This window comes from Gobius niger, assembly GCF_951799975.1.
Source record: "Gobius niger genome assembly, chromosome: 18".
In the NCBI taxonomy this organism is placed as follows: Eukaryota; Metazoa; Chordata; class Actinopteri; order Gobiiformes; family Gobiidae; genus Gobius; species Gobius niger.
The window spans coordinates 20218913-20290634 of record NC_136869.1 but is presented as its reverse complement, the minus strand read 5'-3'; the positions used below and the strand labels follow the sequence as shown (position 1 = coordinate 20290634).

General features: G+C 42.9%; 4 protein-coding genes across 5 annotated transcripts; all 4 read right to left on the bottom strand.

The window, feature by feature from the left end:
- Positions 1-12028: 12028 nt before the first annotated feature.
- On the bottom strand, positions 12029-25403 carry gad2 (glutamate decarboxylase 2). Of its 2 annotated transcripts, none has more exons than XM_079575878.1 (16): positions 25252-25403; positions 24562-24774; positions 24292-24354; positions 24052-24192; positions 23304-23537; positions 21827-21917; positions 20922-21034; positions 20346-20461; positions 19165-19244; positions 19028-19082; positions 18021-18137; positions 17156-17368; positions 16927-17076; positions 16572-16679; positions 15575-15664; positions 12029-14111 (listed from the first exon to the last, which is right to left on the bottom strand). In XM_079575878.1, the coding sequence occupies exons 2-16, from the start codon at positions 24635-24637 to the stop codon at positions 13938-13940; spliced, it is 1821 nt and encodes a 606-aa protein (XP_079432004.1). In that variant the 5' UTR covers positions 24638-24774; positions 25252-25403; the 3' UTR covers positions 12029-13937. The 2 variants fall into 2 exon arrangements, with proteins under 2 accessions (XP_079432004.1, XP_079432005.1); XM_079575879.1 differs by lacking the exon at positions 25252-25403 and adding an exon at positions 25137-25154.
- Positions 25404-26485: 1082 nt separating this feature from the next.
- myo3a (myosin IIIA) lies at positions 26486-38719 on the bottom strand. Its single transcript, XM_079576371.1, has 16 exons — positions 38630-38719; positions 38426-38555; positions 38046-38128; positions 37829-37870; positions 35660-35734; positions 35370-35575; positions 35183-35294; positions 33964-34126; positions 33795-33881; positions 33575-33698; positions 32144-33353; positions 31938-32076; positions 29409-29500; positions 28994-29034; positions 27482-27667; positions 26486-26919 (listed from the first exon to the last, which is right to left on the bottom strand). Exons 1-16 carry the CDS (start codon positions 38672-38674, stop codon positions 26811-26813), a joined length of 2844 nt encoding a protein of 947 aa, XP_079432497.1. The 5' UTR covers positions 38675-38719; the 3' UTR covers positions 26486-26810.
- Positions 38720-38776: 57 nt separating this feature from the next.
- On the bottom strand, positions 38777-50426 carry LOC306977931 (myosin-IIIa-like; the record flags this gene model as incomplete). Its single annotated transcript, XM_079576370.1, has 14 exons — positions 38777-38974; positions 39970-40117; positions 40199-40406; positions 40706-40832; positions 42828-42942; positions 43070-43168; positions 43907-44109; positions 44534-44617; positions 44700-44804; positions 44894-45010; positions 46006-46102; positions 47321-47476; positions 48413-48478; positions 50407-50426. 14 exons carry the CDS (start codon positions 50424-50426, stop codon positions 38777-38779), a joined length of 1743 nt encoding a protein of 580 aa, XP_079432496.1.
- A 1156-nt stretch (positions 50427-51582) lies between these two features.
- On the bottom strand, positions 51583-66508 carry LOC306978048 (myosin-IIIa-like; the record flags this gene model as incomplete). Its single annotated transcript, XM_079576507.1, has 6 exons — positions 51583-51732; positions 53567-53643; positions 59156-59255; positions 59411-59515; positions 65392-65526; positions 66341-66508. The coding sequence occupies 6 exons, from the start codon at positions 66506-66508 to the stop codon at positions 51583-51585; spliced, it is 735 nt and encodes a 244-aa protein (XP_079432633.1).
- Positions 66509-71722: the final 5214 nt, after the last annotated feature.

The window sequence follows — 71722 nt, the reverse complement described above, 5'->3', positions numbered from 1 at the left end:
GAAGATTTGCTGCTGAGGAGGTGAGCCCCCGTGGGACCGCTTGACCCCCGACTGGCCCCCACATTACAGCCGTGTTGACTCAAAAAGGACAGAGCTTGGGGCCGGCTGGCTCGGATCAGCGGCGGATGTTACTGTAAGAGAGCGGTTCACAGGGAAATGTTTGGACCAACACGACGACATAAAGCCCTCTGAGAGGAGTTATGGGCTGTAAATGGACAGTAATTACTTTGACATGGTCCTCCTGAGCTTATTTATGGACGTCTATAGCATTAAGGGAGAACCAATTCAGCTGATAGTGTCTTTAAAAAAACTGAAATAGTCATCATTTACACGTAAAACAGGAGGGAATGGGGGATGTTCACAGTTATCATGCAAAGGATGTTTCAGTGTCAAAAAGGTTAAAAAAAACTAAAATAATGAAACACATGGATGGTATTGTGTCTCAGGGCTCTTTGAATCACTGACATCAATCTCAGACGCCTGTGATAATTAGTTGTTAAGCAGACCACCATTTTCAAGCAGTATGGGAAAGAAAAAGGATCTCCCTGCTGATGAAAAGTGTGAAATAGTTGCCTTGGTCTAGGTATGAAAACCTTATTTCTTGAAAGATCAAGCCTAATCATCGTACAGTTAAGAGATTTGTGGCTGATTCAGAGCACACACGGGTATGTGCAAATAAAGGCACAATGAGGACGGTTTCTGCCAGACAAATACATCAGATTAAGAGAACAGATGCTACAAAGCAACAGACAGGTATTTGAAGCTGCTGGTGCCTCTGGAGTCTCCTGAACATCAAGATGTAGGACCCTCCAGAGGGTACAGTTGTGCATAAACCAACCATAACTGTTAATTGAAGCTCATGAACAGAAACGGCTGCAGTGAACCCAGAAATATATGAAGACTCATTTTCAAACAATCCAGTTCACTGATGAGGGACGTGTAACCTGGATGGTCATATGGATGGAGTAGTGGATGGTTGGTGAATGGCCACCATGTCCCAACAAGGCTGTGACGTTAGCAAGGAGGGGGCGGAGTCATGTTTTGGCCTGGAATCATGGGGAGAGAGCTGGTTGGCCCCTTTAGGCTCCCTGAAAATGACCAATATGTTTCTGACTGACCACTGGCACAAAAAGTTCTTTCCCGAACAAAATCCTCTTCATGCATGACAACGCACCATGTCCTGCTGTAAAGAATACCTCTGCATCACTGGCTGCTCTGGGCATAAAAGGAAAGAAACTCATGATTTGGACCCCATCCTACCCTGACCTCAACCCTATTGAGAACCTTTGGACTCCTCAAGTAAAAGATCTATGAGCGTGGGAGGCAGTTTTCATCAAAACAGCAGATCTGGGAGGCTATTCTGACATCCTGTGAACTTATTACTTTTACTCCACTACTTTTCTATAAAGGCACTAAAGTAAAAAATACAATTGGTCATGTGTTTTGTTAATTTCAAAAGCCTTATGGAATGACTTTATGGGCACGTTTTGCAACTTTATACGATTTACAAACGTGGTCCTTTTCGCATTTCCAAATATTTCAACTCCAAACAAGTTTATCCTCAAGCGTCGGCGGCCCATGAGTATTTGCTCATATACGTCTCGGGTTTATGAGGCGTTACAGATTCTCCATCATCTTCACGCTGGAGCGGTGCAGTCTCCTCCCTCTGTGCTGCCGTCTGTTTGCTCATTACAGAAAGCACTGGGGTGTGAGGGGGCCGTTTGACAGGGCAGGACAGACATACAGACTGCGTGTCAGTAACAAACATGGCCGATCCCTGGGTCAGCGGACAATAAATAAAATATAAATTGAATTATCTATGATCAATATATCATGCATGCAGTTTGGTGTTTTAATGGAAATGCATGTGTTCATTGAAATCTAGACTTGAAACTACTGCTGCCATGATACAGTAGGTTGTGGGACTATTCGTAATCCGCCACTTCATCACTAAATTTGTATTGCACATGTTTTTAGTGGTAGAGTAAACCAGAGTACTCGGAGAAAACTTGCACAGACACGAGGAGAAGTCCGCACAGAAAGAATCGAACCTGGGACCTTCAAGCACCTTTACGTTACGTGCTGCCTGTCCCGGTAAGGTTGAACTGTCTGACGAACAGCAGTCGTCCCAAGTGATTCAATATTAAGCGTACAGGCCAAAATATAACTTGGTACTTACAATGTGGTAAAATAGTCAGTTTCTCATAATGGATATAATGGATATAGGGTGCCCAAACTTTTTTTTTCATTGAGTGTTAGAACCTCTGGAAGCTCTGTCTAGCAATAAACTATTCCTTGATTGTATAGAATTAGAGAACATCTCACATCCCCGCATTTAGCCCCCAGGCCGCACTTTTGGCACCACTGCTCCAGTACGTCAAAGCCAGCCATTTCTATCTGGAGCATCTGTGCATTAGTGAAGTGCGTTGCCCGTTGTTTGTCTGCTCTGTTTTCTTTTTCCTTGCACACAAGTCAGCCATGATGTTTGTTTTGGACCCATAGACCATGTGTTCTCTGATTGGTTAATCTGCCCGTCAGTCATGCCCTTCATTACTCGAGGGTATAACACAGGCAGGGGCGGACTGGGACTGAAAAAGGGCCCTGGACTCTGACCAGCCGGGCCCAAGTGAGTGTAAATGCAGCACTTCCAAAAAGACATATTTTAACCTCTTACCTCCCGTCTTAACCGAGTGCCTTTTCTCGAGTTCAGCTTTACCCAAATCTAAAAACTTCTCAACTGGAAAGCAACGGTGTGACGCTTAATTTGAAAGCTAAGCCTACAAAAGTGATCGCTGCATTTTTGTCACATGTTATGTTGTTTTTTGTTGCTTTTTCATTACTTTTTTTGTGGCTTTTTGGCGTGATTTTGTCACTTTTTTTGGACACTTTTAATTCCTTTTCCATCGCTTTTTTCATTGCTATGTCGTCATGTTTTCGTCACGTTTTTGTCACTTTTTTGTCACTTTTCTGTTGCTTTTCCGGCACATTTTTGTTGCTTTTCACCCTCGTTTTCGGCGCTATTTCAATGCTTCTCTTTTAAACTTTTAGATTTGGGAAAAGCTCGGTTAAGGTGGGGGGGTAAGAGGTTAAGGAGAAAATTAAGAGGCCAAACTGGTGGCCCGAGAGCCAGTGGCCCTTCTGTGCTCTTCCAGAATGGACACATGGCCAGTCCGCCCCTGAACACAGGCAGGGTCACATTAACAACACACAGACTGAAATGTGTGCAGTCTGGCTGGCCAGGCTTGTCCATTCTCGCAGTGATATGCCAGACATCTGATGATATTGGGACTATCCTGTGCTGAGTTTACATGTTCTCCCCTTGTCTGGCTTCACGGGCGTCCCCCAGATTCTTGAATTTCCTCCTCAATGCCACTGAATACTTGACCCAGCTGCATTAAGGATGCGTACAATTTTTCAGTGGAGGATATCAAATATAGAAGGAGATTATTTTTTTTTCCCCGTGTAATGATTTTTAAGTTACCGTGCAGTTGGCGGAGAGGTCAACTCCGTGCCTCCGTAAATACCCTGTGTGTATGAGAACCCGGTGAGTGATTCCTGTCTTCGCGCAGAGACCAGTCGGAGTGCTGACGATGACTAATAGCTCCTCTCTGGTGTATATTTAAACAGGCCCGAGATGCTCCCCTCATATCAACTGTGCGCCGGTCCGTCAGGTTAATTGCTTTCTCCGACAGAAGCCTACAGATGAACTATCCCGGCGAGAGCGTCCATACAAATGAGTGAGCAGACAGCACAGTGAGGCCGGAGAGTGATGTGTGTACGCTAAATGCGGGGGAGAGGTCACAGAGGCAGTGAACTGATAGAGAGGGCAAGACAAAACTTCCCGGGCACTTCTAAAATGACTGATAACAATAGTATACTTTTTTGGCATGTTTTGAAGTGGCTTTTGGAATACGCTTTCCTTTGTTTTGTCACTTTCAACTTTCAATGTTATTGTGAGGAGTGATGGCCTGAGGGTTTAAGCTGCATCACACATGCAGTATGCTGGACACAGTGCTGGTGTCAGTGCATGAGATCAACTCCCAGCAATTATATTAGAACTAGATTAACTAAAACCATTGATTTAGCTGTTTTACTTGATGGGTGTGTAATGTATTGGACATTGTTGAAGGATACTTGGTATTTTATCGATCACCGTAAGGAAATGTGGGGGAAAAATGTATCTTGAAATAACTTAACAGTATTGGTTTTCTAGGTTTAAAGGAATAGGCCACTGTTTTTCAATACTGTGATATGTTCTTGCCTGAGCTTAGACGAGTAGATGCGTACCTGTCTGGTCTTTGTGGGTGCCCGTGGAAGAGCTTGGACGCTTCTAACTTCACCCCCGTTTGGAGCTATAGGAATATACTGGAAGAGGCCAAATGCTAACAACATCTTTGGTTGTTTAGCGTGACTGAGGGCACGCAAAACAACCAGACAGGTACGTATAAACTCGTCTAAGCTCAGGTAAGAACATATCGCAGTATGTAAAAACGGTGGCCTGTTCCTTTAAAAAGAGGTACGATCGTGCAGTTACCTAAACACATTATACAATAGAGTTCCTTTAAAAATCATCATCATGCAGGAGGACCCAAAGACCACTTTAGTATATGAAGAAAAACACTAGTGCCTGATCTGGGCCAAACTTTGCCCCCCCAGCATTTGATTTCCACCAATCTGTCCCAGGACATAGTGGGCAATTATACCAAAAGAAGCATACACTGCAGGCTTTAACTCTAGCCAACTACTCAAGATGCCTAATTGGCTTCCTAAATCTGAATAAGACTGGACTTTCAGCTATTCCACGTAAAGCAAGGTTGTGTATTTTATTCACGTAGGGAAATGAGTCATCCTATTAATGAGAAAAGCTAGTTGTTCATCAGTCTGGTATACCATATTTGTTGCATTTGATAGATGCATAAAATTAACCTGGTTTCAATCTGCTCCGGCTTGATTCATTCGGGTAAAGGACACACTTTTGTATCTGCATTTTCTGCTTTTTGGATCAAGCAAATCCAATACATATTTAGTTTTGGAAAAAATGCCACATAATTTGTTAATTAATACACCTTTGGCCCAAACCATTTTTGGTATAGTTCAAACCGGTGAAGGCAGGAGTGGTTCAAGATGGATTCTCATGCTTGTGTTTGAATTCAGCATAAAGCACACACATAAAGTCAGCATTTCTTCAGTAACTATAGCTTTTCGTCATATAAAAGAACTCACAACAGAGCCCAAAGAGCAAACAAGTCATGTCAAACCCTGCTGCTGCCACACAATTATTTCGTCTCTCTCTTGATTCCTAAGCTCTTAAAACTGTCCTTTCTGCCTTTATTTGCCCCATGTGAAACCCCCCCCCCCTGCACATGTATCAGAAACACGGTACCGCTTGGCCTTCCCCGTGTGCGCCTGTAACCCCAGCAGAGGCAGAGTGAAGGCAGACATGACGGATGGCTCGGCTGCAGCCTGTGGGTTTGACACGGGACTCACCTCCTCAGCCACATCTGCTTCGGCTTATCCCCCGCTCCGGAGACGTCCTGCCCGCGTGCACCGGAGAGGGCCGCGCACAAATCTGCCCGTCTATCCTGTTGAAATGATCGTGCCCCTGTTTTTATCATCCGTGAGTTTATAAATCACACCGAGGTTTTACAGACTGCGAGGCAATTCAGTTTGAAGTCCATTTGTTCAGACAGAGCGGCTTCTTTGGTTCCTCCATTCATTTTCCATGGAGGAATTAACTCTTTTGGAATATATGTGTTTATAGGCAACCTGGAACTATGTATTAGATGAAATTGAGTATTGATTTAATAGCTTTGCCAAATAAAAAGGAGCTTGAGCTTGTGAACCATGGCATAATGTAATTCCCTCATCAAAAGCAGGGCCTGCGGTTCTCTCACTCAGGTCTCATCATGGCTGTACCCAAATCTCTTAAAGGGCATATGACACATTAGACACAATTTTTCCTAAAACATAGTAAACACAATTATACTTATGGTTTTGCAAAAAAGTTTTACCCGGCTGCATTTAGTTTGACCATTTTTGGGATGTTTATAGTTTCACTTCCTTATTGGACACTGACAGGAAGTGACATAGATAGAGGCAAACAATTTTACGCTGTCGCCGTGCCAACCTATCTATGTCACTTCCTGTCAGTAGCGTAAACAAAATCAAACAAATGTAACAATTCTGCCCAAGATTTCTTTCATTAAATTGCTTCTTCACGGAAACTAATTATACTTATTACTTACAACAGATTTTAGCCTCATGTTGATAAAAGCTCTTAAGCCATCCACATGTTAACTTATGCACTCAAGTTGTAGGGCTTTGTAGGTAAAGCTGTTGTTTTTTGTTGGCGTAGCAAGCAGTGTCAAACAAAAAATAACCTTAATTAAAACCGTGGCATATTAAATTAGCATAGCATTAGCATAACGTAGCTAGAGTCAATTATTAAGGGCCCCCGACTGTTATCTTAGGCTGTCTCCGTAACAAAAGCCAGGGCTCTGATGCTCTCCTCTAAATGAGTTTATAATAGCTAACGACAGTGGGGGAAATATTTAGACTGGGGGAGAGAGTGGGCTTCCTGTGGCGCTGATGGGGATGGATAGAGAGGTCAGAGTACTGTAAAGTTGTGGAGTAAATTCTTGATGGGAATGAATGGAGAATTAATGAGCCTCTTCCGAAAAGTCATTTAGACTCTCTCTCTCTCCCTCTCTGTCTTAAATAATGATCTATTAGCGGCTAGAGCTTGAGAAAGACACTTCTGCTGCCTGGGGCGATATGTGGCATGAAAGTGTAGCTACCCTTTGTTTTGTGGGTTCGACTGAGTTTTCTCTTCCTCACAGTCCTGATTTTTTACGACAACTTGTATTACTTTCAATAATCGATCTTTCATTTGTTTTTTCACAGTGGTGCTCAAGGGACTTAAAGGACCTATACCTGATTTTTCAATGAACATGGAATCCACTAAATTAAAAGGTTAGGTAAATTCATTCCTAACTTTCCTGATTTTGAGTTTATAGGCATATTCACAGCTTGCAGGGTCACTTTTCAGGGTCAATTTCATAGATATGCTACAAAACTATACTGCAAGTTCATGAAATTGATTCAAATATATATTTATAATTAGAGGTACACTGTTTTTTCCCCACAAATAGTTTACAATATACTAACGGATGACAAAATCTATTCTGCTCAAGTACTTGGAAAAAAAATCAGGTCTAGTGCCTTTAACTAGTACAGAATCTAATATAAAAGTTGCAGTTAAAGTTAAAAGAGTTGCTCAGTAAAGTTATGAGTTACTGAAGAATTATTGTAGAAAATACATAAATATTCAAAGTAGATTTTTTTTTTCATTTAAATAGGTGTTATGAACAATAATTGTGCTCAAATTCACTACCCATACGGCAACACGACGGGTTAGCCGAGTTAATATATCCCCGTCTGGTCTTTGTCCGTGCGCTCTGTCAGGCAAACGGAGCACATACGCAGCCTCTCCCACATGTCACATAGCTCCAAAAAAGCTCACGATAGAAGCTACCAAGCTCTTCCACGTGTTCCCTATTTAAATAAAGTTACGTGAAGTGTTTTCATGCGAAGTATATTTACACAGAAATGTAGCATGTCGATTTTATAAGCAAATAAAAAGGGGTACTATATTGTGAGGCGTAATGATACGAGGAGCAAAACGTCCGCGCAGTAACTCCTAAAGGTTATTGACGGAAGTGAGTGGGGGAAGTCTTTAGGAGTTACTGCGCGGACGTTTTGCTCCTCGTATCATCGCGTGACAGAGCGCACGGACAAAGACCAGACGGGGATATATTAACTCGACTAAAGTGAGGTAAGAGCATATCTCAGTATGTAAAAACGGTGGCCTATTCCTTTAACATTAACAGTACATCTGCACATCGCCACCTACTGTTCTGGAGTGTGCATTAGGCCTTTAAAGCAAAACATATGGCCAAATTAACTTCTTTTTTTAATTTATTTTTTACTTCAGGGCTTTTATAGGAATTTAGTGGACAAAGTAGAGTAGTGTTTTATTTCTCTTCCAGATGTAGTGGACTAAAAAGAGAAAGTTACAACAATGTACTTCATAACTGACCCCTTCTTTTTTTTTCTTCTTCTTCCACTTAGCCTTTGTGACACAATCCAGCATTCATAGGCTTAGGACCAGCACAAATACAGTAGTTCACTTCAAAGCAACAAGAATACACCTGCCGCCACTCCTTACTACTACTTCTCTTACTACTTAAACAGTAAAGTTTAACGACAGCTGCAGCTCCTCATCCACTGGCTCTTAATATTTCGCCGTTATTGATAGAAGTCATTTTCCCACAGCCAGGTTTTAAAACATACTTTAACACCTGCTAATTCTTTTATGGCAAACAGTACGGTTCATTTGGCAGACTGAGTACCATAAACATAACTTATGACTGCGCAGCTTGTGGCTCAGGTCCGCGGCCTGAATTTAAATGGCAATGTCGTGGGTCATAACTCTTTATGGTTTCAACTCCGAGGTGCCAATTTCTACTTCTGATTTTACATATGGTTTGAATCACTGCATTAGCCTACTGCTCACGTTTTAGACGTATTATGACGTTTAAAAATCAGGTCATGGGAAATTGCTTAAGGATTCTTATAAATGGACTTTCATTTGAGCCATGGTATAAAGTTGCCCTCTCACAAACACATGCCAGGAGCTGTGTTGTTTCATCCAGGCACAATAGAGTAATTCACATTCAGACTGTCTCCTCAAGAGCTCAGTTGCTTAGAGGCACTGTTTACCAATGTTTTACGGAAACGTAATAAAATAAACACATTTATGACCTCAACTTAGGTCCAGGCTGATTTCCAAACACATGTCTAACATCCTGATTCTTTACGTGGATGAGTTTCATGAGTTTAAAACAAAAGGGTACGGTGCCTTTAAGGTGGTTGGCTTTACCTGCTGATGTCATGGGGTGGAGCCAGACAACGCCAACAGACTTGTTGTATGCACTCTGATTGCCTCCACTCCCTGACTTAAAAAAAAAAAAAAAGCATTTGTTTGTAATTACAGGCATCAGTTTTATACTTTCAATAATCAATAAAACATTTGTTTAAAACGCCTAAATAAGACATCATATTGGACCTTTAGTCCTAAACATACACTAGAGTACAACTTAAACTATTTGTGGAAAGTAGCAGTAAAACATCCACATGTAAACGGCCCAGGCAGCCTCGTGTCATGTCTAGGGACGAGTGCAATTATAAGGGGACAGTGCCCTCTAGCGGGTGTCAGAAGAAGAACGCTGAACAGAACTCGACGCCATGATTGAAACATTATTGGTGGTCTAATGTTATATGTGATTTATTACTTAACTGACTTAAATTTGCTTTGTATGGTCTTGACTATATAAACACCCCCAAGAACCAGAAGGGTCCAAATTTGGACTTAAAATAAGTTTAAAAGTAAAATTAATAAAAGTAAAATACACAGATAAAAAAATGTTTTCCAATAGCCATATCCTTATTGTGAAGGAGGATATTCGATGTCCAAATAAACAGTCAGGAGTTACTTCTTTGCTGCTGACTTTTCAGTAGAACATTACATTTGTTTGACATTTTAACTGTTTTCAGCGACTGATTTACAAACGTCCTGTTTTTCAAATCAGCAATTTAGGCAATTTGTGCAACCCTGTGTAACTGCCCTTTGATATTGTGACAGCTGGTCTAGCATTTTGCTACATTCACACAGGTTTAGGCTAATCCTGTTGGCCAAATCAGGCTTTACAATATTTCTTTCACAATAGATTGAAACCGGAAATGCCTTTGAGAACCCCTGCCATAAACCATCACCAGATCATTTCTTGGCTTTTTTGCACCCAAACTACATTTACTGTGGTACAATTGATTGTATGGTATTGAATTGAATTGATTTAAACACACAGATGCTTAAAAGAGCAGTTCTTATCCTTCAATTGTCATTATCATGCAACATATTCATTTCTATTACAAAGGCTGTGGGGCCTAAAAGCAGGTTTAAGAGCCACAATAATACAAACAATATTAGGGGTGAGCCACATCGTATCGCATATCGTTATTGCGATATCATTTTTTGATGTCGTTGCAATTTTGTGTCGTTGTGGACACAATATAATTGATGTTATGCTCAGCTCTATGATCAGAGCAGTATAAACACTGACTGTAGAACACGGGGACAGGTGCTTAAAAAGTCAAATGAAATGAAGGATGTAAACTGCTTGAGTAGATCATATTTTCAGTAAATAAGTACGCCGTAAAAAAGAAAAGAATAAAATATCACTGAATTAATCTTCCCATTAGGCGTACGGCTGGGATTTTGAAGTCATTTCTCCATTGTCAATTATATAATCAAATATATCGTTATTGTGATATTTCTTTTTTATATAGTGATGTAGATTTTAGGCCATATCGCCCTGCCCTATACAGTATGTACAAGTGACATTAATATGACACAAGACTGATTACTGATTTGACAATATTTATTCATATTTTCTTAGAGTAACATATAGTATTTGAGGACAAATGAATGTTTAAGAGAAGCGAGCACATTGGTTTGCAGAATATATCATTAGATTGCACCATATTCAGGGGACAAGTACTGAACTCTGGTTATTTATACAATAAAGAATCCTTCAGTAAAGCAAACATCTATCTATAAGCATTAGACAATACATGTAACATCATACATCCCAAGGACTTTGAGTCAGTATTTGGTTAAGTAAGTGCTGATTTGACACCATGACACAGGCCAACACGGAGCCTCAGGCGCCCCAAACAGAACAACAGTGGGTAGCCTGGAAACACCGAAGGATACGCGTCACTGCTACCAGAGGCCAAGCGCGAGAAAGAGAGAAGGATAGAAAGTCATACAAGAGCAGAGCAGAGAGCAGCTTTCCCATAGACATGCGGAGGGACTACACAGATATATAATACGCTAGGATCCAAGCAGCGACAGTGTCAAGCAGAAGAGAAAAGACAGAAGAAGGAGGAGGAGAAGAAGAAGTAGATCAAGAAGAAGAGAGCGAGTCAAGCGCAGATAGGAGTGATGCAAGGCGAGGTTAGCATGCTGGCAGCACAAGAAGAAGAGTCACACCAAGCAAGGACATAGAGAAGATCACATGTAAAGGCTAGAGCGACAGAGCACTATTCTACAGGCTGGCTATACGTCCCAAACACTAATGCTAATTACAAAGCTACACGCACTGGATATACGGATATAGAATATATAGATAGAAATAGATAGATAGGACTGATATCAAACAAGCTGGATAGGCAAGGCAGAGAGAGAGAGAGCATGCACGTGCAAAGGAAGCAGCAGCAGTCTAGCAGCAGCAGCAGCAGCAGCAGCAAGAGAAGCAAAATGTCTGCCTTCCCAAGACTACCCCAGTGAGGTTCGTTTGTGGCAGCATCGCGTGTCGCCTGCGTCACAGTGTGCTCGCCCAATTCGCTCCAAATTAGGGCTGCACGATATGTATCACCAGATTAGCGTCATCGCGACATCGGGTGACGCAATATTCATATCGCAAGAGGCCACGATGCATTGCAAGATCACAGAGGTTTCCCATCTGATTTCCACATTCTTTGCTGACGCAGGCAAACACCAAAACGCATTGTAACTTAAACATCTGCACAAGTTCCGTTTTAGAAGTGATTTTCCGTGTGTTGTTTTGGATATTGGATTGAATTGGTTTAGTAAAACTCAAGGCAGTTATCGAATATCGGGCATTTGTTCTCATATCGTGCAGCCCCTACCTCCCTACATTTGTACAGGAGCTCTCCATATGTACCTACTCTACATTGGGATTTTGGGATTAAGCAGTACGTGAATAATCAAAAAAATATTCCCTTCTTTTAGAACAGACTCTTGCTTCATGACACATTCAGACCAACGAGCTTTAGTTACACATTTTTAAACAGCCACTTATAAACGACCATAATAATAAGACATCGCACATTATTGGGTCGTGTTGTATACTCTAAAGTGCACGGCCTCCCTGTTTTTTGTGTGGGGGGGAGGAAAACGAGACAATACTGGCAAAAATCGATACTAAGGCAACACAGTTAACGAACACATCGGCACACACTGTCAAGTATCACTGCGCACGGGAACACACGTCCAGAGTCCAAATGGCTTTGCATAAATGGTCGGAAAAGCCACGCTAATGCACAGCCTCGCCGCTTTGACCGCTGAGGGGGCGACGGCTGTCTCTTCCCTTGAAAGCCAGTCCCTGAAACGCTGTTCTTTGAAAGAGCTGAAATCACAAGTCAAGTATCGGACGTACGTACACAGGAAATAAGCCTAAAGAAGTCTTCCGTGTTTAGGAGATAGAGAAAATATGGTTAACTCACAAGTAGACTCTGGTTATAGTACTGTGTGTCTTATTTACACTTATGTATACACAAGGATATGTACTTAGGACATCTCGAAAGTCTATTTACACTCTATGATTGTGCACTGAGCGACTGTGAAGAGCTATTTGTGCTTTTCTAACTTCTAATAAAATGCTACAGAACCTCGGCTTTTAGCGCGGCTTTCACCTCGGAGCTCACTGCTGCGTGCGTTTGGTCTGGACTCGTGATTATCCTTCACCACGCTTTGATTTCGCCGTCTTTTTAATGAGCGTTTTTTGCGCTTATTACGTATCCGAATATTGCTTGTGAATGAACAAAGAAAGGTCGATCTCCGTTGCAAATGCGAAGGGACACGCTATTCCCTCATGATTTTAGTGCAAGTGAAGTCAAGTATACCTTAGCTGCTGTTTCTAACCGATATTGCCTTTACTTGCAATTTTGTCAACACCCTGACTTTTCTTTTTTAGCAACCTCTGAGAATGACGTTTTAAACAGGTTCATATCAAGTTACAATTCTTCTTCTCTTAAAGCATGCCGTTATGATTTTAGTCTTTGGTTGCCCCATTAAAAGTTAGGCATGCCTAAATACCCCCCCACCCCCCAAATATTAAGGATTGTAACTTTATATAACCTCAAATGGCAGCGCTAGTTCTATTAATACCCTCATATGACACAAAAAGCACCCTATACATACAGTGGAATATACTGCTTGATTACAAATGGTCCGTTAACACTTTACAGCAACTACACGCTATTAAGCATTTATAAAGCGTCCATTCATTATTTATAAAACATTTACAAAGCTTTCCTAAATGTTTGTTATTGATTAATAAGCACAGAACCCACGTCTGTTTGTAAATAATTACCAGATGAAATGTTTTGTAAATGAAGTACTAAGTATTTGCCAATGCTTTACAGCTGTTTATAAATACTTAACAGGGTTTAGTTGCCGTAAAGTGACACCAATGGTCCCACATAAACAGTAAGCTGGTGACATACAAAATGACAGTTCTTTACATGTAAATAACAACACTAATAAACGTCGTACTACACTTCCATGCATAAAAACAGGTTCATGTTATTGTGGGGCTGCTGTCCGAACGTTACCAGCAGAGAATTGTGCAGACGTGAAAGGCAGTTACTCAAGCTGAGGTAAGGTGAAGTGCTATTTTTGATTTACAAGTTTCAAAGTTTACAACAGAACACAAGCACGATTGGCACTTACCCAACGAAATGATAATGGTTCAAAAAAATAACTTCTTTCTATTGCACAAGCGCTTCATATCACAAAGATACATAGAAACGTACGTCACTTACACTACTCGGAAGTCTATGCCACTATAGGGAAAGTAGACAGAAGCAGTTCGCTTTGGACCAAGGCGGTCCACAAAAAAGCTACGGTACATCTTATATGATTATATCTATCTATATATAATGTCTTTTTTTTTAATATACTCTTAAATATATGACTGGGGGGAAGAGGGAGAAAAGGGTGATTTACCAGTACATTCACGACAAACATTTCATCCGTCAAAGGGGTAGAAGCAGAGTGGGGCAGGGGAGTCTTATAGGTCCTGTCCCAGCCGCTCGATCTCCTCGATGAGAAAGTCGATGTCCTCAAAGGTGGCGGCGGGGTTGGAGATGACCATGCGGAAGAAGTTGACCTTGTCCCCCTGCGGCTGGTAGCTGACCATGGTCGTCCCGTACTCCATCATGCGGGCTTTTATCACAGGGGCCACCTGAGAGGAGCACATTTGTATTACAACAAGACACAGTGGTATGTCACGTTGCATCAAATCCTGACCTAGTCCTTGTTTGAAGTGGTTCCTGTTGTAACAAATGACACTTCATTTAACAGTTCATTTGCAGTTGTGAGATTTTTGCATTTGCCACTTTTGTACAGCCCGAGTATTTATCAAAAGCTTCAACGTCTGAAAGGTCATGTCACTGCTATGAGCCAAGTAAAAAATACAATATTTTCATTATACAATTTAAAGACAATTGGTTCAGTAAAAACATAGGCTGCAAGCATTTAAAGCAGCGTCTTATACTATAGCCAGTCACCAGCCCTCAATCTATTACTAAAGCAATACCCCTGCTTCCCCCAAGACGCAACTTTGGGAACCACTGATCTACAAAGTTCGAGATTTTGGACCAAATCAGTTTTATCGCCCTTTCAACATGAGCTTAAATGTGGTGTTTGACAATGTAAAAATTACATAAACAAATCAAAGGAATATGAAACAGCCACGGACTTTATAACTTTGCCCACACTTCCTCTTTAATCTGTATTTGTGACTCATCTAGTCTGTTCCTGCACCACATCCTTGTGGAGATAAGTGGGAGCTCATCAGTGTGTTTTAGTCCCCGTTCCCTCTCATTTTGCCTTGATCCCAGCCAGTGTTGCCATTATCTGGGGCGGACTGACAGCTAAATGTGACAGTGCTGTGTTACAGAGTGCTGTGGCTGTGTGACTGCTGCTGCCATGTCCGGGGTTATCTCTCTGACACTCATTTATTTGCTGCTCAGCTCAGGCCTCCGTGGCACCGTGGGCTTTTGTAGTGGCAGATTCAATTACAACTTTGAAACCGGCTCTTCTTATATTTTCACAACACCCTCCGCCCGTGACGCTCGTCTGAAAACAGACTTGTGTGACGGGAAAGAGTGCAGAAAATATATGTACATGTTTGATATATGTTTCTTTTTTAGTTTTTTGTAAGGATTGCAAATAGAAAAAATAAATCAAAGTAGACGTTTTACCCGGTATACGCAGTTTATGGATTACTGCTTTGTGTCTTAACTGTCTTTGCTGTCAGGGTCACATTCCTCAGAACATAAATTTCTGAGCTGACCACTAAAACCAGTCAAACATGGCCGCTGTCCTTGTTCTAAGCAAACATTGGAGCGTTACGTGGACCAACTTCCAACTGAAGGTCATAGAGTGAAACGAGCTATTTGTATGACTGGATCATGTGCCATCTGTTCACCCAATTACGAGGCCCTGCTGCAAACAAAATGGCCCCTCTTACGTCACACGCTGTTATCACTTTAATGTGAACCCCTTCCCTGGTGGGACGCCCTCTGCTGGCATTTTCACATCAACATTTAATGACATCTATAATCCTCGGGATATTTTGTACAATTACGCTGAAAAGTCATTGCAGCCCATGTTCAGAGCCCAGTGTTTTTCCAGGCGACTCACCTTGTGCAACTGTTTCTTTTTCTCCTCTTTGTCCTCGATGTAGCGGATCCCGGGAGGAAGGTACCAGAAGCAGACATTGGTGTGCTGAGGCTGTGGGACACACAGATGTAGGAACGTAAATGCAAGACATTCACAAAATAATCAGAATTCTTTGTACAAGTCCATCATTTACCCCAAATCATAATGAAAGAAGCACAGACATCATCAAATTAAAGGCTCTGAGGTTCCAAATGAATCAACCCAAGCTTTACTTTATCAATTCTCAAAATAAATAACGATAACAAAATATTAAAAAAGTGTATGACAATGCTACTCTATATCACATATTTCTTTTCCCCTTTTCATGATAATGTAGCATTTTCCCAGCATTAAGTGTCGTCTGATGTGCTAATCATTTTGTCTTTCTTCTGCGTTTGGCTGCTGAATCTCTCTGTTATGTCTGAGAGCAGGATGTATTGTCCATAAGTGAGCAGCCATGCACAGGCTCATTTCTACAGGCCGCTGCTTCAGTGTACTCTACATCAGATGGAGGGAATGGCTCCATGGGGGGTGCAGACAAGTGAACACCTGGGCCAGTGCCCAAAGGACTTGGCCCTCTCCCCATCACCCGCTGAGTGAGGGTGGCCCCAGCCTTTTCGCTCGGCAGGAGAACAAAAGGCCTTCAGGCATTAGAGCTTTTACTCCATGTGACTGTAGGTGTCCAGGCACTCTTTCACAAATCAAGTGTTTGGCCTAATAACCCTGTCACACACATGTGTGCTGTGTTGTGGATATTTCAGACACCAGTCTATTCAAATGCATAGGAGCAATTACGCTCCATTATGCCTTTCACAAAGCATAATCACACTACATTATAGTGGCAGCTAGTGGTAAAAACGGGCATTCATCCAACACAAAGCAGCAGCCCCCTATGTCCCAGTCAAGGCCCAAATGACACTAAATACACAGAGGTACTACAAGTGCTGCGTGCTGTGACAGTGAGTTAAAATGGACTTACTTTCCCATCGAAGACCATCTCGTATCCTTCTCTGTCCTTGATCTTGTTGTAAAGGTACTCGGACAGCTCCAGACACTTGTCTATCTGAGCCTCAAAGCCAATGGTGCCCTGTCACAACAAGGACCAAAGTTTCATGTTTAAGGATAGGATGTAACATCATTACATTTGTGTTCAGTTTTATTCGTCAGGCATTGAAAGGGAAAACAATAGATTGAGAGGAAACTTAAGCGCTGTTCACCTAGATTTATATCTTGTTTTCATTTGTCCCGTTTATTCATATTTGCTAGACTTTAGTCAGCAAACGTATTCATAAAACAATGACTAAATATATGAGAGTGCGAGAGGGGGCGAGTACCTTGGCCCTCCACATGAGCCACAGTTTGAAGATGTCCACATGGCGTCCGCACTGCAGGGCCTTGTCCCCGGTGTCGTACGACAGGTCGTAGTGCTTGTCCTGCTGGAACAGGTAGCAGGCGTGCATCTGGTTGCAGCTCTGCATCAAACCCTGTTGGCACAGCAAATATTAGCCACACTTTGCTTTCAATATCAAAGTCATGGAAACATTATATCGGGACATGATGTACCTCCTCTCTGACCAACAAAGCAGAGCACTGCAGAGGCACACTCATCATCTTGTGTGGGTTCCAGGTCACTGAATTGGCCCTGTGGGAGACCAAAGCATTAGCTGAGCATAGGGGAGGTCTGCTTATTGTCATCATTTTTAAAACTTGCCTTTCAACTCCATCCAGCTTCCATCGGTGTCTCCTGGACATGAGCAGACTTCCTCCCCAAGCGCCCTGACAGGAACCACAGAAACACATGAGAGCAAAGCACAATTCAGACTTCTAAAAACACCCTTGGTGACGTTACATTGGTCTTTTTTTGTAGATTAAAATCAGTTTTGCTTTATTTGACCTCTGTATAACCAGGACTTTAAAGTCACAGGAGCAACACACCATCAGCAGGGTGGGGGCAAACGGTTTGATTTGAGCCCTTTGAACTAGAGAGAACTTCTCATAGTCTTCTTTAGAATTAATTGCGTTTTTACCCACAATCTAAAGTTTGTTGGCCACTAATTGCTTTGCATTTGAATGAAATCATCAAAGTCTGAAAAAGCCATCATTTTTCTATCTGCGCTTGTTGGAAAATGATAGACAAAGCCATTAGTGTGTCTAATAGAGGTGTCCGCTGTCAGGCCGGAATCACCTTCATTAATACACTTCAGCGCGGCGGCAAAGTCAGGGGAGGAGATGATTTACAGCCTCTGTTCCACTTTTTCTCATCTCCACTGTTAGATAGGAAATGGCTCGCTCCTATCTGGGTCAGGGTACAGCGGCACATAATACATTTGTCACCAGAGTACTCTGGCTTCACGCACGTCACCGTTGCCAAAAGCTCAAAAAGCAGGCCGTGTCACGAGATTTACCGTGTCATCTGTGGTTTACTTACGTCCACGTGCATCCAGATGTTGTACTTTTTGCAGATGTCCGAAACGGCGATGAGAGGATCAAAGGCGCCGTAGACGGTTGTGCCGGCAGTTGCGCTCACAAAGAAAGGCACAAGCCCCTGCACAAGAAGAAAAACATTTGATCTTTTTTAAAGATCTTTTTGTTACCAGTTACAATAGAATCCTTTCTTATGACTTTACCCCCTATGAATGCTTGTTTTGTTACTTAAGCTTTCAGTTTTTATAGCTGACAATCTCCTTTTATTGCTCAGAGAAGCTTGAATTGAGAGTCTGTCGCCCTCTGCTGAGAACAATGGGGTGTGAAGCAATGTGAAATAGTAATATGTGAAATACAAACATTAGCAACATGATGCAAACTAATTTAAAGGGCCAAATGCAAGTTAGCCATTTTATACTCACTACTGCCACCTCAGGTCATACGTGTAACTGCACCTTCTATTTTAAGCTCGTGCATGACGGCAATTTGGACCTAAGTGACACCTTTTTGAGTGACAGTGCAGGATTTTAGAGGCAGTTGTGGTGAACAGGTCTAGTCTCATTCTACACATTAGGACATTGTTGGAAAATTTAGGGGGAGGAAATTACATAATTTTACAATTTTTAAACCCTGTACAGTCCCTTTAAGTAACACTTATTAGTAATCTTTTAGGATCAGGGTCATGGTGCATCATAATGATTTATCACATACTTTTATGCATCAACAATATGAAAATCTGCTTTCAAGCCCCACTGTGTGACCTTTATTTTGGAGAATAAAAATAGCACTGTTGGTCTGCGGCTGAGCATTATGAGCATGCTTGATCACTCTGGTAGATTTTTGAGTTTTAGTTAAACTTGTGACAAAGCAACATGAAATCTGGAAATCTGACTTAAAGCAAATAATTCAATATCAAAAGTCTTCTGTCAAAACAAAAGTGAAAGTGAGTCATTGTCGTATTAAAATCACTGGAAACTGAGCTAAAAACCCTTTGATTCAGTCGAACTTTACCTTCTGTTTGGCCTCCAGTATTTTCCTCTCAAGGTCAGCGGGAATCATTTTGCCACTGTCAACAAACGGAAAAGCTTAAGCTGCTTGAGTTGTTTCTAGGTCTTTACTTTGGCTCATAATTTACCTCTAGTTAGTACCTTTCATCTACTTTGATGCACACCACGCTCTCCGTCCCGATGCCCAGGGCCGCCGCGCCTTTTTTGATGGAGAAATGGCTCTGGAAAAGCAGCGGAACAACAGAGTGAAAAGCTGAGCGTCTTCAGATGCGGGTGAAGTCGCAGCAGGCGTGTGGATGTAATGAGGAGCTGCCACCGTGCAAATGTTTGTGTCATGTGTGATGGTTTTCAAGCTCAAAGGGTTTCTCAAATGTCCTTTCCGAGATAAGGCCTGTGACATTATGTGACAGAGCTGTGGTGAAGGTATGTGAGAGCGGGGTCCAAAAAGTCGCCTTTGACAAAACGGTCACGTACGGCCTCAGCAAACAAGACCGTCACTGATGTTTATGAAATATCTTTACAGTTTTCAACGACCTTTCGATTTCAAAGCACAAGGAAAGAAATCGGTGAAAAGGAAAGCAAACTGCTCTGTTTAAGGGTCTGTCATTATTATAATCATCATCAATCATCTTCAATGTTAAAATATTTAGGTCATTTTGATGTTATTGTGATAAATTAAACTTATATTAACATAAAAGGTGTACAATCAGTTTCCCTCTGGAGCCAGGACACCTTTGAAAAAGAGATTCTTAATCTCAGTGGAATTCCTGGTTAAATAAAGGTCAAATTTAAGAATTAAAAACATGTTTTCATTTTAATATGTAAGAAATGTGATCGGAAACACATTCGGAAATGTGACCCGAATGTGTTTATTGTGCAAAATTTGCAGCTGGAAAAGACCATTTAGCTACAATTATAATTACAAAGTATTTGTAAATCATTGTTAAACGTTCGGTGAATACTTTTCATCATTTATAAAACCAACCAACAATTTATTGATCATCTATAAACACAAAGCTGAGATCTTAAGATGTTTAGGCCCTATAAAACTAGCCCAACCCCTTTTCCAAACCTTAACCATTCCTGAGTGACTTGTGCCTAACCCAAACCAGGCACAGTGTTACTATGGCAACACATACAGGCGCTTATAAATGGTTAGGATTTGTAAATGTGTTTATAAATGACAAATTAAATATTAACCTTACACGTGTTTTACAAAAGCTTAATAGTGTTTAGTTAGTGTGTTATACATGATAGTTTTCGTTTGAGTAAGATGTACATGTTCTGTATGTAAATAATTGAAAGAGAAAACAGAGGCCTACATGCTCGGACGTGAAGGCCACCAGCTTGGGGAGGCATGACATTCCTTTCTCCTTCACTTCGGGGAACATCTTGAATCGGGCCAGCAGCATGGCGTACATGTTGGAAATAGCACCGCCTACAGGACAGACACACCTCGGTCATTTCTGACAAATCACCGCTTCAACACCGCACGTCTCCAGGGAGTGATGCGGGCTTTTATTCGCCGCCACTAAAAATGAAAGATGTCAGAATCAAGGGCATCGGCGACGGGGAATGTTTTCAAAATCAGCTTGGCGTTTTTTTTTACCGTGTGTGTGTGTGTGTGTGTGTGTAAGCGACCAATCAGAGCCCTTGTGCCCCCCACGTCTGCTCCTCACCTTGTGCCACGCAAAACGCAGATGAGAAATTAACGTCTCGGCCAAAACGACGGCTTAAGTTAGAAAAGGAAAATGATTTCACGCTAATTAGCCTTGAAGCGGGGTGCATTTATATAATCAAAATGCAAATAGGCACGTTTCGGCGCACAAGCGGAGCTCTCCGTTCAGCGTGTGGGTGTGTGGAAAGGGGGGGGGGGGTTCTGACGCTGTGTTACATACCAGGAGAAAAAATGCCGTCTCCGCACCCATTCGTCCAGCCAATGATCTCCCTCATCTTCTTCAGACTGACGTATTCCAGCAGCACAAAGACGGGGGCCACCTCGTACGTGAACCTAAAAGCACACTGCGGGTTAGACGAATATAGAGCTGCAGGTGGCACAGGGGGGGGGGAGCAGGAGAACTCAACATGACTCCAAAAATGATGACAAATCTCGCTGTAAAAAGGATAAAATATCATTACTTTTTCTACAATAACAAAGATCTGTCTTGTAAGAGGTGTTTACAATTTGAAATATTTCTGAACAAATATGTAGCACTACAAGGCTAGCCAGATTTGTACATAATAACCCCACAGAGAGATGAGTTATTTTGTTGTTTGAAGAGGACAATAACAGCAGCTTGGAAACGTGATAATTGCATTCCACTTTGAGATTTGGATTTGTTTACTGCTATTACTCCTAAGCAGATCCACCTTTATTTTTTTTGCTTTCAGTATCTGCTGTCGTGGCGCCTTTCGAAAAATCTCTTTGCAAACCCGCCGCACTCCGCAGCTCCCCCGTGTTTGCCAAGGGAGTTTATCACCCGAAAACAGACGCTCACGTTTGCCGCAGATTAGCCCGAATTTAATTTCAGAGCTAATTTCCCCTCCTTGAATCCCCGTGGGGTTCAGAGGTGACGAGGGGGGTATAAAAGGCAGGGGGCAGGAGGGGTGAAAAGGGTGGGGGCAAAAGGGGGTTCTCTTTGATTTTGCTCTTTTCATTTGCTGTGATTGAGGAGGGGAGGGGAAAGAAAAGCAGCTATCAGCGCGTGCAGACCTCGCGCCGGGCGGCATTCAGACTGGCCGGAAATGGGATTCATTGTCATTATCGTCATTAAAATCAGAGTGGAACGGGCCACACACTTACATGTTGGTATTGGCTGTGGATGTTAGCCAATCGGCTGCCAGTCCGACCATGTCTAAGCCAGTAGAAAGCTGATTGAAGTACCTGGGGTGGGCTGAAAGAAATAAGTAAGCATCAGAGTCGGGTGCAGTTTGATCTGTTTTAAAAAAAAAAAATCTGCTGTCAATAAATTAAAACGTAAAAAAAAAAAAAGATCGTATTTGTGGTGTCTGTAGGATGGAAAGAATCTGACATCTTTTAACCACTTAATTGCAGGTTGCATATGCAGCTGCTATGACACTTTTGAGGCATCTTTAGAAATTGTGGAAACATTTTTGGAGAAACAGGATGGCAGGGTGAGGGAAACACAGCAATTAAAACTTTAAAGAGACCGCCACAATGAAAGAAGGCCTGACATCTTCCAATTATATGGGCTAGGAGGTTACAATTTCAGTGAATGGGTTATATCGGAAACAGCGCCAGGTTCAGGTGGTAATCATGAAATGAAAATGTTTATTCTTATGAAATCTTTACACACATCACACGCTTATGTGAATCTATAGAGGCTGCACCTTTATGTATCATACGCAATGAATGGAATTTTCCACAGACCGAAGCTTAAATAAATGCTCAAAACCACGATGGAGAGCAATGGAAAGGGTCTGCGGTTGTCATTTAGGCCTAAAGAATCACTTATGTCACTACAATACTTAAAAAAAACATATTAATAGTGTGTTATTGTGAGGAAATCTGTGTTGAATTTAAAACACAAGAAAAGAAATGCATATGAGTTTCCTGCAAAAAGCTACATAAAATAGGAGTGGGCTAACACTGTAAGTCTTGCGTATGAATGGATGAATATGCAGCCATTTTGGGCACGTTGGCCCGTCTGCCCTCCTGTCAGTCAGCTCAGAATAATAGACATGGCCCGTGAAGCCCGCTTATTAGGCTATTATCTGCTCCTTGGTGAAGCAGATTTACTGCGTCACCATTTCTCGGTCTGGTGGCCAGGCACGAGGAGAAAAAAGAGGACAAGTCCCTCACCGCCGTTTATGGGCGTGCTCCATTATCCCCGACAGCGCTGCTATTTTAGACGGGCTTTTTAAATCCTCATTTTATTAACATTATTATTTCAACTGCTTTTTTTTTTTTTTTTTTTTTTAAGTCTATTGTTTATTTTATCCCTCCTCTAACAATAAATATATTTGATTGGGCTTTTATATTTTTTTGTATTTTCCTTCTCATTTGGTGTTTCTGAAAGCAAGGTCAAATTTAGTTTAGCCAAGCTAGCAATAAAAACAACAATTAGCCAACTTTAGCTAAAACCAGGCCTGTAACAACGAGTCTACTTGGAAAAACCTTCCATAAAAATCCAGCCTTTGTCAAGATAAGCAGGAAAAATGCAAAAACAAAATGTAGTATGTCTCCTTTGCTAAATCTATTATGTTCTTTTGGGTTTATTTATATATTTGATGTAGCCTGGTCGTCGCACGTGGCCTACCTGTTTTGATGGCGTACTTGAGGGTCGCGCGGCAGCTGATCAAGATGTCATCCAGGGCGGCCGGCTGGTCCTGGAGCTCCCAGTTGTTCTTCTGAAGGAGCTCGTTTGGATAATGAAAATCTATCACTTTGGTGTCCCGGTCGAACGACTCCACAATGTAGGCCATTAAAATATCCACCACTTCCTGGAGAAAGGTCATTGTTTTGGCGTCTCCATCCACGGCGGGGAGCAGGTCTGCACGAGATCCCACAAAGAAGGCGACCAGACATGTTTATCTGCCGTTGTGTAATGTGGGTTAATACATCTACAGAGGGGGGTTATATTGAGAAAACATGCAGGGGATTGTTTTCAATGAAATGCGCGATCAGACACTTCGCCCTACAGGCCTTTCCATGGGCTGTTTTTGTTTTATCATGCAGCGATGCGCATCTCCAACATGTCATAACGCTGAAGGTGACCTTAATGGAAGTGAGCAGGTACAGAAGCCACGTCTAGGCCGAGGCTACTTAATAGTATATTTTTTAAATATCCAAAAACATTTAAACCAAAAATCAAACGGTAACCCAATATTAAATTTGTTGTCAGCCTTTACGCACAGTCGCAAACGAAAGGCCTGTATTTTAGGTGGAAAAAGGAGAAGGTTTGGTTTGGCTCTTTGGTTCTTATAACCAAAACTTGAATATGAAATGGGCCTGCGTGTTGTATTTTTCGCCTCTACAGTCGTGCTCTGGCGGGGCTGGAGTAATACCTGTTGAATAGAGGTCAGAGAAGCCCGCGGTCTTGTTGCAGGTGCATGTTTTGGTGCAGCCGCAGGAGCCTGGAGCGTTCTGTGGCGGCTGTTTCGCGTCAGGGTCCCCGGGTTTCTCTCCTTCTCCCACATTTAGTAGCGCTTTGAAAGCATAAAAATCAGTGACACAATGATCCTTAAATATCAACACAATGTAAGGCGGGAAATGGAGTTCAATAGGGCAACCAGATGCAAACATACCACATAATTTTGATCCAATTCCTACAGGTAATTTCTGGGCCGCCGCTTGGCACCAAGCCCTGGCTGAAAAAGACAGGGAGATTTATCAAATAGTGATGGAGCTGTCAAAGTGAAGATCGAGTCTACAAAGTAAAGCAAAGCAATTTTAACAGCTCTGCACATGGGTCTAGCAATGGGAAATACAACAGGCCCGCGCCGTTCAGTCAGCGGTATAAAGCGGAGAGCAATGGTGCGCTCCTCGACCGGAGGAAAAGACAAAGCGCCACTCACTGGTGCTGGGGCTCTGGCTGCCCGGGTTGGGCGCTGTGTTGTCCGCGCCAAGGGACCAGAATCCGTGCGATGCCATCGTTAGTTAGAAGCTGCTCGAAGAACGCAAACCAGATCCCATCCACGCGACAACCGGGAGCTGTTCACAGCGGTGGTGCTGAACCTGGACAGGCTGCTCCAAAACCAGCCGCGCATCCGTCTCTCGGGCTTTAGGCTCTAGACAAATCCCAAGTTAACGAAAAAAAACACACAGAAGAGTCCACGGCGTCTGAGCTGAGGTCCACAGGTGCACAACCGCGCTGCACGCAGCAGCGTCTCCACTGAAATCCAGCCGCTCACTTCTTTACCGGCGCACACGCTCCGCGCTCCCACGCAAAGCACGCGCTTTGATTTCAAAATATCACATAAATACAAATGCTAAATTTATCAGTAGAGGCTATAAGACGTTGGATGGGGTTTGTTTGAATATAAAATAAAATAAAAAATTAAAGTACAAAGTGTAAAGCGTCGTCAAAAAGAAGGAGCTATAGGAGCCGTGGTTATGCAGCACGAGCCATGTCTAATTGTAAGCAACCTACATTTCACGTCACGAGAGTCCCTGATGATTCAGCTCAGGTCATGACGAAGAGCTTTGCGTCGTGCGTCGTGACTCCATACATCCCCAACATTTTATCCCTTGCGTGCTTAACTTACCCTCCATACAGACAGTGGAGCCAGCTCATTTATGTTCCCACAGATTGCAGACCTACTTTGTTGTGGAGCGACTGCTGTAATTGGCCGCCTCCGGGAGGAGGAAGCAGCAGGGCGCGAGGACACTTGGATAAAATACATGACGTGCGCATGGCTCCCAGTCCCTCCTCTGCACATGCACTGGTGGGGCGGCACCAGTTAGGGTTTACTTTGCTATCTAAGTACGTTGGAAAACTGCTTGTCAGGTTTTAGAAGTTCATTTGGGCTCAGCCACACAAATGAAAAACTACAATCTTTGAATTCTGGTGCCTGAAGTAGGCCTACCTATACCTGCTGCATGCTTATGTGTACCTACTGTATGTTATTAAGAATAATAATGATGACGCACAACAGAAAAGACACTGACTGTTCTCAGTCTTCTCGTTTATCAGGTTGGTTGCTTGTTATATGATTTCCTCAAAAATCTATGGTACAGGTGTGTTTTCAGAAAATACTATTATATGGTCAGTGCTATGTTGTGTTGTTGTGTTTTGTTGCTTTGTTCTTTCTTACATGTTGTGTCCACTGAGCGTGTGCTGGAGAATTCACTAACAATCCCTGCGGGGGGTTCTCTATTCAAATGCCAAATAAAGGTCAGAGTTCAATCTCACAGAAACAGGACCAGAACAGGGATGCCATTGAGAGATCAGCAAAGATAAAGAAGACTCTCCTCTGGTGAAGGAATGGAAGTAAATTGGTCTTTAAGACATTACACTTATGGAACGCACTTTGGTTCAGCGGGTGCTGTTGTACAGTGCTATACAAATAAAGGTTGATTAAGAGGACACACTGACACCATAAAAAAAAACAATACACACAATTGAAAAAATAAAAGTTTATTTACAACTAATAAAAGTCAAACAACAGGTTGCGTTCACACAATTCCAAAACCGTCCAAGATCCAAGATGGAGGACAGGCCAGAATTTTATGGTAGAATTTACCTTTAAAACTGTATCCTGCAGATATTTTCACATGTTTAAGCTTAATATCTCTGTTGTTGCTGGACCTATCTACATGAAACAAAAACTGGCACAAAGTTCAAGGTCTTCTTAATCTTTTTTAGGTCTAAATCTAAAAGTTGTGGCATAACTCAATCACACAGACACTACACTAAAGCCACAGGATTGATATGGCAGGTGTTTTTGGGGGCCCACTCCCAGAAAAAAATAATGAAAAGAAAAGATAAGATTCAAGAAAAGTGGTTTTTCTGTTTGGCGAATGAATCAACCACAGAGTTACAGTATATAGGCTCCTGCCCTCCATCTCCTAAATGTCCCAAAGGTTGTGAACGCAACTTATAGGCTGTATGGCAAGACTTTTGGAAAGACAACACAGTAGTACAATGCATAATAACAAGACAGAATTCCCACATTCCCACTCCATTTGTCAAATATGTTTCCATTTTATACTTAAATTTGATTTTACACAATCGTACAAGAATAACAATATCTAAAAGTGCGCAGTAACATTCAGTGTCCATAGTAGTAAAAAGTATTGCATAATTTCAAAGCTATAATCAGTGCTACCGTATGAGCCTCCGTCGCTGCGAGGTCTTCCTCAGCAGGTGTCTGTAATCGTAAGGGTTGTCGTCTTTCTTACTGTCTGTGGACGTCATTCTTGGAAGAGAGTGCCTGCCCAGACAACAACGGGTACAATCGTGATTTTGAGCACAGACAGAGGGCTGAATAATAAATAATAGGGCCTGATGCAGTTTAGGGGGGTACAGGAGAAAGAGAGAGGTTAGATAGATAACTGACAAAAACTGAATCAAGAATATTATTGTCAACAATCCCTGTCCCCTGCGGGTTTCTTGCGGGGGCCCCGTGCATGTGCCGAGTCTGCTGATGGAAACGGCCCTGCATGGTGGAGTAGAGAAATGTGAACAAGGGACGAGTGTGAAAAGACGAAGGACACGGAATGATTCATGTTCACAACGGCGTCTCATTTCTCTCGTCTGTCAGGAGGAACGGCCAGGCGGGCAGGAGAACAAATACATGTAGATCTCCTCATTATTATGCTGTGTGACCAGGCGGAAGTGTGTGTGCAAGGAGTCACTTCCTGGATCACCGGTTTTATATTGGAACTCGCCCTTAGCAGTGAAGGGCCATGTTTCAAAGATTAACTAGTGCACAGTGGGCTTTTCTACTATACAATATGTAGTCAGTGTATTGCTAGCGGTGAGTGAGGACAAACCTGTTGTCTTGGCTGGCATTTGCAGGCGGTGGTTCAGTCGCGGCTCTCTCCCTCTGCGGTCTCTTCTCTGGGGAGCCGCTCCTGCTCCCGGACGGTGGCCTCTCCTCAGAGCGGCCCCTCTCTGGTGAGGAGCTGGGGGACAGTCCCGGGTAGTACTGGTCGTCTGCGTCCAGCAACTTCCCAGACCTGTGACAAGAAAGTGTTTATATTAGAGACATCTGCTGTCAATTCCTCAAAGCACACTTGTTGAAAATCGCTGTCTTGAACCACAGACCATAGACTTTTCTCTCTGCATTTACATAGGCACTGGCATTTTTATCTTTAGCCTCAGCAGAAGTGTAATTATCGAGTCCGCGGTCTGCAACTCCCTGCCCACCAGACTGTGTAACGCGTCTATCAGCTCCACAAAGGCTCGCCTCGCCGCGCCTGTTATGTAGCTGGCCCTACGCTTTGACCCCAATATGAACAGGAGCGAGCGAGAAGGAAAGTCTATGCAGATCAATACGGCTCACACATATGAACCTATGCTGATAATGAATAGTGTTTTTTCCACTCATTATCTTAGCACACCGGGAAGAGGGTTAGTGCGGTGATGTAAGCGGCTTCCTCGTTCCTGGACCGCGGGGAATTGGCTGCGGCCCGCTGCTCGGCTTACGGTCAGGGGGAGAGCTGTGTTCATCTTTGGCTGGCTGCTGCTGCTAACCACCTCTGTTCCTCTGTGGATTACACAGCACTGGACCAGATCTGGCAATGTACTGCTACAGTATGAATAGTATCTATGGACTATGAAAATGTACTGTGCGCACTAGGCAAACTCGAGCTGTCTCCAGATGTTGACCCGTGCTCACTTGTAGTTACTTGCAGAAAAAGAAACCATAATCTGACAAGATGCATGCACAAGGGATCCAGGAATAACAAACAGTTTTATAGTTTTGTGTCTTTCTTCAGGACTAAAACACTATAAATCTCTCTTTTATCAGCGCCTCCTCTGAACCACTCAGACCTGCCCCTACCTCCCGCACTCCCGTCCTCCTGCCTCCCGTCAGCTCGGGCCTGAGATCCTATCGCTCCTGCTGACCTTCTCATCCCTAATGATGCATGTAAACAGGCCTGTCCATCGCCGCTGCTGCCTTTATTTATCTGCTAACAAATGATTACCCCTGATGTGGGGCCCTCACCGCGGTGTGTGCGGCCCCCTCGAACCCTATCGCTCCATCTATCAGCTCTGTGGGTGGGTTCTGTGTTTAATATGTATGGATGCTCTCACATTATCAACGCAGGGCTGCTGTTAATGGTAAGAGAAGGGGAGCATAAGCTGGACTTGATAAGCTCAAAGTGCGGAAGGTCATTATGCAAAATCTTTTTACAAGACGTTTCCAGGGATGTTTCCAAGGATGTTTAAGGTTTGGATTAGGTAAAGGGCTATGGTTAAGGTTGGGGGTTGGATTGACACCCGTTCCTCCCGATCATCCTGTAAAAATTTGAAAAATGACTGTATGACTGATCACTCACCCGTCTTTCCTCGGTTTCCGTTTATCATCTTGAACTGAACGCTGAAAAACAGGCAAATAATACATTTATTTCTTGTCCAAGCAAAAGCCTCACTCTGTCAGTTCTTTGTTTTTGTGGATCCTAAAACTATATATGGCTTGTGATTTGACTCAATTTGGTTCTGAAAGTAGCAATTTGACCTTATATTTTCACACAAGAAAAAATCTTGGAGTGCCAGAGTAGAATTTGAAGAACAATAGCGATAATGCAGCAGTAATCGTCAATGTCCAGTTGATGACTTTGAAAACCTCAGCTACAATGGAAAATTCCTGGACCAAAGTAGTTATATCTTTGTGATCTCATTCTCGTCTTAAGTACTATCAAGGCGTGACGTGGCGTTTGTTGAAATGAGCAGAGTGATGGGCCGGGGGCTCACGTGGATGAGGTTGTAGTAGGTGGAGTCCTCTGGAGAGTTGAGAGTCTTGGGCTGCTGTGACCTGCGGGGCGTCCTGGAGGCCCTCTTCTCAGCTGAAACAAAACAGGGACATTTAATATACTGTATGTGTTGGATTTGATCACAATATTGCTTATCTTTATTGTGACATGGTGTCTTCATGAAGAGTCTACACATACACAAACGTACGTGCGATTTAGATGCTCAGGACCTAATGTTTTTTTTCTTGTAGAAGCAAAGTCCTTATTGCTCCACAGAGTAAAAAAGGCAGCAATGAATGAAAAAATAAGGTGCGGTGAGCAATCTGCGCTGCAAATGATTGTGGGTTGATGATGTTGATGTGCTGATAAACTCCGCTTCCCAGTCATAGAGTTGTAAAACAAGCACATGCATAAGAAGATATGGGATGTGTGGAAGTTGTAGCCACTGCTAACATACAGGGATTCAGAAATCAGGAACAGGCCGTTTCAGTTTGGCTTACATTTGTTATAGCAGACATGTCTCCAGCTCGCAGTGTTCACATCAGTGTCATAACCAGCCGCTGTGAGAGCTCCTGGTGCCATTGCACACGGCTGAGTGGACTACTGTGACTGACCCACACGTTTCCCTTTGACCTTTGGCTTTGTTGCCTCTATCGAGCTGACCTCCATTTTCACCGCAGTTTAACCCTTAGGCCTTTGGCAGCTGTGAATTTTCCAACAGAGATCATGGGAAACGACTTTTGACACAAGTGTTCAAGTATAACAATAATATTCAATTCAATCCCTGTCATTGTTCTGGCATGAAATGATGCAGTGACGTAGCATTATGTATGTCGGGTTCCATATTATTCGTCTCAAATGCATAAGAGGTTTTGTATCAAACTATGAGAAGATTAAAAAGAAGAAACTACACTGGTTTGAAAACTTTATGAAGCCACTGTATGTGCACGTAACCAAATGCCCCTGGAGCCGCGTCCGTGCTAATTCCAAAATACATTCCCATTGACCTTTGGCTACTTCTCATAATTGATTAAGATTCAGGCATTGCAAAATGAAGCCGGTGCAATAAATCACAAGGTACAACTCCATTTAAAGGTCATAGTGTTCGACTTCAATGATGAGGGCCGATTGCACATGCCGTCATAATTGTTGGAAAGGCTCATTTGCAAAAACAAGATTAACATTTGATGACCTTACCCAAGAAGAACGACTTGAGTGACGTTGTTCAGCTCTCGTTTGTCACGTCGCAAGTGATTTGTATGAAGTTAATACATTTATGGGGACGGACCAAATTGCAGATGGTGAAATGACCCGGGGGGATAACGGAGAATAATTTTAACGGAGTTGAAGGCTTCGTAATTAGTTATTCTGCAGGATGTGTGTACAGGAGCTGATGCTGTTAGTAAGGTGTGTTTACATGATGTCATACCATTTTAGAAAGTCTATCCATGAGTTTCAAGTCATCTTAAATTAGGGACATAGCTTTATATATAAAAAAAAATCACAGATAATCACACGCCTTCCCTCCACCTGAGATTATGAGAAATTCTTGGAACTTTGTCAGACAAGTAGCACAAACACCCTTTTGTGACTGATGTAATAATAGCCTTTTAAAAATTACAATAAAAACACATTTCCCCATCATCATTACGAGTTAATGGCATTCAGACGAACAGCGAGGGTGACATTTTCTCCACCGGCTTTCATTCCCAGACGCTGAACTTTCAATTATCTCCCCCCCCCCCTCCCCTTCCGAAGCAATTACACCTATCATCTGTACGCATCGCCGCTGATTTTTGACGACACATCAGGTAGAGGGGAGCGCTTCCTGTTTTGGCACTCGACTCGCCAGTTTTTTCTGATTTAATTGCGCGTCATGAGGAAGTAGGGAGAGCGCGCGGCCTGGTGATACCATCGATGAGAATACTGTATTAGAAACCCGGCCCTCTCTGAAGCATTGTGTGAATACAGGACAAGGCTCGGCCAAAGCAGTTCTGTGGAGAAGCGCACAATCAAGTTCAACAATATGCTTGAGCAGGAAAGGACTCAGTTGCGCGCTCACTGCACGCCGGATGACAACCAAGCATTATATTGTGAGTACAGGCTTATTAGGCCAAGTTATATGGGTCACCTACTTTACAACCGGACCACCAGTGTTCTTTTCCAGACCACTTTTGATGGATTTCAATCACTGACCAGGGGCGTCTCTAGCACTAAGAAACCTAAGCACACAAACAGAGCCCCAAAGATACAAGGGGGCCCTAAGAATAAGAATAAATGATTTAACCCACGTTTCAGACATGAGTGAGGTTTACTAATACAAAATCATGTCACAACAATATTAACTGTCAATTTGTTTTTAATGAATGATTGACCTGATAGTAGCCTGTCTGCCAGTATTAATTATCAAATAGAAAACAGTTAGCAACATTTTGTAAACACAAATTAAGCCGAGGTCCGGTCATGACAGCGCTGTGTGTATCCCGCCTAATCACGTCTAATGTGTTTTTCATCATCTGCCTTATCTCACCTGATTGCACAGTCGGGGGAGCGTGGCCGTTCACCACTTTCAGCGCCTCACCACTGTTCTCCGTCTTTGATTGATGGCCCTGGAAGAGCTCGTTCAGCTTTTTCTGCAGGGTCGCAAAGTCCTGAGATTTCTCTGAGATCTGCGCAAAGACAAGGGTAAAATATGAACGATAGTATCACTTAGCATTGAGAGTGAATTTCGTGTACCTCTGCGGAGAACTCCTCCAGCTGCTCGGCTTCACTTTGTGCACTTTGCTTGTTGGCTTTGAGGTTCTTCCTCTCTTTGTACCCCCTGAAGTTGCTCTGGATCTTCACCGCGGCCTGCTCCTCCTCCTGCCTCTCCCTCTCCGCATCATCTTCATCTTTCCTTTCGATCACCACATCTGGCAAATCTACCTCCCCTTCTTCCTCACCCTGTTCTTTACTCTCTTCTCCATTCTCTCCGTTTTCCTGCTGCCGTGCCTCCCTCTCGGCTTTCAGCTTCTTCCTCTCCTGATGGCCCCTGAAGTTGCTTTGAAGGACCGTAGCTGCCTTCTCCTCGTCCTCCTGTGCCACTTCTCCCTCCGCAGTTTCAGCAGGGCTCTCCTCTTCCGCTCCTTCTTCTTTTGGAGATTCAGTTTCTGCAGGGCTCTCCTCTTCCGCTCCTTCTTCTTTTGGAGATTCAGTTTCTGCAGGGCTCTCCTCTTCCGCTCCTTCTTCTTTTGGAGATTCGGTTTCCGCAGGGCTCTCCTCTTCCACTCCTTCTTCTTTTGGAGATTCAGTTTCCACCTCCGCTTTCTTCTTCTTGGGGATCTTTCCTTCCTCTTCCAGGCGTTTGCGCTCTTTATGTCCGCGGAAGTTACTCTGCAGCACAACGGCGGCTTTTGCTTCGTCTTCGTCATTTGGCGCGACCGCACTTGAGTCTTCATTAGATTGCGTTGCTGCCTCTTCACTAACTTCCTGCGTTGCATCTTGCGCTTCCGTCTCTTCGGCGAGTTTGGTTTCATCTTCCAAATTGCTTTCCTCACTTTCTGCTGATGGGGCGTTCTCGATCACAGAGTCATCTTCAACTTCTGTGAGATCCTCGTCTTCAGCCACCAGGGTGACCTCACTGTCTTCTTTTGGTGCTTCTTCTTCTTCTCCTCCGTCAGCGTTTTTGGACACCTCCTCCTTAGCCTCCCCGCTCGCCTCACTGGGTATTTCCAGTTCGGCTCCGGCCATAGTCTTTTTCCGCTCCTTGAAGTTTTTCCGCTCTTTGTAGCCGCGGTAGTTGCTTTGAAGCACCACGGCGGCCTTCGCTTCATCGTCCTCGTTGGACACTTGGTCTGGACTTGTTTCTTCAGGGGATGTTTCTTCCCCCGGAGCTGCCTCTGGTTCTGCTGTTGTCTGTTCTTGTTCCTGACTGGCTTTCTCTGCTTTTTCTTTCTCTATGGCCTCCCTGTGAATGTAGATTTGAAGAAATGGTAAGATTCCAAGACTGTGTTCAAATAAAGAAAGGCATCGAGCACTTGTAAAACTGTTATTTCAGAAAACGTGCAGTTCTTTGGTAAGACTTGTATTTGCAGTTTCACCGTACAAACTTCCAACACTTTTCTTTGACTGATAACAAGTTCAGAAAGTGCGTAGCTGCTAAACTGAACGTGTAAGAAAACGCCATACCGTTTCTTCTGGAAGCTCTTCCTCTCCTTGTGCCCTCTGTATCGTGCCTGGATCTTGGTGGCGGCTTTGTTCTTCTCATCCACGAGCTCTTTGTATTTCCGCCGAGCCAGATAACCCCGACAAACTGCGAACAAATGATAATCGGATATGAAAAGAAAAAAAAGAAAAGAAAACACACTGCCTCCCGGCCTAACTTTCCAATGAATCAGATCGTTCTTACCGGCCTGAAACTGCGTGATGAATGCCTCTGATTTAGCTTTGCTCTTATCGTCGCTCACTTTCTTTCGGACTTGATGCCCTCTGTAAGCTGCACACGTGAGAAACACACACAGGAGCTACGGTAATCTGTACAGACAGCGTGGGTGATATTTCCGCAGAGCGGCACTGACCTGACTGGAGAACCAGAGCGCTGTGTTCCCGCTCCTTCAGCATGCGGCGGTAGCGTTTGGCGCCCAACCAGCCGCGGACGCAGGCCTGGAGCAGCACGACGCGCCGCGTGGTCTGCTGCACCATCAGGTTCAGCTGCTCCACATGGTAATACTTGAGGAACACCTGCGAATAGCAACACAGAGTGATGCTTTTAACCTCTTAAAAAAACACCTTCACCCAACACATTTACCCAAGTTCAGCTTTACCCAAATCTAAAAGCTTCTTGACTGGAGCTTACAGCCTATTCACCTTATTCCGCCCCGCCCACTTTTGCCTCTTTTTGCCTTGTCTCGGCACGTCCGTCTTATTGATACTTCCGGTAGAGCACGAAGCCTGTTCATTTAAATGGAGTACCTGCCTGGTCTGTCTGGAAGAGCGTGGTAGTGTCTTACTTCACCCCCATTTGGAGCTATAGGAATATACTGGGAGAGGCCAAATGCTAACAACATCTTTGGTCGTTTTGCGTGACTGAGCGCACGTGTAAAGACCGGACAGCATCAACTCGTCTAAGCTCAGGCAAGAACATATCTCAGTATGTAAAAACGGTGGCCTGTTCCTTTAACATATAGGAGAAAAGGGGCGGGCACAATTCATGGCTGCACCCATGCAAACTTCCGGAATAAGGTGAACAGGCCCAAGTAATGCCTCATTGAGACCTACAAAACTCATCTGAGACCTCTCGTTGTTCGCGTTGTCACATTTTGGACATATTTTTGACCCTTTTTTTATGCTTTCTTGTGACGTTTGTGTAGTTTTTTGCGTTTTTGTTGCTTTGTCTCATTTAAAGCGCTTTGTTTCATGGAAAGCGCTTTGTGACTATGTCTGTGAAAGGCGGCATACAAGTAAAGTTCTTTTTTGTTACGTTATTTACTCTTTATTGTGGCTTGTTTGTGTTTTTTTTTTTTTTTTTTTGACACATTTTTGATGCTTTCGACACTTTGTTGTTGCTTCTTCTCCGTTTTTGTCGCTTTTCTATCACGTTTTTGATGCTGTTTTTTCACGTTTTTGTCACGCCATTATTGCTTTTTTGTTGCATTTCATCCTTGTTTTTGTCTCTTGTTTGTCGCTATTTTGATGCTTTTAGATTTGGGTAAAGCTAAACTGTGCTGGCTTCAGTCCAAAGTGCAGTACAAGGTCCTCGGATTTCAGTATGATGATTTGCATTGCTGTTTTACGCACCTTTGTCTTCCCCATGGCCCAGTTCTCCAGCTTGGCTTTCTCCAAAATGGCTGAACATGTCTCTGGAGTCGCAGGAGGCTCCTCTTTTGCGTTGAAAGCCAATATGAAATACCTGTATGTAAGATAATTCCCTATTCAGACACAATTTAAGTTAATCGGTAGGATATGTACAGTATATTTTCCAGACCTCTTGATGAAGTTGTCGAACAGGATGCGGTGGGAGTAGCCCTGGCGCCTGATCTTGGCCGTCTCCAGGACTCCGGTGTACCTCAGCTGGATCAGCACCTTCTCCCGGTCGAACTTGCTGGCCTGGCGGTCGTTATTGGGTTTGATGCAGCGCACAAAATGGGGCTGTCCCGCCACCATCTTGGACAGCAGGTCCATGAGAGAATACTGGGGATGAAACAGGATGTATTAACTTCATTTGTGCCATACAGTTTTTAATGTTGTGATGGAGTAAATGTAATGGTGTGTTACTCGGAAGTATGAAGCCACAGTTTGCGTTCTCATGTTGGTGGTTTCTCGCGGATGGGGATTGGTGCCCGTGTCGGACTACAGAAAATGGAAAAAATACATCAATGAGGTGAATGAAATTTAAAATGTGCACTTTGCATTTTGTGTGTATTGTAAAGATTCTTTGAGGAAACTTATCATTAAAACATCAATTCATTATACTAAATATACATTAGCAACAATGACAACATAAGTTTGACGATATATATATATAACATTTAAAAAAATTAAAAAAACTTCCTGAATGGTTCCACAAAGTATCTTTAAAAGTTGTAAACACAAAAGCTTTAGTTGGAAGACAAAGAAGCCAAACACAAAAGTGATCGAAAGAGAAATCACTCCACGAAAAACAAGTTCTGTTCTTCAAAAACATTTCTTCTAAAAACAACGGATTGTTTTTAGAAGCGCTCTCAGTCACCGTTTGCATGTGCACATCAAGCAAGCTTTTTTTGTCAGGGCTGGAGCCTGATTCCCGAGAAGGAGACTGTGAAGAGATGTGCACAAACATGCTTCTTCAGTAACATTCATCATAATATAAAAGGAGTGCAAGATGCAGACCCCTCTAGTGGGCAGGTAAAATATTGCAATTATACAAAAAAGGCAAGTCTATGGGGAGAATGAATGTGACGTCCCTGGCCGGAACCACAGGTGGCAGGGACTATTGAGCTCCTTTATGTAATTGTAACATGCTCACGTGTAGCTAATAAAGAATACACTAAGGAACAGTGATTTACCATCATGGACACAACACTGTTTGTAGAGGCTAAATGCTCAGAGCTTCCTCTTAGAAACCTTTGATGAGCTTTTCCCTAAAATATGCAGATGAATGGAAATAGATTCCGTGGCGCATCAAACACACTTCAATTAAACTGAGGTACTGTCAATTGCTTTTGGGTTCGAATATTGCCCCAAGACTACATTTAGCAGAATTGTAATTCAGTGCTGCCACAGTTTAAACGAGTTTACAATTACACAGAGCGTAATTAAGTCACCAAAAATGGCTGCTGGTGAAAAGCAAAGGTGTTTTTTTTAAATTGTCTTAGAAACAGTGTGACCTAATCACGAAACAAGTTTAAACCAACATGTAACATCACAAAGTAAAGGCCTTTTGCTTTGATCCCAAGACAGTGTATGCACCAAGTTTTTCTCACGGGATCATTTACCAAAGGATTTGCTCACATGCAAAATGAGTTGCAAAAGTGGATCAGCAGCAGCGTCACTGGGCATTTTTACTCACGCAGCATTCTCTCATTTACAGTTCAGAGCTGGGGCCCAAACACTAACATGGGACATTTCTAAAGCTAAAGGGGCAACATTCCCACATCATATTTGGGTGTCTTAATAAATGACCCCCCTAAAGCAATCTTTTTGTTACATAGACATATGTACAAGTTTGAAAACATACTTCACACTGAGAGCCATGTTACTAAGCTTTAAAGGTGCATTACGCAACTTTTCTGGGGGACAAAAAAGTTGAAATTTGTGCGTATTTGACCTTGTAGTGACCCCGTGGCTGTATGACTGGTCAACATAGCACTTTTACTTTCCATCACAGTGATCTCTACAAAGCTCCAGGATTTATTGTTTGGAAGGTTTTCTCTGCTGACGGAGCCTCACACCATGAAAACCTACAAAACAATTGATCCTCGAGTGTTGTAGGGAGCATCGTGAACGATAGTAAAGGGGCTATGCTGACCATGCATACAGCCGCTGGTCACTACAAGGTCAATACACACAAATGTCAACTTTCTCATTCTGCACAAAAAGTTCCATAATGCACCTTTAACTACTGAAGGCCCGCTCTAATAAGTGCTCGGATCCTGATCTTGAACGAGGCCGTTTATGTGTATTGCAAACTGGTTTTAGTCGTAGGATGTGTGGAGCTCTTTCTTCTTTCTGATTGGATAATCGTAAACAACCTTTACCTCTTGTACTATTATTTAGTAATAATGAATAAATCAGCATTGTGGTTGTTATCAGCAAAGTTCATACTATGATATGAATGTTTATGTCATATCTGGGGATGTATTTGCCCAAAAAATATCTACATACTTTACATTTAATAAAACATGCACTTCTAGAATCTGTGCTTAATCATTAAAAACATGACTACAGGACGGAAATACGATTTACCTCCAAGAAAGAACAAGACCTGTACAAAGTAAGCACCCCCATCTTTTAGCGGGAAAGCAGAGAGAGAAAGGAGGGAAAGAGCACAGTATATTAAAGGCAGACGTGTAATTAAAGCATAAAACACAAAGAAATAGAGATATTAAGAACTTAATGCAATACTTTTCATAGGAAGCAATAGAGATAAAGCCAGTGATGAGAGGGAGGGCAGTGTAAGTACCTTGGTGAGGTTGACGGTGCGTGTCGTGCCTCGTGGGCTTCTCATCGTGTTTATGCCTTTGCCCTTGGTGTGGGCAAGGTTACCTGGGAAATAAACAGAGGGACAAACAGTTAGCAAAGTGGCCCCGGGGGACACACACGGAGTCACACTCGCGTACAACTCATACAAGTGTTTAAAGGAAAATGCCAAATGGATTATTCTGGAGTCCTGGCGAGGTCCGGGACATCCTGAAAAGAGACTATTACAGCGATTATGTGATTACTGGCTTTGCTACTTGTGTTTGGCAGAGTGTGGCAGCTGAAAGAGTAAAGCACTAAAAGGTTAACAGCAGCTCATTGTAAGACTAATGCTTGTGGGCAACACGGTGCTGGAGTTCAGACCTGTTATGGTGAGTGGATGGGTGACAAGTTTGCGGATAAGCTCGTTCTCCGAGGAGCGCAGGAGGAGGATGATGTCGGCCGGCAGCGTGTCTCTGTTCTTCGCCAAAAAGCCCGCAGCGTTGTAAATGACCTTATGGATCAAGGATTAAAAAGAAAGTGAACGACTTGTTTGATATCTGTGTATAAAATAGTCACATCTTTTACCTTTCCCGCATAGTGATGGATACCGAAGCCGAGGTCCACCCTCATTGGCCGCCAGAAACTTTTTGTCTTGAGATTACCTTCAAATTTCTCTGCAAGATGTTACACAATATAAAAATGATTCTCAGTCCTTTATGCCTGTGCTGAATGTTAAAGATGGTGTTCTCGCCGCCGCGTTAGCTGAAGGCACTGACCTACAAGCGTCTGGTCAGTGGCCTGTGGAAAGCGGCTCTCCTCGTCAAGAAGAGCGAGCATCCCCATGGGCTTCTGCAGAAACAGATCCAGCAGCGGCCGGTTGTCCTCGTACTCGATCATACGCGCGTCCACCTCCTCGTTTAGGTACTCGTCCTACACGCAAAACATGGCTGCGGTTCATGAATTGAACATTAATGTGATGTAGACACAATACATGGAATTCTTTGGCCACGGCGATGCACTTAACACAGATCTTATTAACTCTAGAGACGCTGCTATGAGTCAGCAACATCACTGGCGGCTTCTATTCTGGGACAGGAAAGGGACAAAACGGAAACAAACAACATCAAATCAGACTGGGCAATCGAGCGTGAAATCCACACTGTGAGGGGAACGAGCGGCGCGGCCAGGATCACTACGGGATACGAAAGCGACGGCTGTAGTGCTAGACTTCAGACGTAAAGGTAAAAAATACGGGCAAAGGAGCAGATAGGGGTGCAAATCTTTATGCACTTTATGCTAGATGTAACATTTTGTAGCATTTTCCTTCCTACAGTGGATGAAATGATAGAAAAAGTCAAGATAGCAACAAATTGCAACAATGTCAGATTCCAGACAATCATCAGAAATCCCTTTTTACCCCTCAGATCAAGCAGCCCTACAGTCCAAGTAAGTATATTATTCTAGGTTGTGCAAAGCTGATCTTCGCACTGTACAGTTCCCATATGGCCTGTACAGAAGTGCCGTATAGGACATTGTATTTCCAGGCCGGGCGCCAACAATACCCCAGAGTGAGTTTAACGCTAACTGTCTCCAACTCCTAATTGACCCTCATTGGGGGTTTGATTTATAGCGCCACTCCAAATCATTTAACATTAGCAAAACCATTCTCCCGAGCCCCCAAGGCAAAACGCAGCCACGGGAGAGCGCATAAAGGCCCAAATCGCCAAGCTCGTTCACCCCGCGTAAATAAAAGACAGCGGCATATTTTACCCTTGCCGTCTTCCTTAAAGCGCCCGGTGACAAATTATGACACGGCTCAGCCATTTACATAGAAATGAGATGGTACCAAGGTGAAAAATGCAGACGGAGTTCGTCCCGGGACGTAGTCAGGAACTCGGGACAGAGTTTACGAGCTATTACTTTACCTGCTCCCAGGTGAAGATGTGCTGGATGAAGTAGAACTGGATCTGCTCGTTGGCGATGTTGATGCACAGCTGCTCGAAGGAGTTTTTCTTGAAGTTCTCGAATCCGAAGATGTCCAAGATGCCGATGTTCAGGTTCTGCTCATCCTCCCTAGAGACGTGACAGGAGGAAAATGTTCAGAACGCCGTGTAAAAATACGATCGAAGCCTGTGCTTTGAATGGAAACTTCACCCCTGGCTGTCGGGCCGGAGCAGCGAGTTGATGCGGTTGACGATCCAGCTGAAGAGGCGACCGTACAGAGCTTTACTCATGGCGTCCCTGACCACGGTGGCCTTCTCCACCGTGTTGTTCCGAACAATGGTCTCGCCCCGGGCCACCACACAGTGAGTGGTCAGCGCCTCTTGGAGCTCATCGGAACGGATGCACAGAAGAGAGGCAACTATGGAAGAAAGACAGAGGAGGAATTAAACATTTAGCCAACATTAACAAAAAGTATACCCTAAGTATTTAACTAGTCTAATCCCTTTTTGTTACAGAGATAATTGCTTAAGTTGCATATAAACACACAAAGACTCACACGTTTGTAGTCAGCATTTTACTCTCTAACCCTCTGCTTGTTTATGATATTTAGCTTCCCCCCATTTGCATTTAAATTAATGGAGAGTAGAGTAATGGTGTGGTAGAGGGAAGCCGAGGTCACATTTCGTGTCACGTCATCAGCGTCTCGTCGGCCCTCACCGTTCTCCAGGACAGAGCCGTTGGAAATGTTGCTTTTGTCCGTCTGGTGCTCCGAGGCGACGGCCGCAAACTCGATATCGCCGGAGTTGAGGATGGAAGCCAGGATGCTGTAAACACTGCCCAGCTCCTGCCGAGAAAATAACGAGGAGCGGGACATCGAAGGCTTAATGGGCTGAGACAGTTTGTGCTCAACGATTCCCCTTTAGTTGTTTCGCTGCAGGTCGTCCTTGGTCTCTACCTCTATGCCGGGGTAGTTTAATCATTTTACTTTGGCAGTAAGAAAGTAGATCTATACATCTCAATAATATACATCACAAGAATACATTTATCTGACATCTCACACAGCAATCAGATAAAACCAGATCTGTGTTATTTGCTGCATTAGTTCAACAAATGCAGACACACCAGAGCTACTCCACCCAAATGTTTGTTCTGCCCTAAGAAGGACTGCCCGCTTAACAAAATCTTTGCTCAGCTACTTCCTTTGTTACTTTCTTATAATTCTGTGGTGCACAGTGTTCCAGGACTGTTACTCGCATGTTTACTGTCACAGTGACACTTAAATTGCACGAACAGAAAAGAAACTGAGTGATTTTTCCACAACAATATGAGGAATACTGTAGCCCGAGCTGCACCGAGTGATTACAAGATAAGTGCTATTGACGTGCAGATCCTAGAGGCAATCACTTGTTTGGGCCTCATTAGCTTCCACAAAGCCAGCGGCAGCCGGCTGCAGCTCTCCTACGCTCCATCACCACCAGTCACCAAGTCATGCAGGGTGCGCAAGAAGTAGCCCACAGTCTGAAGAATACTTGGCTTAAAAATGCTGATTTAGTTGAAAAGCATTTTTGTGTGCAGTCGTAAAATCGTAGATTATGAGAGAGCAGCAATTGTGTAATGTAGGTTTGACACAAATTTCCAACTGTGACATATTGCTGCAGGAAAAACAAAACAAAACTGATGCTTCTGATACCGTACTCCAGGAGTCTGCAGTTTTTTTCTCCCAGGATGGGAGAGGCCAGTCACTCCCTGATTGGCCAGTCGCCGACATTAATGATGAGTGGAGCTCCAACCATGACATCACCTCCACAAGACAATCCTGTCTTAAACTAATATAAACTAACCGTATACCTGACTTTAATCCAAACTTTACGCATAATTAAGTTTTACAAACTAACTACTAATCTTAGCCCTAAGCCTAAGGATAGTGGAGTTTACAAACGGTGTCTTTCTGGCGTTAGTACGGATCTGAGCAATCGGTGAGTCGATATGCAAATGTGGCCTTTCTCATCGTTGGCCTCCAGCAATTTGTCCAGCAATTAAGATATCAGAGAGCTACATATAATTCAAGAATACTTGAGTGATTACGTGGTAGAGAACATCCTGGACAGAAAGAAATAGTTAGCTACTGATACTTTACTATACATACCTATAAGTTTGTGTTCAAAATGTTCAGAAGCCAATGATTTGGCGTAGAAAGAGATTATGCATAAATGTGACTCAAGTTTGAGTCACAGGCTTCTGTAGAGATGTCGAAAGCCTTTGGGGAGCTACTTTAAAATGGCTCTGAGGGCCCAATGTAGGTGGCAAAGATCTATATTGTTTGAAACCATTTACTGTTTGGTAGCACCTGAGCTGTAGGTTTGGAGCAAAGCACAGTTATTCCAATTAGTTCATTATCTAAATGTATTTAACCACATCTTAATTTAGTAAGAGATGCTAAAAAACTAAAAGCACAATACACAGTTTATTTCTGCGCTAAAACAGCTGGTGAGTCTCATTGTTATACTACAGATCACTGGTTAAAAAAAACATTCAAAAGGTTTTTGGGGGTTTACATAAAAGTTGTTTTTGTTTTTGTTTTTGTGTTTCAAATATTGAGAAAGGGGCACTGTCTGAATTATTCAGTTTTCAAACTGTGAAAATGGAATAGTTGAGTAAAATCTCTCTCACAGACCCTCCCGCACATCCTAACTGTTCATGTGAGTAACAGACGGCTAATTTAGACTCTTACCCCTTGCATTTGTGATCGGTAAAAAAGCGGCATATTACGATACACAAAGGCAAATTGATTACAACAGCTCTAAAAACAGACATTAGGTGTAACTTTGGTGTGGTTTACCTCCAGGCTGAATCCGATGACTTTAAAACACTGCTCCACTGCATCGAACTGCTCCTTGTAAGAGGTGTTGCTCACTATGTCAGGCCCTAATTTAATGTGCTCATTAAACAGGTATCTGCAGAGGCCAAGCACAGGGGAAAAACAAGAAGATTAGGCTGTGGATCAATGGAAAAGAGAGTTTTTCAGTCGCAGAGGAGGAAAATAACCAGTTTCTGCGAGGGCCGAAAGGATGTCAAACGTACTTAGGTGTTTTGCTGTCAGAGAGCTTGTAGTGGGCGAGCTTCTTCCTGTCGGCCAGGCCAGCGTAAATGTAGTAGAAGATGTGGAAGTTTTTCTCACTGCTGCAAAGAAGTACACAAAATACAGTAGATGTGACATGTTGTTTTAATTTAAATTTTAAGTTTCATAGTAGGTTTGGTGGCAAAAGCCTGTTTATTTTTGCAATGTTGTCAGGCAGCAAATGAGCAAACAAACTAATCCAAAATCACCGTAATCCATCCTGACAGTCTAATTCGGTTTGATTGTCTCCTTGTCCGTTAAAGCTTGTGGAAAAATCTATCTGCTCCTTGCGCGCTACCAGAATCCTCTTTGACCCAGTGTCGGTTTTAATGAAAACCCCGAAAGTCCACCTTTGATGTCCCGCTAAGGACGCTTGCGAGAGCTGCAATCTGTGATCAAACAGGAAATAAGCTAGTCCCTGCACTTGACCCGCTCCAGTCCCCGGACACACGATAAGGAGAGGAGATGGATTGACTGGTGCGAACCTGGAGGCGAATGCCAGCGCTGTTCAGAAGGAAAGGCGGAGAGGTTAGAGTGAAGAAAGGCAGGCTATTACGGACTGATCCCTAGCAGGCGCGAGGAGAAATAACCTTCTTTGCAACCTTCTTTCTCTCTCCGAAAAAGACCACAGACTTGATTAAAATATCTGTGAATGCCACTGTCAAATGAAGGTCGGGGTTGAAAACTAGAACTACAGGTAGACACAAACAGAAAACACACAAGATCTGTCTTTTTATATCAGACAAAGTGCAATTGGATATCTTTTTGTCTTTCAAAAATGTCAAAGCTTTAGTATTTACGTGGCTTGGTGGACGACCCGGGACTTCTCCAGCAGGTACTCATTGATCTGAGCCCCCACCACGGTCCCTGTGCTGGTGAACTTCATCTCCAGGTATTTTCCGAAGCGGCTGGAGTTGTCGTTGATGACGGTGCTGGCGTTTCCAAAAGCCTCCACCAGGTTGTTGACCAGCAGAATCTTCTCCTGGAGCGTGCGGTTATTAGCCTGAAAGCATTAATCCACATATAACTGACGAGATGTTTGGAAAAGTGCATACAGTGAGGGAACTTCTCTCGCTAACCATCAAAAATGTACATAAACAAGGCAGGTATACTATTTATCACCAGTAGTTTTTGCAGTTTTTTCAGTTGGCTTGGTTTCCACGGCAGCATGACTATTTCTGCTGGTGCTTTAGGGTGCGATGCATATCATTTTGTGAAATTGATTCATTCATTAAGTTGGGAATCATGACTGGCAGCAGCTGGAGTAACAAACTGACTTGCCAAGACAGTACGTAATGTTTTAGCTGACAGATTAAGCTCACTGAATGACTGACTGACAATCCGAATAGAAACCATTCCTTCCTATAATTGATTTTTATTTGCCATGCTTCCACAGATTTCTAAACTGATGTGTTCAGTGAGCTCACCTTTCCCAGAACAGTGAGCTGCTGCACCAGGAGATGAGCGCTTTCGGTTTTCCCTGCTCCACTTTCTCCACTTATGACGATGCACTACAAAAGAAATCCTACAGTTTAAAGAGATGTGAAAAATAATCATCACTTTACTAGGATTACATACATAATCTGGCTATACCTGATCTGAACTGTACGTCACCATGGACTGGTAGGCGATGTCTGCCACTGCGAATATGTGCGGGGGGTTGGCCGTGCGCTTGACTCCGATGTATAATGTAGAATGCTGTGGGGAAAGAACAGCTGTAAACCAGTGCACGGACAAAGACATCATCCTGAATCCATAAGCTATCATTAACAGCTTTTTCTACACACCTCCGGAGTGTAAATGTCCATCACATTAAATGGATTGACTGCGATGAGGATGTCTCCCACGTAGGTGTAGATCATGTCCCTCTCATAACGGTTTTGAAGGTGGTCTGTGACAGTGTTCTAAAAGACACAGTTGTAAGATGATGCTTTTATACTCTTTAAAGAGGGAGAATTGGGTAACAATGTCAAACACATCTTTATCACCATCTTTACAAACTATTGAAACAAGATATCCAGTAGTTTCACTTCCTGGTTATTCAAGTAAACCCACCCTAAACATCTTGCTCCCCTTCGCTGCTGCATAGCTTGTGGAAAACATGGACTTAGCATCGCTATTAGCAGCTGAAGCCTAATAGGAAATGGAGGCAGGCTCCAGAAGTTCCTTTCTCTGATGAACTTTCCATAGAAACGATTTTGCACCTCTTTAAGTCATTATTGAATACAGGCTTCATTCTGACATCCACGACATCCACATGTTTATCACAGCACGTGCAACGTTGTCCTAATTATTATTATTTTTAATTTTTAATTTTCACCCTATTCCAAACATAGGAAGTGGCTCCAAAACACAGCCAAATTTCTAGCATGAACGAGCTTCGGTTAGCCCACGCTGAACGCTATGGGGTAAGCCACTTTCACTTAGTTCACCTCTATTCTACAGTCTATGCACAGCTGTTTCCATAAAAAAGAAATAGAAAGAAAAAAGTAGAGCGGGCGGCCCGTGTGGCTGTAGTTAGGTCTATAAAGTCAATTTTGCATAATTCACTTTAAGTATAATTATTTTGTGTATGTCCTTCCTTGAGCCGAGGCATCTATTAAAAGTCAGTGCGTTATCTCCATGTGATTGATACGGCCCAAGGTGCGTCAACAACAGCATAGATCTTTGTCTTGAAGAATGGCTGTAAATATCCGCTGGCAATTTAATGTCCGTATTAGTCAGTGTGGCACTCACGTTTGACGGCTCACTTTCTGTCTTTGTTGAGGTGGACAACAAAGAACTTGAAGGTATTACTAAAATGCCTTTAGTACCTTGTGTATTATTAGCTCTAAGCGGCTAAGGACTGATCTTTATTGTTGTTATCTACATTGAAATTCCACAGGTTTTGTGTTCGTACCTCGTCCAGCACTTCGAGAGTGGCGAGGTCCTCCACCTCGTCGGAGTCGCCTTGGTTCTTCATGTGGTTTCCTTTTTTGGTGTGGATGCGCTCATGCCTGTAATGGGGATAATGAACAAACCAAGTTTTCCAGTGCAGTGAACCATAAGTTATTATATTATGTAAATTCCGGAGAACCGTAAGTCATTTGTAAGTCACATTGGAAGCCATTGGAACTGGAGCCTAAACAATAACTTTGGCCTTTGATGCTGAATTGTTAATGTTGGAACGGAAATGTATTCATTCGCATAAAGGTTTTAGCAAAGTTGGAAGATTGGATTATTAATCTTGATGTAAAAGTTAAGACAGCACATCAGAATACTGCTTTTTTTTTTGTCAAACTATTTTCTAGATTTTTCTGCAGCACTTAAACAGCCTAGTAACTTGTTATCTGTAGTTACCACACTGTTACTGTGCTGTAAAGTCAAATGCAGTCATTTTACAACAGAACATCGTCTGCTAGCCTAGCATAAAAGCGCTGGATTTCATCTACGTCAGGGATATCATGAGCAGTTCATTTGCAGAAACACATTAGAGCAATTGCAAATAGTTGTATTGAGATTAAATCCACATTAAAAAGAGCTCAGTGGAACGCATTGATGAATACGTTTTTGCAAATGGAGTCTTCATCTATAAGATGGTCCTTTCATACTGGATTAGTATCTCTGTTAGTTCATATGACAAATACTTTCAGACAATCTGCTACTTTCAGGACTTTCAGCAGCTGGTACTTGGTATGGCGAGTTGTTCAAATTCAAAGCAAAAACACAACTACTACACAATGTTAAGCAAATTATGCAACAGTCCCTTGTGTAGGGAAGAGGGTGGGTACTAAAGAGCCAATTCTCTTTACTGTAGTCTATTCCTACTGGGGGTCCGTGATGCCGTTTGCTACCAACCTGTCATTACTGCCTTTGTCAGTCTTTCCGTGACGGCTTTAGTGACAGAAAGAGGATAAACATTTGTATATGGAGAACAACCATTCGGGCGTCACACTGTGTGTTACGTGTCCAGACCTCTTTCCAATATTTCTAGCATTTTTAATTGTGTTGTTAGCCCTGAACTGATCTGACCTGGAGACACACAGAAATCTTCAATAATCTTAAATAGCAGGTTATAAATACTTTCTGAAACATCTGTGAAGAAATCGGAGGTTAATTTGTATTATACTGTCTCTGGGATGTAAATCTTTGGCTGAGATGAAAGTGGCAGGGACAGAGTGTGCTTTTGGTGACTCATGTATCTTGACGTCTCAGCAGTGATGTGTGCGCCGTACCTTGTTTTTTCAATGAGTCCCACTTGCTGGTTGAGGTCGATGAGTTCGATCAGCTGGTTTTGTAGGAGTTTCTCTTTGTTTTTGACCTGTTTGATGAAGGGATGCTGCAGCAGGTCGAGCACATTGGGTCTCAACTCAAAGTCCTTGATAACACATCTGTGGAGAACAAGGCGAGAGAGACAGCTTACCACAAAAGGAATGGAGTGCACAAATCAAAATGGAATAATTGAGATGCAAATCAACACGTATGGAGTAAGGAAGAAAGTTTTGGGTCAAACTTTACCTACAACAAAGTAAAAACACAGTAAGAGGATTATAGTAAATATGTTCAAGTATTGTTCATCACTCCAGTTGGCAATATTTGGAAACTGTCAACTGTATATTCTTGTATTTCTTGAGATTCCTGGCAATTCCATAATAAGCAAACAAAGGAATTGGTTTCTACAATAATGTTGAATATAATAACTATGCTGTTAAATACACAGTATAGCATAGATTTCCACTTTAATGTGAATACTACATTGAGTATTGAGCAGCCAGCCTAGGCTAGTGCTCGGGGACCCATCTCCAGATGTGGAGCCAGGCTAATGGTCTGGAGGATTAATGTTTTAGTTTTAGGGAAAACTGGAGCAGCTGGAGAAAACCTACCGCGACACCAGGAGAACATGCAAACTCCACAAAGAAAGGCCCTGTCCAGGTGGGAATTGAAAGCGGTAACTTCTTGCTGTGAAGCACAAGCGCTAACCGCTGCGCCACTATGTTAGATATGTTAGATTTTGAAATCATGATGTCATAATGCAAAGCCTATGGGATTTGCAGTGGACTTTTTTTCATAATAAACCAATGGAGATTTTTTTTTAAATGTAAATGCTGGCATTGTTCACACTAAAAACATTTGGACTCTTCAGTGTGTTTTTGCATCTAAGCTAAAACCGGTTCAGGGTAGACGTATTACTATAGAGAAGAAACCAACTTTGACAGCAACTAATTCAGATGAAATGAACAGACTGAACCGTTTTATTAATGAAATACAGTCGCCGACGCTGGTTTTAACCTGCTTGTTTACGCGAGCGCACACAGAGCCGCACTCACTTGCAGATGAAGTCATTAAAGTCGTCTGACCACAGCTCGGGCTGGCGCAGCGTCGGCGGCGGGTTTCTGCAGGGGAAAAAAGCAATCGAAAAGATAAATGGAAAGATAAGATGAGATGGGATTTACGCGGGAGGGCCGCTGAACAAAAGCCTCTCGCTGGAGGAGAGTGACTCAAGTCTTTACTATGAGCTGTTTGTCTTTCTCTGTTTTTTTACTCTGAAGCCGCAAGAAAAATGTCTTCCTCTCCACCTGGGCGTGGATGGAGTTTGACAGTGAAGTGAATTGTGACTTTGTCAGTATCAGGCTTCAATATAACAACATAAGAGTAAATAGAAGGGTATGACTACTTCCTGAACCCCCTGTAGAGGGTGGCATGACTCGCTAGAACAGTGACTATGAAAGCTATGAGCCCAAATTGCTTCCTATTATTCAGACAAGCACTGTTATCGGGTCAGGTTTAACAACGCCTCCAAGTTGTGAAGCTAATTTGCTGTAATTCCCTGTTCCACTTAAAGTACCTTTGCTTCTATTTTTTTTACAAGATATTTCTGGTAACTGCGGGCTAATGCAGCGCCGGGCTCGGACTGCGATAAACTCCAGTAATGAGAGCACATACATCTCCTGTTTATCACACAACGGCCCAGAGACAGCAACCGCGTCTGCCGTTTATTAAAGAGTCTGTTTGGCTAATGCGCCGGCCATTAGGGTTTGTCTCGTCAGTCTTCCAAGAAAGCTCCATAGTGGCAAAAGATTTCCAACAGTTGTCGTCGAGCCTAGGTTTGTTTTCAGAGGTGGTTAGTAAGAGAGCAAATTTACTCGTACGTTTTTGAGGATCTGTGCTTCACTGGAGTAGTATTTTTCGTTGCATTTCTCCACTACATTAGAAAGACAAATATAATACTACTCCAGAACAGTAGGTGGCGCTGTGCAGGTGTACAGTCAAATGCCACTGACTCACAACAAGGAAGAAATTCTGTCCCCGTAGAGTCGCAGTACAGGGGTGAATCAGCGTGCAATCTTCTAAACATATTTGTACTTTCTACTGTGAATAATTTCAGTACTTAATTTGACTGTGCAACTTTCACTTTCATTGGAATAATATTAAATCAGTAGTATCTGTACTTTTACTCAAGTAATGAAATCAAGTAGCCAACTGTTTTTGAGTTGAAGAAGTTGTGGCTGTAAATTTTGCAAGGGAAGCTAATAACATACAACATTTCTTGGATAAGGGGCAAAAATCTGGTCCAGATGACAAGCTTTTCGAATTCTTTTGCCACTGTAAATGATAAAAAATGCGTGATCATTTTGATAGGGGTCACATGATCAATATAGGCACTTTTTTTTTTTTAATTCTACATTCAAAAAGATTCTTGCATAAGATAATAGGAACTTCACACTTTTTGCTATCAGTAGAAACCAGTCGTGTCCGGATTTGGCAGACTTACTCCAGATGCCCGTCCTTTCCATTCCCAGACAAATGCTTACGCACTAATCCATATCAGTATAACAATGTCCAAGTGCAGTTCCCCCAGTGCGAATGGAAATAAAGTCACGGCTTGGTGAAGTCTGTGCCTTTGGGCGAATCGTTTTTTTTTTTTTTTTCAGGCTTTGGTTGGTGAGCCTGCAGTGGGCGCGGGAGGGGAGCGGTGTGAAGACACAGCCCGTGGCCCTGAGCGCAGCAGTCACATAGATTGTGCAGGGGCTGGTGATGGCTGCTGCTGTGGAGTGTGACCCCGGAGCAAAACACAGGACCCTCTGCTCCAGCGACAGACACACCACCACCACTGTTTACGCTGCTATGTGATTATACTGCACGATGAGAGCTGGATTAAAACATCTAATCGTCACTGTAATATTTTAGAGATTGTCAAAACTATGTACTCAAAGGTCAACGCCTGACAACACTGACTGTGCTATTTAACCTTTAAGCCAGTGTAAGAGAATTTGTTTGAACTGGATCAATACTAATTCGCAAATAATATCTTCCAAATTACCGTTCCTGGTTTCTTCCCATTTTGATAAAACAAAACTGAAATAAGAGGCAAAGATTATAATCTCCCCATCTCGATGCAAACCCACAATTACTTCACACCTTCCTTCTCCACCACACAGATGAGAAGGAGAGTCACGGGGGCGGGGCGTATGGATTAGCCCCCGCAGGCAGAGCAAAAGCCATCTGAAATGAAACGACTGTGGCGCGTCTGCTGACAATCTACACAGAGGCAAATGACTCCGGAGGGAACCAAGACAAGCTTTTCGGGGATTACAGTACAAGCTCTGTGCACCAGGCCGACTGCTGTGCTCAGTGTCAGTGGAGAGGAGGCGTGTTACACAACTGTCTCTGCAGATGTATAAGAGGGTAAAATATCAGGCAAGCATGAAGATTACACAACTCCAGAAGGCCGCGAGATAGCACATACAGCAATATGAACAGTAGGTAAGTAGGTAGGAAGTATTCAGCTTTTTACAGCATGGTTATCTCTTGTTTGGGGCTCAAATAGGCTATGCTTGTGATGTGTTTACAAAGAAATCTTACATAGCCTACTTTTACCAAAACCATTAAAAAATATATAGTATCAGACAAGTACCAAACCAAACCACAATATATAGCAAAATCACAAGGTCTTCCATCGGACTTAGATTTACACATTTTGCTAAGACAAGCAAAAACAATAAGGCATGGTGACTTAAAAAAAAATCAAAATTTGGTTCCATTTTAGCTCACAGATGTACTGCATTGAACTGGTTTAGTAACAAATCCCAGCAATATCAAGAGCGCAATATTCAAAAGCATCCTCACTACCGTAGCTGCATATTGTGCAGTCCAATATGAAACTACCACTATAATGAATAGCCTTATAAGATCTTGAACAACCACTATACTGAATAGCCTTATAAGATCTTGAACTACCATTATACTGAATAGCCTTATAAGATCTTGAACTACCACTATACTGAACTGAATAGCCTTATAAGGTCTTGAACGACCACTATACTGAACTGAATAGCCTTATAAGGTCTTGAACGACCACTATACTGAACTGAATAGCCTTATAAGGTCTTGAACGACCACTATACTGAACTGAATAGCCTTATAAGGTCTTGAACGACCACTATACTGAATAGCCTTAAAAGATCTCGAACTACCACTATACTGTATGTTTGGGAGTTCACCTGGGTATTTTGAACAGAGCTCTCATAGGATGCAGGTCAGACAGAGGGGGGTCTCCGTCTCCCAGCTCTATGGCCGTGATGCCCAACGACCACACATCACACCGGGCGTCATAGGTCGAGTCCAGCTGCTGCTCGCAGGCGATTACCTGAGGAGACGCAAACGGGCAGAGAAACACTATTATAGAACAACCCAATACAGATGACTACTTAAACACCTTTTCAACAATCAGCAAACATACCAAGATTTGTAGTTGTAGTCATAATAGCAGTAATAATATACACACACACATACACATTTGGTTGTAAACTACTTGTGATAGTAGCTAGAATTATGGAAGCTCCTGTAAGCTCTCAGTCATACAGGAGTTTCCCATTGTAGACAAAGGTTCTCAATCTGTCAGCTGTACTGGGTTGTTTTCGTATTGAGGACGTTTCGCCACCCCCCCTACAATACTTAGACAAACACAAAAATGCTCCTAAAACATCACTCGCTACTGACAAAACTTCTTCCACTCAACACTAAAACAGCTCAGTACAGACGACAGCTTGAGAACTTTATCTATGCGACTGCAAATAAAGCATAAACTCTGTTCAAATTCTCCACTGAATCTTTGCTTTTATTCTCCTTTGTATATGTTTGTATTAATTAGAAAAGCCATTATCTGGATCGGTTGCCGTGGAGATGAATATCCCAGTGTATTCTTACAGCGTGTAGTGTTCACAGTGTGACAAAGCTCAAAGCAGTGGTCTCATGCGCGCCCCCCCCCCCCCTGTACGTGCACATTAACACACAGTCTATCAGCTGTATCCTCGGGGCAACATGGACCCAATCTACGATCTGAATCATCTGTGAGTGGGAGGAAAAAGAGTGCCCTCGACGGCGACACGCTGCATTTTCATCAAACGTCTACACTCCATTTGTATTCCCCCTCGACGTGCGGCTTGTACTCGGGTATGGATTCGTGACAAGCGAGTGACATACGCGCAGAGCAAAGAACTAGTTCCTTTGGGAGAAAAGAGGCCCGTTTTGTCTAAGAAAGAAGAGAAAACTATTGATTTAATGCAATATCCAAATAAAAGACTTACCGAGGAGATGTTTAGCCGAGTCGGTCCACAGTAATAAAGAATGTGACGCCCTTTTGAGATGTGCGAGTTGGCAAAGCAAAGTTGTTGTTTCCCCAGCGAGTCCTACCTCTTTGTTGTTGATGGTTTCTTACTCAAATGAGATTAAAATGCTCAAGAACCTATCCCAACACGTAAGACAGAGCATCCGAGTCATTTGCACAGCATGCAAAACTCATGTAAAAAAACTAAAAACCCTCCCCAGTCGCCAAGTGGACGTCTCTAGAAATATAGCACTGACAGATTAGGTTGTTTGAAATAGACAAGAACCTTTTTCTAAGGGTCAAAAATATAAAGTGCTGTGATTTTCATATGCTGGACAAACTGCTTTGTATAGAGTAGTGCAGAATCAACTGTAAAATCAGTTGGAAAGGGAAAAACTATTGTATCAAATGGCAGGAAGGAAGACCAAGTATGAAAATATAAGAAGAGATTGTCAAAAATACAGTTTTGAATGAACCGTTTGATCAAAAGTGATTCTAGTTTGTGTGTTGGCCCATTTGAACCAATATGAACAATACCAATCAGTGACCAATTGATTCAAACACCTTAATTTGAAATGCTGGTACCTTTTATCCCCTAGCAGTGGAACACAATTAGTTTTGTCCTTCAGTGTATTGTAAAAGCAAAAGACTTCAGTGTGCTGTTCATCTAATTATAAGGCAATATATTACTGAAAAAAGTCATGCTCCCTGAAAGTTGTGAAATTGGGATGTTCAAGAATCAAAGTCAACGGAAAAATACAATGCCGCACACTGAGAACGGGAAAGAATGGCACCATATTTGAGGCAATAAGTGTTTACAATCTATTCTACACGACACCCACTCAGCATTATACGTATATGTGTTTAATTTTACCTCTGGCGCCATCCAGAAGGGAGTGCCCACAGAGGTGTTCCTCCGCATGCGAGTGTTGGTCAGCTGGGCCGACACACCTGAAAGCACCACACACAGTATCACGCGTTAGTCTTAAAGGTCTCGGACAATCTTGAAACAGACCAAAAGATGAAAATGGGCTGAAAGGATCTTTGACAGAACATGCAGCACAAAGCCAGACTCACAATAGACAAATAAATATCAAGTCATGCTCCCCCCCTGTGGATGATAGATTGCTCTGAATTACATTGTGGCACATTTGAATACATATGGGGTGAAACTGGGCTCCAGACAGCACATCTTTATTGTGAAACCGGTCTTTTTTTCCCCACTGTATAATATACAAAGTCAGAGCTGCAATGCGTGTCTGCTAAGGAATACAAGGGATTAGATGGTGTGGCTGACGAGGAACATGCTGACCCACAACTGTCGCGTCTCTAGGGCAGTCCAACCAAATCAGTGTTACAGGCCGTGAAAAGTGACGCATTTAAGGGCGTGTAGAGCTTAAGTCACAACTGGAGCATGGATTTATTAGCAACACCAGGCACGAAGGGAAGGATGACAAAGACATTTTTTTAGGTAAGGTACATGGTGGATACAGGATGTCTGAATGCTGGTGAAATAAATGTTGGTTCTGAGAGCAGCTAAACACGAAAAAAAAAAAAAAGAATCAAAAGAACAATATCTGACAAGCTGATTAGCATGGTTACAGTTGAGTCATATCCAATGTCAAAGTGGGCTGATGGGTAAAGCCTGCGATGGGGAGCGGCGCCAAGAACAAACATCAAACTGGGATTTAAATCACATGTACAAGGGGAAGATAAACTGACATATAGACGCAGAACAGATTTGCAGAGAATAGGAGAATCAAGGCTGCGGGGCTCAATCCACATCCAAACAGCACAAGCATGTGGTTGTAAAAAGATTGTGTTGATCTAGCCTTACAAAATGAGTGCACGTACGCAAGGCATATTTGAGATGCTGTGCAGTTATGAGTTTGAAAATACGCACAGTCAATGTTATGATGACAGGTATTTATTATCAATTAGGGCCATAATGTTCTGGATAGGGAGGCACCGGTATGTCACACAACTAAATATTTTTCTTTAAAAAAAAGTCCTCAAATGTGGACACTGTCAAAATCTGGCTTTTATGTAAACCAGATTTAGACAGGTTCAAGTTCAAACCCAGTCTGAACCAGTCCAACATCAGAATCAGAATCATTTATTAATGGCCACACAACAGAGTTGGTGGAATTTGTTTTCGGTACAACACATCATGCTCACATCTCTCCTGTGTCAGCCACATACATACAGATAAATGCAACATTACAGACAACAGATATAGGTGAAGTTACTATAGGCATTTGTTTAGTCTCTGTATGGCAGTCGGGAATTTTTTTTCTTAAATCTGTCTGAGTTGGCTTTAGCTTGTAGCGCCTCCCAGAGGGCATGAGTGTGAAAAGGTGGTGAGCAGCATGAACCAGACCAACCCTGATCTGAACCGGTTAAAACCAGACCAAGCCCAGTCTGAACCAGTTACGCTAGTCTGAACCAGTCCAAACCAGTCTAAACCAGTCTGAGCCAGTCCAACATCAGCCTGAACCAGTCCAAGCCCAGTCTGTACCAGTCCAACGTCAGTCTGAACCAGTTTTAACCAGTCTGACATCAGTCGCAACCGGTCCAAACCCAGTCTGAACCAGTCCTAACCCAGTCTGCACCAGTCCTAACCAGTAAGAACCAGTTCAAACCCGGTCCGAACCAGTCCAGTCTGAACTAGTCTAAACCAGTCTGGACCAGTCAAAATCCAGTTTGGACCAACCAAACCCAGACTGAACCAGAATTGGTTTCATCATCAAAACAACATGTCAGCAATCCCAACCTGCTCCCAATGCTCAGCAGGACACAAGCAAGGCTATTTATGAAAGGTCATCAAAATAAAGTTTTCCAACATCAGAATCAGAATCATTTATTAATGGCCACACAACAGAGTTGGTGGAATTTGTTTTCGGTACAACACATCATGCTCACATCTCTCCTGTGTCAGCCACATACATACAGATAAATGCAACATTACAGACAACAGATATAGGTGAAGTTACTATAGGCATTTGTTTAGTCTCTGTATGGCAGTCGGGAATTTTTTTTCTTAAATCTGTCTGAGTTGGCTTTAGCTTGTAGCGCCTCCCAGAGGGCATGAGTGTGAAAAGGTGGTGAGCAGCATGAACCAGACCAACCCTGATCTGAACCGGTTAAAACCAGACCAAGCCCAGTCTGAACCAGTTACGCTAGTCTGAACCAGTCCAAACCAGTCTAAACCAGTCTGAGCCAGTCCAACATCAGCCTGAACCAGTCCAAGCCCAGTCTGTACCAGTCCAACGTCAGTCTGAACCAGTTTTAACCAGTCTGACATCAGTCGCAACCGGTCCAAACCCAGTCTGAACCAGTCCTAACCCAGTCTGCACCAGTCCTAACCAGTAAGAACCAGTTCAAACCCGGTCCGAACCAGTCCAGTCTGAACTAGTCTAAACCAGTCTGGACCAGTCAAAATCCAGTTTGGACCAACCAAACCCAGACTGAACCAGAATTGGTTTCATCATCAAAACAACATGTCAGCAATCCCAACCTGCTCCCAATGCTCAGCAGGACACAAGCAAGGCTATTTATGAAAGGTCATCAAAATAAAGTTTGTCTGGGAATCTGTTGTCAGAACAAGGCAGCAACATCTCCATGGAGACTACCTGGTGATGTCTTGCTGCGAGGAAGCAAAGTTTACAAGTAAGGTGTGAGGGGAGGCAAAGTCACGCCTAGTAAACACCTGTTTTTTTTGTTGGTGTTTGTTTTACACTTCTTTCATCCATAAACTCAACCATAACAAAACTAAAGTTTGCTGTTTATTTTATTCCCTTAAATGTTATGCAACATGGCTTTAAACAAACTTACAGTAGGAGATGCACATCCTGGCAATACACTGAAATGTTTTAATTTATTCAAATGTTAAAGAATACAGAAGGAGCGCTTCTTTCCACTACATTAGCCTGGAGTGCAGCTTGGTGGGCCACACTTAATAATCATCGCTCAGATAACGCCATCAATTAGAATATTCATGAGGAAGCCGTGTCTCTCAGCCTGCTTTGGGGTTGAGGGGCTCTATGTCTTTCTCTCTTCTGTTGGCATGAGTCACTGTGGGGGCTTTATCTGCTCTCCTGCTCAGCCTAGCGTTAGCCCCACATGAAAAAGCATTAATCCCATCGTGATGTTCAGACTAACAACGAGCCACTTTGACGTAGGCTTCTGTAAAAGGTTATTTTTAGTCAGGAATACTGTCTTTTTACACGACTTAAATGTCAGATATATCCGCAAGAGGAATCTGCATTGTTTTGAAATACAGTAGGGGGTCTACATAACAGGGTTAGCCGATTTGATTATAACTCTTCATGGAGATGGCATATTTTCATATTTGCAGACGATATGGTATGACTCAAATACTAAGTGCTGCCTTTGCAATGTTGTCTTTCAAGTTGTCCATCATAGAAAAGATTGTCTTTAGGAGTCACCGGGAGAGGGCTTAGGCATTTCATCTCTCATTTAAATGGACTATACAGACTTTAAAAATGTTTAAATTATTTATTTTCCTCCCCCTACATGTTCCAGCCATGTCCTAATGTGTAGAATGAGCCCAGACCTATTCGCCACAACTACCTCTAAAATCCTGCACTGTCACTCAAAAAGGTGCTAATTCGGGTCCGAAATGCAGTTACGCATAAGGCCTGAGATGGCAGTAGTGAGCATAAAATCACAAACTTGCATCTAGCCCCTTTAAGAAGCTTGTTTTACATTTTCAATAGTTTGCAAACAAGGATTTCTGAAAATTTCCTAAACTTGATTATGCCCTGTAAAAATAGCCCTTTGCACTGGGTACATTAGCCTGATCCTTTTCCTGTTTAAGTTTCTCGAAGTTTAGGGGGTAAATTTGACCTTAGGCCCTATTTCTATTGAGTGAAGGATTCTCTTTAACCTCTCTAACCATCCTTTCTCGTTGGCCATATCAGGATTGTGACAAGTAGGGCTGTGAACAACCTGGCAGCCTTACAACCAACCACAACAATGCTGCTAAATCCAATTTCCTTGAGAGAAACAATCACATTTATTAAACCAAGTTTGTGGGGCAAGTACACACACGAGGAACATCGGCCAATCTCGAGGCACTTTCAGACCTCCATTCACATTTAGATTTCCTTACAACGGCTCTCTTTATGATGAACCACAGTACCTGCATTAGCACTAAGTGTGAAGTGCTAAATCATATTAAGCCTAACACGACCACAGCGAACACAGCGTTCCACATGTACTCGTGGTAAATTCAAGCTCAGATGCTGCTTTTGAGCGCTGGATAAAAGCTGTTGAAGAGGAAAACACCGTTTCCATCCATATATCCTAAGTGATTCCATTATTAAATCCCCAGCTCTACAATAGATGCGCACTTTGTTTTTACACGCGTTGGGAAGGGGCTGTTAAGAGCAGCGCAATTAGCAGCACACATGCGGCATTAAGTGTGGCTTTTTATTTGTAAAGAAACAGGCAGCCGGTTCTGGGCGGGCGAAGAGGAAGAAAATCCAAGTGAATCATCTCGGGGGAAGTAGTCACAATTACTTCGCCTGTTCGGAGCTTTCAATCCAGCCTCATTTGGTTAAGAAAACCCACAAGCAAATCAGCACTGGCTCGGGGTGAATGGCGACGATGTCCGCTACTGTCTGGGGAGAGAGAGTAAAAGATACCCTGAAATGGAGGACTGAGTGTATGTGCCTGCCAACCTGTCAGTCTGTCTAAACCTATTCCAGCCTCTTCAGCAAAACTAATTACTGGCACAATGTGTTTAGAGGCAGCTGAAAGTAATGGATTTGACCCAAAAGCACAATCACTGTTAAATAGAGAGATAAAATGTTAGTGGAGAGGGGGATGTGCAGGAAGACGAGCTTTTAAAACAGCAATAGCCCCAAGATTTTATTATCCACTAAATTAATTTTCACCAGAACATAGTGGCTGAAACAGCTTGACATTTTTTGTGCAACCATGCTGGTGTAAAATTCTGATTCATATTTACCACTGGCATCAGGGCATCATAGTAATGAGAAAAAACATGAAAACTTGCACTTTAAATATTGAATAAAGATAGATATAACACGATAATAGTTGATTGTAATGATCAAAGCTCAAGGAAACACAATGAATGATATTACCCACATACCGTCCAACTTCTTCAGTGGTTTAGAAATAACACGAGCCTGAATAGAAGCCTAAATTAACTTATTGGCTGACCATAGAAGAATATGACAACACTCAGACCTATAAATGTAACCTGTGCTGTATATTCAAGAGTCAAATTAGTTTTTCAGTTTGTTTTTGTGCGCTCACTCACACAAAATCTCTTCCTGTGTCAATGCAAATGTATTTGGTGTACTGCAAACTTCCCATGAGGTAATCCAATCCCAAAGCCAGTGTTTATGTAGATACACTGACAGCTTTTTGAACATGGTCACACAACACTACACGTTGAAGTGTCACTGCCTACCGAAGTCCACCAGTTTGACTCCTGCCTGTGTGGTCAGCAGGATGTTGTTGCCTTTGACGTCTCGGTGGATGGTTTTATTGATGTGCAAGTGTTGCAGGCCCTGCAAGATGGAGAATAAAAATGACTTTACCTGAAAGCAACTGCCTTCCAATTACCCCATTTAAACACTTCATTGAAGCAATCTACTCTGAAGGAGGTGTAGGTCTATTGAGCTGTGCACAGTCACACTGAGCACATTGGAAATGACAGACTTACCATGAGCGCCTCGTGCAAGATGTACGCAATAATTGCTTCATCCACTCGGTCCCCTCTCTTTAGCAAGCCTTTGGCCAGATCTGTCACCGAGCCACCGTTACACAGCTGCAACAGGAAACACACAAAGACAGGAGAACAATGAGTCAGCACTTACAGCAGCCCTTATACAATATTCTAAAGTGGGGCATCGGAGATAATGTGGACTTCACGGGAGAAACAGTGGAGGGTAAAACGTGAGATTTCAGCTGAAAAATGTGTCAATCTGAGGAGCTTATCTTTAGGAAGCAGCTTAGTGGGAGGCGAGCAGCGTATGCACACAGAAATGTACATTTTGGGCTGGCTCGATTCAGCGCAGTGATGACTAAGCAGCCTAAGTCTTTAAGACACACAACAAATCCTCCCCAAACAGATACATCTACACTGTGTCTGCACAAACCGCCATAACAGGAGACAGCACAATGTGCCATTTTCTGATGAACAACATGCCATCTCCGTGTGTCCACTGCTGCTTTCTTGTGCTATATTCTGTCTCGATATGGACTTCACCATCAATAGCAGTCTCTCTTTAGAAAATTACAGAAAATTACCCAGTGGGTTGCCTTGGCAACAATAATAGCCCTTAATTTAGGCCCTTCTTTGTCAGATGCCAGAGGTATAGGAAAATAAAAAGCTCTGAGATGTCAATCAAACCCCCTGGCCGGGGGCTCGAGGAAATACAAATGATGCTCAATACTTTTCGCTCAGACTTCTGCAACACAAATGACACACTATGTGTAGGATTTATTTTTGTCCATGTATGTCTTCTGATAAGAGATTATTATGAACACATGTTTTTTTGCAAGTAGAAACGAAACCTGTCCAGCACAGTGATGCTTTTCAGTGACTGCTCTCACAGTCATTGCCTGCACTTTCTCATTCCTCTGATGAGTACAATTCAAGTACAAGTTTTGCTTTCTGGCTATTCCCCACTTTGGCAGTAGGAGATGGGGGTTCAAATGTCAGATATGGGGTAAAAACCTTCTGGGTGGACTCTTCTTTTAGTGCTAACAGTGTAAAAGTGTGTGCCAAACGTCCACTTACATCTGTCGACTTTACAAACAGAACCCGTGTGAATTAAATATACATGTAGTGCTTTGCACAGATCGGCCTCCCCTCCTGATTAAAGTAAGTTTGTGTAAAGTCTGACACCCTCTGAACGCACTGTACACGCGCGGCGGATTGAAGTTTGCGACCTTGACTAAGTAGCGACATAAGCTGGGAGTTTTGTGCGTGGCTATCAATCTGCCCGTCCATCAGGGGCCCAGAGGCTGCAGTCGTGGATGGATGGTGTGTATCGCAACTGCCACACGGGGAGTTAAATCACCTCAGCGCCATCAGACAAACTGCGCTTGAGCGGTGCGCGCCACGGAGACTTCCACACAATGAGCCGTGCCTGATGTCAGTCCATATCAGGGCTGCCAGATCACCTGTCATCATTAAATTACAAGCAGGAGACGCTCAAATACATATTAATGAGAGGCCTGCGTTCAGCGAGCCAAGGCCTAAACCCAACATTTCCACGGTGAGTTCAAACTTTTTACACTGAGACTGATGGTCAGAACAATGGGTGGAAACTTTTCAAACATTTTTTCAAAGATGTAGATTTGTTTACGTTTTGGTTAGTTCATTTATGGGGGCCCCCAACAATATGCTTAGAATGACCATACGCTTAGAGCCGGCCCTGCAGTGAGCACAAAGTTAGCTCACCACCTCTGTACTGCTGCTCAGTACTAACAAAGGCACATCAGCTCTAATTATATCCGACACAACAGTCAGCTAACATGGGCAGACTGGCGATTAGCAATCTATTCAGTTACCGTATATCACAAAGGTTTTTCATCTCCTTTTGCCAGTGAGATGTTTGCTAAGGTTAAGGAACATTGTTTTGTGACCATAGAGACATTTGCAACACTGGCACCAATCTCCAAATCATGAGCTAGGTTTAGTCAGGAGAACCTTGTTGGAGGTTGAGATAAATCCAGAGGAGATACACATAGAAGTCAAGGAAGGTCACCAGTTCAGAGTTGCAGTATTTATGCACTTTTAATGGACAAAAAAGCCACAAGGAGCTTTGTGTTAGCTGGTTTTGTTTCTAAACATTAAGGTTGTTCTAATACCACACATTTTCCAGGCATTGCTGTAGACGAGCGCCTAAACTTGGTTACCTAAAAGACGACCAATAGATGGTAACACTGCAAACACTGACTAAAGACCTTAATAATCAAGCAACGTCTCAAAGCCCACGAACATATTTAGCTCTTTATTGGCCTCACCGTTGTTTTTATCCACCATCTTACTTTGCTTGTCAAACAATATATCAGAACAGCGGCCGTGATATAGATCAAAAGTAGATGCAATATGTACCATATGCATGATCCAGCAGAATTAGCATTCTGCTCAGTACTGATCCGGGCCCAAGTCAGTTTTCAAAGAATAGCCTGAATCTATTGTGTACTGGGCATTACAAATGAGCTCAGGTGCCTGTTCAGTAGTGTTAATGAAGGCAGTCTATGAAAGAACAGGAAAAGAAGTGGATCAAATAAATCAATGGATGAAACAGGTTTTCTTTCACAATGAGAAACCGCGGTCGGGCAGCTCTCATGTGCCGTCGATGTAAATCCATATTGTGTCACCAGTCGTGCTGCGTGCTGTTTGCAGTCTGCGCAGAGGTGAGACTTGTTGGAAAGTGTCCAAGGGAGAGCGTTATCGTTTACATGGGCCACACAAGCCTCGGTGTCCACTTTCTGTCCTTGTTTATTGAAAAGTTCAAACAGCAGAAGCATTTAAAAGTCCGTTATAAATTAATGAGAGTAGAGGAGATGGGGTAAACAACACGGGGGCTGATGGGGGTAAACGGGGCGACAGAAGTTGAGAGGTGACTTTGAGAAGTTGTCCAAATGGAGAACACAGGGCACAGTGGTGTTGTTTAACTTGCAATGATTCCAGGCTCAGCTGTGACCCTTTCACATTGTTTTCCATGGTTTGCGTCTTCATAAAGGTTTCCACATTTGTCAAGCGTTTGCTCATGTGCAAAACGAGGAGTACGTGCGAAAAAGTGGAGCAAACCACGTGAGCAATTGAGATTATGCGACAACATAATTTCAAAAGGTTAGTAAGGTGCAGATATTTTCCAACTTCCGCTCCCTATTTAGCACCTGTGCTGATAAATGACCCCATAATTCGTTGAATAAACACGAGTTGAATGTGAAAAAAGCATGCTATAAAAAGCTGTCTTGCCAGTGTTGCTTATGAAAAGGCAGCTGCCGACATAACAGTAATGGCAGTAAAAATTCTCCCCTGATTATTTTTGCGATAAGGCTGCCAAGTCTGAATTTAGAGCTGCAAATGCAATATCAATTTATCTGCAGCCCACACTGACTCGGTCTCCCTCTAATGGAGACAGAAGTGTATCTCTTAAGTACAGGCTATAAAGGCCGGACAAATCACTGTCCTTCCCACCGCCGGGCTCACAAATGAAACGCGCATCCAGGGCTTTTATTTTGAATTAGGGAATAAAAGTCACTCCAATCTTTGAAGTATTTTCTGAAAAGCCGGGGCTGGCAGCGAAATGAGGACGGGCGTACATGAAAGCGCGCTCATCTCAGCCCGCATCTGCCATCATAAAGGAGAGGCGCAGCCAGAACGCTCCTGTGACGCTGTACGAGGGGCTAACAAAGTACAGGAAGCAATTTGTATGAATCTGGATCATTACGAGCGGTCGGACGGCGGGGAAGGGCAAAGAAAGAGCCCTCTCAGCTGAGCAGACTTGGGGCAATTACAGTTCGGAAAGGAGGGACAGTCGCGGTAACCATGGTGAATGCCTCAATAGCCCCATGTGCATCTACTTTAGCCCCATTGGAAGAAATATAACTCTCTCATTGTTCTTTTGAATAATTTTTGAACACCTAATTGGAGCAAGAGAGAGAGAGCACCTTTCACCTGACAACCTGAGACAAGGCATAAACAACACACAAGACATGACCGGGCCAGGCGAATAGAGAACGGCCTGTACTCTCCGGTGTGGTTCGCTCTGCCAGCGTCTCGATACTAGTGCCAAGTCGCTGAAGGGTCCTTCGCAGAGGTCAAGGGACGATCGAGTGATGAAAAGGAAAGAAACACAAGCTGCGCAGGTGAAAACAATCTGCAGGATAAGCATAGCACTGTTGATGCCAAACCGGGCTTACATTTCACAAATATGGACACTTGCGCAAGCTTTTGATGCAGTCGGACTCGGTAATGGGAGGAACAGCAGAGATTTCAAGTCTGAGTATACTATCGAGGGCTTATAGGAACAGGTAGGCACAATATCAAAGATCCAAACATTAAGAAAAGGTCCAACAGCAATGCAACTGATCCTCGCTCCATCAACACATTTCATCTGCCCGCTTCAGACTCCACTATAGTGACACTTGGCTCTCATCTGCCCCTTTTACTATTGCTGACCATGTTTCCCAGACATCTGCAAGTCCCGTCTGGCTCCTACCAGCGGCACGGCACAAAGTACACGCTCACAAAGTCAAAAAGGTCAAGGAAGTCGACACCCGGCGCTGTGTTTAGACCCCTGTAACACCTCCCTCCTCTGAGGCTGACCTCCATTACCTGTTTGTCTGCAGCCTGACATTTGAAAGCTTTTATATCGAGAAGAGAAATATGTATTGCTGCAGAGGAGACTCTCGAGGCATTGTTTTCAAGATGTAGAAATGCAGAGAAACATCACACAGGCCCACGAACTGTACGAAGGGGATGGTCAATATAGGTCAGGATGATAATAGTTCTCTGCTTCTTTCTGTAAATACACAATACTTGACTTCTGGGTGAATGCTTATAATGCTTGTTTTTTCTTATGTAATCAATATGTTTCTGTTGTTTTGTAATTAATATGTTTTTGTTGTTTTGTTAAGTAAATCAGTAAATAGATAATCGTTCCAAAAAAATCTGTACATTGATTTAGATTGGACCCGATAGAATTTCATCAGCCGAGAGGGCGCTGGTCCTTTCACATCAGGAAGAACAGACTCTTTCAATAAATACGCATTCCCTTCCTGCAACTTCAGCGAAATCCCACATGTATATTTACTGTAGCAGGGGGACATTTGACTGTGCGCTCCAATCTGTCAGGAGTGTAAACTAATTCAGTCTGACGGCCCCTCGCATGCTCAAATCCCCACTCTGCTGCAGTCAGCACGTGGGCTAACCCCCCCCCCCCCCCCCCCCCCCCCCCCGCCACTGCCTGCACCACCTCAAACACTACTATGCTAACACGATGCTAACTGGCCTGGCAGAAAATCCCCCAGGTAGCCTACGAGTGAAGTCCTCCAATGCCGGCGTGAGATTAACCTGTTACGTAATCCCTCTTCTACATTTGACAAAACACTCGTCGTGCAGACAAGCATGGTGTGTCTGCACGCTTATAGCTAATGTAAATCGAGGCCAAAGGCAGGCTAACGTAAGGACTCGGGAAGAATTGAACTATAGGCAACTGTAAGGGAAAATTCTGTGCCTGTACTTAAAGACACACTGCGGAGCTTTCCAGGTTACAAGGTGCTACGTCACAAAACATAAACAGATACCAACAATACCAAATACCCACAGCCAGACACAGGAAATGCTGATTTTCCCATAGTTCGTCAAATTAAAAACATTAACGGTGGGGCAGCACATTATAAGAAAAAAAAAAGTGATATTGCGAAGATGTTATTATTGTGATATTACTGAAGCATTTCAACATATGGCATTATTAGAGCGGAAAATATGCTTTTTGCAGGTGCTTGGTAATAATTCCAAACACATCCTGGTCATAATCTTACACTTTGTTGCTTTGAAAATGCTACATTGATCTCAAACAGCGTATTGATATGGATATTGTATTACCTGGTGATATATTGTGCAGGCCCATGTTTAACACTGCCCCCCCCAGCCCTGGTAATCAAACAGGACTTTACCTCCAGAACGAGCCAGAGCTGGTCTCCACATTTCACGTCCTTCTTGTAGTACATGCCGAAGAATTTGACCACATTGGAGTGGTCCGAGAGAGCTTTGAGGATGTTATACTCGGCTTCGATTTCCTCATCGATATCCTGCAAAATATAAAAAAGAATTATACCAATGTTTATTCACATGTCATGTAGAGAATTTGCTACAAACAAACTTAAAATAATGGTATATGCCACCATAAATATTATAAAAATATACACACTCCTCGTTTCCTCTCAAATGTCCATGCTCCTGGACATGATTCAAATGTTATTGTGAACAGAAGATGTGGCAGCTATACATGAAATAATGACATTTAATGAGACACTGATTATAAAGATGATGGTCTGTGCAGACTCGTGGGCCAGAGAAAATCACCTCTAATAATGAGAAGCACTAACAAATGCACAAAGGACCCGTGAGACTCAAAGGCTGGGTTTGATAAAGGAAAACAAGTTTGTTAATAAGCCCTAAAGCCAAGCTTCAAAGTCTGTCTTATCATGGTCCAAAAAGCTGAATATTTACACTGTTTCTGCTTCTAACCGTGTGAGTTTATGTTAATATAGGCCTGAGCAATCAAAATACTAGATGTAATCTGTATAAGTTTTACAATTACGGTTTCTTTGTGCTTCACTAAAATGGAAAAATATTGACAGAAACAATCCCATGAGAAAAGAGAAATGTGTGTGATTACAAAATAAAGCAGGATTCATCTGATTGCATCCGGCTGTTTGTTTCCCATCTTGGCAGGTTTAGCACCACAAGTCAGTAACAAATTCACCTCGTATCACCCAACGGCCTTTTAACAACACAGACTACGAGATTCAGATTCATTTAGAGCATTATAGTTAAGTAAGAACACCGAGTGAGATAAACATACAGTAATATCCTATTGCGGTGTCATACATGTTTACTTACGTGAATGGGGTCCAGTATTTTAACAGCTGCTTTGCTTCCATCCTCTTTGTTCAGCACTTTGTAGACTTTTCCATAGGTGCCTTTTCCGATGGTCTCGATGATTTCCCATGTGTCCGTGGGGTCCGGGAAGTTATCAAAGACAATAGATTTCCCTGATTGTGGAAACATCTTCAGGAGAGTTCTCCTGCGAAGAAGAAGCACAGATCATAGTCAGTGACAGATAGTAAGCACAAACTGAACTAATGTAATGAAAACAGCTAAGTGCATCAACAAGCAACTGGCATAGGAGCTTCATTGTTACAACAAGCACTAGTTTTCTACAGTATATGTTTTTCATTAACAGTGTTGCAGCTGTTTATTATTAGCCTTAATGTGACTTTTAATGACTATAATTTTAATGACTGCCCACTTTTTGTATTTTAGACATATACACTGCATTTTTAGACAAATAAATAAATAATTAAATATGTATCTCACTCGTGACAATAACAAAGGTCAAGGCCTACATATATTTCATTCCAAAAGAAAGCAGTAGCTCCGCAGTAATCACCCAGTACTACAAGCGTCCCCAAGCAGCAGCGCGCGCGGCTACAGCAGCATCACCATCACCTGTTACACACCTGTGGGATCTACCCCCCTCCATGCTGTATCATGACCCCTGTCAAAATGAACACAGGAGCCTTAGCAAACAGACAACATCTACTTACATCGTTTAAATGAGGGAAAGGGCACTCTCAAATCCATTATTATGCCAAAGGTTAGCGCAGAGCCTTGCTAACCTGTCCGAGGACCACGGAGGGAGCATAAACCCCAGAGGAGGAGCTAACGCGGGCTAATCTCGCCCGCAATGCTCGGAGCGCCGGGGCGGCCATAGGGAAGCAGATCTAAGTGAGTGGCAGGAGAAACTGTGGGATTAACTGGGTTTAGCCGCAGCAGCGTGAGCCTTTCCCCATATAGACGCTCATTCATGCCCAGGGCAGGTTTGGCCTTTAGCGCAGACTGGGACGGCCGGATACACTGTCGCCCAATAGCCTTATGTTATAAATATCCCACCACTCCAATTAGTTATCATGAAGTTAGTCTCAGTATGGGTTACCTTCTATGTAAATAAATCACTATTATTTATTTATTTTGTTGCAACACAATCACTGCAGAGAGTACTTCGAGTTCCACCTCTGACACTGCTCTGCCATTATAGCCGCCTGTATATTATCATTAGTGTCATGTCTCATTGTCTATGCGTGGCAATTAGCGTCCTCAGAGACCTATGCATGTTTCCCCTTCCGGGTACTTGTAAGACATGTAAGACTAATGAACAAAGCCTAACTAACCTGTAGACGTGTTGAATAATGCAGCCCTCTCTATATATGTGCCAACACAGTGACACGTGAGAAGAGAGGGTGAAACCGAAGCACCCAGGGGACACCTCTCTCAGGAGCATAAGACTGTCTGTGCTGGGGTTATCTAATCGAGTTGTCCTCAAGCACTGGTTACCTGTAGCTGATGGTTGGTGCTTTTGAGGATATTAGTAGGCTACTTGTACACAAATCATGAGGTGTACCTGTCCGTCTACATAGGCCATACAAGCTCACTATAATGTGTCCACTTGTGGCTTGAAATGCATGTCAAAAGTGATCAGCCCAAAATAAGGTTTGTAATTGTACTCCTTGATGTGCTTTCAGCGAGGTTTGGCCACTCCGAAGCAGCGGGAAGAAACAGAAGAGCGCTTTGGCCAAAGAGGACACCGACCTGGACTAATCTGTGTGGCCCTGAGTGGGTTAAAGTTTCAGCTTAACCTTGACATGAGCGAGCCACTGGTTTACAAACCAACACTGTCTGGATTCCCGTGCACCAAAAGCACAAGACTTTCACTTCACAGGCAAGTATTTCAAAAGCACTATTACAAGTTGCACTATAGGGGAACATTAGGGGAGTCAGACCTTCTCATGAAATGTTATGCTCTGTATTGTTTCTTGTTTTGCATTACTGTGTTTGATTTTTGATGCAAATCCACTTTTTTTTCTTGGCACAAGGCAACAACATCCATGGATTAACACTGGACAAAACAATATTAAAAAGTAGATAAAAGAGCCGTGAAGCAACTGCGTTCCCTGATGGGTCACTACTCTTACATCTACTGTTACATCTACACACCACAGTGTCCAAATGTTTTTATACAAACCATGACTCCACATTGTCATACTGTATTTTGAAATCCACACTGCTTTATTATTATAATGGAACACACCAGAAATCCCTGAAATCTTGAAAGCACAAAACTAGTGGTTCAGACGGTGCGTCTTTAAACCAGAAGAATGGCAGTTTAAATCCCGAGTCCTACAGGTGCAGAATGACGTTGTGTCCTTGGGCAAGACGCTTCACTCACCTCACCTGTGTATGAATGTGTTGTGTGTGTGAGTGAGTGGATGGAGGGGCCTCAGGGCAGCTGTGAGTGAATGAATGAGGCAATGTGAAGCGTCTTTGATAGTCCAGAAAAGCACTACATAAAACCACATTTTTGTTATAGCTCAGCTATATATATATATACTGTACTTCATAACACGTTGCTGCAATTGTCTCATACACTGTCACACTGAGCCCAAAATCTAAGCCATTACTTTAACCTTTATTTGTCCAGGAAAGTGCAATATAGACTTGAAATCTTTGTTTGAAATTTGTACTGATAAAAATGAGAGAGAATGAGAGAGCAGAAGTGCCATATGCTACCATATGTCTTTAACAAGGCGCTAACAAGTACTACACACTTTAAGTATTGGGCTACTTCATGCTTATAGATATTCTGTGCTTTGTCCATCGCAACAAACTCAGTGGCAAGTTCATACATAAACAAAATACTCAACAATAAAAGCCGGGTCCTGACATATAGATACAGTACCAGCAAATGAAGTAGCACAGTGGCACATGATACGATGTAATCCATTATAATTAAGTAGCACTGACCTTTGATGGATGTCAATCAGGCACGAGGTGTGGACACATGGATAGCACGGCAGCAGTGATGAATTCCCCTAAGCCATAAGTTACACACGTACACCTCCATGTCTGCTCAGGGCAGAGTAAACATTAGCCTCCTTTCTTAGCCACTCCTAAAGTTGCAAATAAGATAACCAAATCAAGGGGATCGATTTACTCTGCGCTCCACTGTGGATTTAAGTGAAAGAAAAAACAAATACAGAAAGGCTTGTTCTTACTTGTGTTTACATGTTGAAGGTTAGGTCCCGGACGCAGCGCCAGCCCCGATTCCTCTCTTATATATTATACATCAGCGATAAGGAGCAGCATTGGGAGGAAGACAGGAAGCAATTAGCCGGAGCCGTCCGCCGTGAAGATGTCCAGGAGCTTGTGAGTCCAGCGATGTCATAAAACCAACCACAGAAGACATGTCGGCAAAGTCAACAATGCAAACAAAGGACGGCGCGTGGAGGGTAGAGCGTGGAGAGAGTCAGGTGTGACTGGGCGCCGGGTTCAAGAGTGTCCCGTTACACTACATCAGACTCTGCCTCGGAGAGTTCACTTCGGGGAATCGCCACTATAAAGTAAACTGGGGCATAAGGGCAAGTCTTCACATCCAATGAGCGCTCAAACTATGACCAAAACTCCAGATATTCTTGAAAATTAAACCATAATGAACAGAATGGACAAATGGGTGCAGGCTCTTTGAATTGAATTTCTTTCTTTTCAATCACGAGCTCCAGGAACATGTCTGGTGCTTTGAACAATTACTAAAAGCTCCCTGAAGCCATGCTATTTGAAAAACACTAAAACATTTGGATTGACGAAATTTTTTACACAGTTGTTCTGCACACCCTGTCATTATTGCACTATTATGGTAGGCAATGTCCAAATTGTAAGAAGCCACAATAACACACAAATTACTGAGATTTACACATTTTTTGACTAACACAGCCTAAGACAAAGCAAAGGGTAACTCAAAAATGTGCAAAAGTTCAGAATTCATACATATTTAATTCCATTCTAGCCTAGTTTTGGTCCTGGAAGAGTATATTTTAAGATGTTCATCAGTAGCAGAGCAGAGTCTTTCTCTTCAATGACACAGAAATGTCAGGATTATATAATATCACAATTAGTGTGAGTGATATTCCTTCACACATGAGCATGTTGTTTTGTTTACATGATTGGACTATTTGTCTTATTTTGGTTCAATTACCTCCATAAGTAACCTCTTCATGTGGTTGAAAAGTGAGATTTCACGCAGCTATGATTGCAAATTATTGATTCTGCACCAAACAGTCACAAACTAATTGCTTTTGCAGTGAAGCTGTTAATTTATCATTTCCTCGCACAGATGGCTCACTGTTTGTTGCCTCTGAACATCCAAAGGCCTGTCTTCATCCCAAACCACCCATTATCAGACGGATGTACATCACTGTGAAAGACTGATCACGTTCTGAGGTAATCCTCTCACACGCTTTGATCTTGAGATGGTTGTGTTGGTTTCTCCATGACAACTGTAATATAATAACAGCATTGGAAAGAAATGTACGTTTATGTTGATGTGCTCAAGTGACTTTGATGCTACAAGATACATGCACAGTATTATAAGTCCTACAAATCGATCCAATGGGATTATCTTGACTTAAAAGCTGACATACAGTCTCACTACTGGGGGCGGCACAGTGTCGCAGCTAGAAGGTCCCGGGTTTGATTCCCACCAGGACGGGGCCTTTCTGTGTGGAGTTTGCATGTTCTCCCCGTGTCTGCGTAGGTTTCCTCCGGGTGCTACGGTTTCCCCTCCAACTAAAAACATGTACAATAGATTCCCCTCTGGGGCCAGGACTCCCCTGAAAAAGAGATTCTTAATCTCAGTGGGACTATCCTTGTTAAATAAAGGTCAATAAATAAATAAAAAATGCAGCTTCTTCGCAGGCTGAGTCCGTGAGTGTGTCCCAGCTCCAACAGTAGGAGGTTACACATGACAGTGTTTGTTCAATATATTGGAATTATAATTGATATACCTGGATGTTTTAGTTCTGTTTGATAAATGCACACCTCTTTTTATTGCATTCTGAATGTATGGTTCAGAGGGCCACAACAGAACAGAGACCACACAGACAGTAAAACAAAGAAGACATGGAAATCGTAGTACCCGGAGGAAACCTACGCAGACACAGGGAGAACATGTAAACTCCACACAGAAAGGCCCCATCCAGGTGGGAATCAAACCCGGGACCTGTGCAGCATGAGCGCTAACCGCCGCCCATTATAATATGACTTTTTGATAGGTAGTACTACACCTTTCTGTGACCATTATCACAATTACAGCTCCTAGGATTGGCACGATATACTTTGCTGTCACGAAACAGCTATTTTCATGACAACTATTGAATATTGATACAACAA

Coding starts and splice junctions, on each gene's coding strand:
- gad2 (XM_079575878.1), bottom strand. CDS start 24,637: ATGGCATCGCACGGATTCTGGTCCCTTGGCGCGGACAACACAGCGCCC. Junction 24,193..24,291: donor AATTGGATCAAAATTATGTG/GTATGTTTGCAT, acceptor ATGCTTTCAAAG/CGCTACTAAATGTGGGAGAA. Junction 16,680..16,926: donor GGCTCATGTGGAGGGCCAAG/GTACTCGCCCCC, acceptor TTGTTGTGACAG/GGCACCATTGGCTTTGAGGC.
- myo3a (XM_079576371.1), bottom strand. CDS start 38,674: ATGAGGGTGGACCTCGGCTTCGGTATCCATCACTATGCGGGAAAG. Junction 35,576..35,659: donor CTGTGGCTTCATACTTCCGA/GTAACACACCAT, acceptor TTTCATCCCCAG/TATTCTCTCATGGACCTGCT. Junction 33,354..33,574: donor AAGAGCTTCCAGAAGAAACG/GTATGGCGTTTT, acceptor CTACATTCACAG/GGAGGCCATAGAGAAAGAAA.